Source organism: Anomaloglossus baeobatrachus, chromosome 1 (assembly GCF_048569485.1).
Source record: "Anomaloglossus baeobatrachus isolate aAnoBae1 chromosome 1, aAnoBae1.hap1, whole genome shotgun sequence".
NCBI lineage: Eukaryota > Metazoa > Chordata > Amphibia > Anura > Aromobatidae > Anomaloglossus > Anomaloglossus baeobatrachus.
This window is the reverse complement of record NC_134353.1, coordinates 580,333,753-580,405,841: the sequence shown is the minus strand read 5'-3', so window position 1 is coordinate 580,405,841 and position 72,089 is coordinate 580,333,753. Positions and strand designations below refer to the sequence as shown.

Below are 72,089 nucleotides of genomic sequence, written 5' to 3'. Positions count from 1 at the left end.
CCCCGGTGCAAAGTTCAGATCTGGGCCCCCCTCCACATACACCGACACTTGGGGTACAGGATAATGACACTGACACTTGGCTCTTACCCTCAGCACCCAGATTTCCCATGATCTGAAATCCCTCTATCAGCACCCAGCTTTCTTATGTTCTGATATCCATCTTGTCCTCAGCACCCAGCTTCCCCATGCTTTGCTATACATCTTTCCCTCAGCACTCAGCTTTCCTATATCAGAGCATGGGAAAGCTGGGTGCTGAGGGAAAGAGCCTTTTTCCCCTCAGCACAAAACGTTCCCATCCCCTGATTGTATCTTTGTCCCCCCTCGTATATAGTTCTCCAAACACAATAATGGCCCCCACATAGCCTTCCATATAGTGTAAAGGGTCCCACATAACCCTTCATATATTAGAATGCAGCTCCATAGTCCTCCATGTATTATAATGCATTTCCCATAGTTCTCCATGTATTATAATTCACCCCATAGTACATAATATATAATACTGCCCCACATAGTCCTCCATATATTATACTGCACCCCCATAGTTCTCCATATAGTATAATGCACCCCCATAATCCTCCATGTATAATATGCACCCAGCCCTCCATGTATAATAATGCAGCCAGCCTCCCCAGTCCCTTCAATTATTATAATTAATTTCTCATAGTTCTCCATATATTATACTACACCACATAGTCCTCCATATATAATATGCACCCAGCCCTCCATGTATAATAATGCAGCCAGCCTCCCCAGTCCTCCATGTATAATAATGCAGCCAGCCTCTCCAGGCCTCCATATATAATAATGCAGCCAGCCTCTCCATGCCTCTATGTATAATAATGCAGCCAGCCTCCCCAGGCCTCCATGTATAATAATGCAGCCAGCCTCCCCAGGCCTCCATGTATAATAATGCAGCCAGCCTCCCTAGGCCACCAAGTATAATAATGCAGCCAGCCTCCCCAGGCCTCCAAGTATAATAATGCAGCCAGCCTCCCCAGGCCTCCATGTATAATAATGCAGCCTGCCTCCATGTATAATATAGCAGCAAGCCTCCATGTATAATAATGCAGCCTCTTCAGGCCTCCATGTATAATAATGCAGCCTCTACAGTCCTCCATGTATAATAATGCAGCCTCTCCAGGCCTCCATTTATAATAATGCAGCCTCTCCAGACCTCCATGTATAATAATGCAGCCTCCAAAGGCCTCCATGTATAATAATGCAGCCTCCCCAGGCCTCCATGTATAATAATGCAGCCTCCCCAGGCCTCCATGTATAATAATGCAGCCTCCCCAGGCCTGCATGTATAATAATGCAGCCTCCATGTAAAATAATGCAGCCTCCCCAAGCCTCTGACCTCCGTGTACCCTCTCTCTTCACGTCTCCTCGTTCCCCCGCCGCTGCTCGTCCTCGCCGCTGCTCTATCCTCGCCGCTGTTCGTTCCCCCGCCGCTGCTCGTCCTCCCCGCTGCTCTGTCCTCGCCGCTCTCCTCGTTCCCCCGCCGCTGCTCGTCCTCCCCGCTGCTCTGTCCTCGCTGTCGTCCTCCCCTCCTTCCTTCGCCGCTGCTCGAATTTGCCGCTGCTCTGTCCTCACCGCCGCTCGTCCTCCCCGCTGCTTGTTCTCCCGGTGTTGCGGTCGGCGTCCTCCCGTCCTGCACTCTGTGCATTCAGCACAACAGTCGCACGGGAGTGACGTCACGGCGCAGGCACAGGGGTAGAATGATGATGCATAGCGCGGCAGGGGGTCCCAACGCCGCGGTTGACACCAGGCAGGGGGGCCCGGTGTCGTCGGCGGCACCGGTTCAAATAGCAGCCGCGTAGTCTGCGGCAGAACAGCGCAGCTCCTCTCTCACTGACAGGAGCTGGCTGCTGATCTGCCTGGCGGGCGCCGGGCCCCTAACCTCCCGGGCCCGGTCATAATGACGACCGCGGTAGTTACGCCCCTGCTAGCACCCTCATCAGTAAACGAATATATCACCAGAACCACCAATACATGACTACAGTACCAAATTTACTACAACAATATATTGTAATGTCACATCCCCATATACATTTGTATCACATGAATTAACAACTCCCAGTATGTCCTTAACAATTGTAAGAAAATGCTGGGAGTTATCAGTATTTATGAAGCATTGAGTATCACAAACATACAGTCACATCCAGGTACCTTGTAGGTGACATCTTCTCTGATCGGAGTCATCTTATTCTTTCTTCTCCATCTTGTCCAGACGTCATGATGAGTTTTCACATCCACAGCTCCTCTCTGCAGACTTCCCGGGCCTTCTGCAGCACATCTCAACATTATGCCCTTATAAATAAATAGCAGAATGATTATAATGCTCCTAAATATAAATATATGACCTACGCTGTGCGCCTGAATAAATAATTGCCCCTCACTGTGCTCCCTGCATAAAATGACCCACACAATGTCCCTCTTATGGTACATGGCCTCTTCTTTCAGTTCTGGGCCCCCTCGTCACACCGTCCTGTACATTGTGTCCCCACTATACTTCCAAATGTCTATACTGTGCCCCCTCCTCACACGCCCCCTCCTGAGCTGTACCCTCACAATGTCCCCTTGATATCCCCTCTCTATACTGCCCTCACCCTCAGTATCAAAATCACTATAGTGCAACTCAATCTCACATTCCCCCTCCTCAGCATACTGTGCCCTCACACTGCCCACCATGCTGCCCCTTCTCCATACTGCTTATCCCCCCCCCACTACCCACTCTCTATACTATGCCCCTCACACTTTTCTCCACCAATACTCTCCACTTACAATATTCTCCCACCATACTGCTGCCTCACTTTTTAATGGTGCCCCCCTGATTACTGTGCAGGGGCAAATATGACGCATGCCCCCCAAAGGTACGCTCCTGTACAGTGTACAGGAGAATACATGACTGGTACACAATATACTGTGATACAGACACCAGATGTTATACAATATACACATTATTATATACCATCTGATGTGTGTACACAGTATATCACACTACTCTGTACACTGGATGTGGTATACCATGTGCACAGATATACAATGCCCTGCACTGATCACACATGGACCTACAGGACAGGATATAACATATTCTATATGTAATATGGGCCATATAGTGTAATGTGTGCTGCAGGCTCAGATGTGACCAGTGCAGGATCTGTGTAGTGATGTCTGTGCTGGAGCTCAGTGTGAGTTATTGCAGGGGAGGGATGAGGCTGCAGCCGATGACCCGGCACTGACAGCCCGACCTGATCTGCAGCAGAGCACACTCCTGCAATATCTCACACTGATCCCGGGCAGAGTGGCCGCTGACACTATGGAACCGGTCTGGTGTTATCAGCGGCGTCCTGCTCCCTCCTCACTGCAGTCTCCTGCCTGGCCGGCACCATGATTAATGACCTCATACTTACGGGATCCACTGAGACCTCCGGTCCTCCCACAAGCTCCTCTACGGAAGGAAGAAGCAGCAGCAGGTGCGCGGTGACGTCATCCTGGCAGACGCAGCCCACACAGCGTGCAGTGGGCGTGTCTGCAGCACAGTGATGGCCGGGATTGAAATACCTTAAAGGTACAGTGCGGTCTTGAACCACTGCGGCATTAATAAAATGGCGGACACACAGATGGTGGTGGGGGCCCCCTCAGAGGCTTTTGTGGTGGGGGCCCCTGGGCTGAAGCCCCATCTGCCCCGCCTATAATCCGGCCCTGCATCCAGCACAGTACAAAGGTGTGTAACATAACACTGAGCAGAACTGGTACATAATGCCAGACTATAGTGTGCTGCTAAGAGAAGGGGTGGCACAGCTATTTTCACTTTCGCTAACAAATGAATATTGGCAGTCTGCACCAATCACTGATGCCGCACAGAGAGGTAGGATGGGGAAGGTGTTGATATGCATGACATATTTACATCGACTTGACTAGTCTGTGCGCAACTATAGAACATTTCAAGGATTTATAACAACACAAAGGGGTAATGTACAGGAGTAAAAGTTACATATCCTGAAAGGGCTGCCTACGCTCGATTTCAGAATACCTATAGTATGATATACAAAAATCACCTCACAGATCCCCTTTAACAAAGACTAAGGGGTACTAACTTTACATGCTGCGATCTCATTAGCAAGATCGCTAGCGTGCCTACCCGCCCACATCGTTTGTGCGTCACGGGCAAATCACTGCCCGTGGCGCACAAAATTGCGCGGACCCGTCACACTACTTACCTGCCTAGCGACGTCACTGTGACCGGCGAACCACCTCCTTTCTAAGGGGGCGGTTCGTTCGGCATCACAGCAACGTCAGTAAGCGGCCACCCAATCAAAGCAGAGGGGCGGAGATGAGCGGGACGAACATCCCACCCACCTCCTTCCTTCCTCATTGCGGGCGGCCACAGGTAAGGTGAGGTTCCTCGTTCCTGTGGTGTCACACATAGCGATGTGTGCTGCCGCAGGAACGATGAACAACATCGTACCTGCAGCAGCAACGATAATTGGGAATAGGGGGGCATGTCACCGATTAGCGATTTTGCACGTTTTTGCGACGATTCAAAATCGCTCATAGGTGTCACACGCAACGACATCGCTAACGCGGCCGGATGTGCGTCACAAATTCCATGACAGCCAACAACAACAACAGCTTTAGCGATGTTGTAGCGTGTAAGGTGGCCTTAAGGATTGTACAACAAATAGGTTTGGAAAATGCTGTCCTTACTTTGTGGAAGCTTTTTGCATAATTGGGTGTGGCAAGAGGATCATGGTTCTTAATGAAAGACATCTCAGGAGAATCTCTTTATAGTGATAGGCGATCTCCCAGATGGTCGGGATCGGGGAGACTCGCCCGATCGTTTTGTAAAGATCGAGATCGGGATCGAGATAACACGATCTTGGACTTTACAGTTATGGAATGGGGCGGGGGGCTGTAAAATAAAGAATATAGTTAATAATAAACATTGTCATTATACATACAGGTCCTGCGACGCGTCCTGCAGACTCTGTCTCCCGGCGCTTCTGCTTCTGAGTCGATCATTGCTGTGCCCTCCCGGTAACCAGAATGACTCAAGAACCTTCCGTGACGTCATAGCCATGTTACCCGTCACATGTGAATGTTGTATTATCTCATTGGCTACAGACTGGTCCCATGGCTATGACTTCATGCAAGGTCCTGCAGTGACAGTAGATAGGGATGGGCGCGCATGCTCGCCGGTACTTTGTGCTCGCCCGAGCATCTCAGTAATCGGTACACTCGGCGAGCGTCGAGTACCTGCAAGATGCTAGAGCACATGCTCGACTCCCCCTCTCTGCATGTTGGCACTCATTACAGAGTCGGCCTACATGCAGGGATTGGCTGCCACACACTGTAATGCCACAGCCGGTGAATACTGGCACCAGGAATCAGGTATAGTAATCCACCCGATAGGTTACTATGGCAACGGTGGCAGCAGTGACGTCACCGCTTACCAACCCGCAGCCTCTGCTCGATTAGGCAGCACGGGCAGCAGAAGCATTCTTCCTCCCCCGTGCTTTGTGATATAGCAGAGCTAGATCCGTTGAAGAAGACAGACCAGGATCATGGAGGGGTGAGATGGAGTAATAACGATGGAGTCTCTAAGTGTCAATAGAAGAATACAAGGCACTCCCAAGATTGGCTGCAATGTGTGATTTATTTAATGTGCATAACAACAGAACGTTTTCGGTCCGTAGACCTTCCTCAGTAAGCACATTCGTGAAGAGGAGTTCAGTGTGGGTGATTAGCGCTGTGTCCACCGCCGCATGGAGGCTGAACATCGAGAGACTGAAATTCTTGCCCATTCTTCCTTTGCAAATAGCTCAAGCTGAGTGAGGTTGGATGGAGAGCGTTTGTGAACAGCAGTTTTCAGCTCTTTCCACAGATTCTCAATTGGATTCAGGTCTGGATTTTGACTTGGCCATTCTAACACCTGGATATGTTTATTTGTGAACCATTCCATTGTAGATTTTGCTTTATGTTTTGGATCATTGTCTTGTTGGAAGACAAATCTCCATCCCAGTCTCAGGTCTTTTGCAGACTCCAACAGGTTTTCTTCAAGAATGGTCCTGTATTTAGCTCCATCCATCTTCCCATCAATTTTAACCATTATCCCTGTTCCTGCTAAAGAAAAGCAGGCCCAAACCATGATGCTGGCACCACCATGTTTGACAGTGGGGATGGTGTGTTCAGGGTGTTGAGCTGTGTTGCTTTTACGCCAATCATGTCATTTAGCTTTGTGCCCAAAAAGTTCAATTTTGGTTTTCATCTGACCAAAGCACCTTCTTCCACATGTTTAGTGTGTCTCCCAGGTGGCTTGTGGCAAACTTTAGACAACACTTTTTTATGGATATTTTTGAGAAATGACTTTCTTCTTGCCACTCTTCCATAAAGGACAGATTTGTGCAGTGTACGACTGATTGTTGTCCTATGGACAGACTCTCCCACCTCAGTTGTAGATCTTTGCAGTTGATCCAGAGTGATCATGGGCCTCTAGGCTGCATCTCTGATCAGTCTTCTCCTTGTTTGAGATTAAATTTTTGAGGGACAGCCGGGGCGTGGTAGATTTGCAGTGGTATGATACTCCTTCCATTTCAATATGATCGCTTGCACAGTGCTTCTTGAGATGTTTAAAGTTGTGGAAATCTTCTTGTAACCAAATCCAGCTTTAAACTTCTCCACAACAGTATCACGGACCTGCGTGTTGCGTTCCTTGGTCTTCATGATGCTCTCTGTGCTTTAAACAGAACACTGAGACTATCACAAAGCAGGTGCATTTATACGGAGACTAGATTACATACAGGTGGCTAATATTTATCATCATCAGTCATTTAGGACAACATTGGATTATTCAGAGCTCCTCAATGAACTTCTGGAGTGAGTTTTCTGCACTGAAAGTAAAGGGGACTAATAATATTGCATGCCCCACTTTTCAGTTTATTATTTTTTACAAAAGTTTAAAATAAGCAATAAATTTCGTTTAACTTCACAATTGTGTCCCACTTGTTGATTCTTCACCATAACATTAAAATTTTTATCTTTATGTTTGAAGCCTAAAATGTGGGGAAAGGTTGAAAAATTCAGGGGGCCGAATACTTTCGCAAGCCACTGTACACATTTATATATATATATATATATATATATATATATATATATATATATATACACACACACAATATATAGTTGTATAAAAATAAGTAAATAAAAAAAAAATGATGTAGCACTCTGGAGTATTTTTGATTATCAGGTCCTATAAAGCGGACGGCTACGGGGCTGCCACCCCCATCTGCCTGGCTTTACTTTGGCTGTCAATCAAAATACAGGGAACCACATTAATTTTTTTTATTATTATTTTATTATTTATATTATTGAAAAAAATGTTAATGGGATCCCGCCGTATTTTGATCGCCAATCGGGTAAAAGCCAGGCAGCTGAGGGCTGTGATTCTTGGCAGCCCGCAGCCGCCCCTGGAAATGGCGCATTGTTTCTTGGCACCATTTCCTTGCACTTTACCTGACTCGTCCAGCGGCCCTGATGGCGGTGGCACGCTGGGTAATAAAGAGGTTAATACAGGTTTGCATTCTCAGATAGCACTAAGCCCAAAATTTATGGTGTCACGCCAAATTAGACATGGCCACCATGAATTCCTAGGAAACAGTAAAAAAAACACAAGCTAGAGAATTTTACAAATAAAACAAAAAAAAAAATGTAGAGACTCCATCTTTATTATAAAACAATCCTTAGTCTGACGTAATCCACAAGGGCAGCAATTTCAACTCTGCTTCATCACTATGCACAGACACAGTCTATACATAGTGAGAAGTAGAAAGCCATGTCAGCTCTTCTACATCGCTTTGTACAGAGCGATGAAGCAGGCTGACAGTGAGGGGATGGTTGCACTTACGTGTCGCATTGCATCACCCCCCCACCTGACGCTCTCAGGACAGGAGCGCCTCAGCTGCATATATAGATATAGATGCAGCTGACCCACTCCTTTGGGGAGATTGTGCGCAGTGATGCGATGCGACACTCGCACAGTGACAATCAAAGGTCAGTTACCGTCCAGGACCTTTGATGATGTCATAGACATGTGACCATTCTGTAGCCAATGAGGTAATACAACATTCACACGTGACTGGTCACATGGGTATGACGTCAAGAAAGGTTCTTTAGTCATTCTGGTTACTGGGAGGGCACACTGATGATCGACTCGGAAGCAGAAGCGCCAGGAGACAGAGTCTGCAGGACGCATCGTGGGACCTGTAAGTATGATCATAATGTTTTTTAACAATGTGCTTTTTTTTTAAGGAGATAGTCCAGCTGGGTGCAATAACAGTGTTTTTTTATTCGTTCATAAACAGACAGTGCACAACTAACGCTTACGCATTTCTGGCTTAATGCCCTTAGTCAAGGGTGGTGGTGAGCTGAATTTTCAAGCTTTTTTTTTTACAGTCCCTGGACCCGATCTGGACCCGATCTGTAACATGAGCTTCCCAGGAAAGCTCGTGATCGGGCTCGTGTACACGATCACTATGTGATTGGTACGATCCTAGCTCTTTACAATGGCTGTCTGGAAGAGTAATGCAGAAAAGCTTCTTCACCTGGAATGGTTATGAAATGGAGCTGTTTCTTGGCTCTTTTAGGAGAAAGAACTGTATGGGATATATCTTTTCAAAAAAACAAAAGCTTGAGAGGGAAACACCATTGATGCATAATGTTGTGCTGAGGATAAGTCTCCAGGACAGTATTGCATAACTCTTCTTTTGTGAATAGTAGTGGGGGCAAAGGCTGGAAAGATGTATAATAAATTGCCCTGCAAGTTCAGATTTTCAGATTGTGGTGCTGTAGTATTATGTCCTTTGTGGGGGCTTCTGTTTTTTTTTTTTTTGGGTGGGCGGAGTGATTTTGTAATAGCCTAATGCACCCTATAAATTTCTAGATGTTTCACAAGACTGTGTTCTGAAGATGTGTAACAGACTTTGGGAGCCCCATCATCCTGAGTTTGTCTCTTCTGCCTCGATTTTCAATGTCCTCAAATTTGCTGTTTTAATTTCCTCAGTAGTTCAATTTCTTTCTTGTGAGATTTTAGGAAGTGGTGGCAGTATCTTATGTGGTCCTCTAGGGCCTTGGTTCTTTGCCCCTTGTATACTATTTCTATTATAAATACTTCAACATTATTGTTGTTAGCTGGATTAAACACCATAAATAAGATTGAAAATATTGCATTGTTTTGGTTAAAACAATGATTAATATGTTATTAGTTTATGCTAAACTTGTGTTTTGTCTTACTGTGTATTTCTTTTTTTATTACCTTTTTATTATCTTTTTGTTACCTTAAGTTTATTTATTGTAATTTGTATTCTATAATTATTATGCAATAACTACAAGTTGATATAGTAATCTAACACCATTTTGCTGCATTCACCTCAAGTGAATCACAAAAAGGTTGATTTTCATGAATCTAATATTTTGATTTCTATATATTCACATATCCTCTTCAGAAATGAAAGGGACTGGAACTCTAGGACTGGAACATAGGTTAACTGTTTCAGCAAGGATTCCTTTACAGGAATTAGAAGATAGCAGACATTGATTGAAGGTATGTTTACATGGATGGAAAGAGTGAATTGCAGTACCATAATTGTGTATGAGATCATTATCAATGCAGAGAGCATCTACTGATTTGAGTGGCACTGTCAATTTAACATCTAAAACCTGTCAATTTATATTACAAGTATTTAATGTAGATATCATTCATCACCCTTCACAATGTAAAAAGTGAAATCTGCAGTAGATCCACAGCAATTCTGTTTTGACAAATCACAGCTGTCATTAACCCATTATATTACCATTTGCCAATGCTCCAGGGCAATCCGGATGAGCCTGGAAAGTGCCAGGATTGGCACATCTAATGGATGCGCTAATTCGGTGGCAGATGTGGGCTGCTATTTTTAGGCTGGGGAGGGCCAAAAATCTGAGAATACCAGCCTCCAACTGTCTGCTTTATCTTGGCTAGGTATCAAAATGGGAGATGGAGGACCCGCAGGCTGTTATTAAAAATAATTTATTTAAATAATTATTTAAAAAAAAAAAGCCATGTGGGGGCCCTTGTATTTTGATACACAGCCAGGATAACACACACACACACAGCTGGGGGCTGCAGTCTCCAGCTGTCTGGTTTACCTGCGCTGGGTTTCAAAATTCGGAGGACCATACGCAGTTTTTTCCAATTATTTATTTATTTTTACACTCCATTCCGGGACCCAGACAGCTACTGTGAGAGAGAACAGTCACAGACACTGACACACCAATCACAGACACTGTCACAGAGTGTGGGTGGGGGAAGCAGTGAATAATCATGAAAGTTAATGAGTGGACCCGGAAGCAGTGTGACAACCTCATGCAGACTCGGTAAGTATTATTATACTGCTTTAATCACCATTTTGCATCCTTTTGCAGCCCCCTAGCCCTTACCAACACTATTTTACAGCACTAAAGTTTGAGTCCCTATTGACTTACAGTCTTATGAAAAAGTTTGGGCACCCCTATTAATGTTAACCTTTTTTCTTTATAACAATTTTTGTTTTTGCAAGAGCTATTTCAGTTTCATATATCTAATAACTGATGGACTGTGTAATATTTCTGGATTGAAATGAGGTTTATTGTACTAACAGAAAATGTGCAATCCGCATTTAAGCAAAATTTGACCGGTGCAAAAGTATGGGCACCTCAACATAAAAGTGACATTAATATTTTGTAGATCCTCCTTTTGCAAAAATAACAGCCTCTAGTTGCTTGCTGTAGCTTTTAATGAGTTCCTGGATCCTGGATGAAGGTATATTTGACCATTCCTGTTTACAAAACAATTCCAGTTCAGTTAAGTTTGATGGTCGCCGAGCATGGACAGCACGCTTCAAATCATCCCACAGATGTTCATATCATATCAATGATATTCAGGTCTGGGGACTGGGATGGCCATTCCAGAACATTGTAATTGTTCCTATGCATGAATGCCTGAGTAGATTTGGAGCGGTGTTTTGGATCATTGTCTTGCTGAAATATCCATCCCCTGCGTAACTTCAACTTCATCACTGATTCTTGCACATTATTGTCTAGAATCTGCTGATACTGAGTTGAATCCATGCGACCCGGCATTGGCCACACAGCCCCAAACGGTAATGCCAAATGGCAACAAATTAGACAGATCTCCCCCAGATCTTCTCCATGGGCAAGACTGCACACCGATCCAGGAATAGTCACAGGCTGGAAGAACCAGGGTAAACCGTCGGGTAATGGTATAACAGCCCCTGTCGTGCCCCGTGAATGGACTTCCGCACTGACAAGGGCAGCACCCAAATAAGTTATCTGCCCCTCAACCACACAAATATGATAAAAGGAACGTCCTCCTGACGTGTTTCCCTCTTAGTAGCAAGAGTTCCTCAGGGGAGACAGAAGAAAAAGATCAACCTGCAGTGGCAGGGACCGGCACAGGCTTAAGGGGTAAAAATTATACAGTTAGGTCCAGAAATATTTGGACAGTGACACAATTTTTGCGAGTTGGACTCTGCATGCCACCACATTGGATTTGAAATGAAATCTCTACAACAGAATTCAAGTGCAGATTGTAACGTTTAATTTGAAGGTTTGAACAAAAATATCTGATAGAAATTGTAGGAATTGTACACATTTGTTTACAAACACTCCACATTTTAGGAGGTCAAAAGTAATTGGACAAATAAACCAGACCCAAACATAATATTTTTATTTTCAATATTTTGTTGCGAATCCTTTGGAGGCAATCACTGCCTTAAGTCTGGAACCCATGGACATCACCAAACGCTGGGTTTCTTCCTTCTTAATGCTTTGCCAGGCCTTTACAGCCGCAGCCTTCAGGTCTTGCTTGTTTGTGGGTCTTTCCGTCTTAAGTCTGGATTTGAGCAAGTGAAATGCATGCTCAATTGGGTTAAGATCTGGTGATTGACTTGGCTATTGCAGAATGTTCCACTTTTTTGCACTCATGAACTCCTGGGTAGCTTTGGCTGTATGCTTGGGGTCATTGTCCATCTGTACTATGAAGCGCTGTCCGATCAACTTTGCGGCATTTGGCTGAATCTGGGCTGAAAGTATATCCCGGTACACTTCAGAATTCATCCGGCTACTCTTGTCTGCTGTTATGTCATCAATAAACACAAGTGACCCAGTGCCATTGAAAGCCATGCATGCCCATGCCATCACGTTGCCTCCACCATGTTTTACAGAGGATGTGGTGTGCCTTGGATCATGTGCCGTTCCCTTTATTCTCCAAACTTTTTTCTTCCCATCATTCTGGTACAGGTTGATCTTGGTCTCATCTGTCCATAGAATACTTTTCCAGAACTGAGCTGGCTTCATGAGGTGTTTTTCAGCAAATTTAACTCTGGCCTGTCTATTTTTGGAATTGATGAATGGTTTGCATCTAGATGTGAACCCTTTGTATTTACTTTCATGGAGTCTTCTCTTTACTGTTGACTTAGAGACAGATACACCTACTTCACTGAGAGTGTTCTGGACTTCAGTTGATGTTGTGAACGGGTTCTTCTTCACCAAAGAAAGTATGCGACGATCATCCACCACTGGTGTCATCCGTGGACGCCCAGGCCTTTTTGAGTTCCCAAGCTCACCAGTCAATTCCTTTTTTCTCAGAATGTACCCGACTGTTGATTTTGCTACTCCAAGCATGTCTGCTATCTCTCTGATGGATTTTTTCTTTTTTTTCAGCCTCAGGATGTTCTGCTTCACCTCAATTGAGAGTTCCTTAGACCGCATGTTGTCTGGTCACAGCAACAGCTTCCAAATGCAAAACCACAAACCTGTAATCAACCCCAGACCTTTTAACTACTTCATTGATTACAGGCTAACGAGGGAGATGCCTTCAGAGTTAATTGCAGTCCTTAGAGTCCCTTGTCCAATTACTTTTGGTCCCTTGAAAAAGAGGAGGCTATGCCTTACAGAGCTATGATTCCTAAATCCTTTCTCCGATTTGGATGTGAAAACTCTCATATTGCAGCTGGGAGTGTGCACTTTCAGCCCATATTATATATATAATTGTATTTCTGAACATGTTTTTGTAAACACCTAAAATAACAAAACTTGTGTCACTGTCCAAATATTTCTGGACCTAACTGTATGTGTCCATGTAAACGGTGGTGCATAGACACTGAAAACTCCCACCGCTTTATACACATTTAGTAATTATAATTACCTCCATCTGTGTAACACAGAGCACTGTCCAAAGAGCGCGATAACCTCCATTAGCCTGCACAGTATTGGCGTCTGAGGTCACTTCCGGTTTAGCGAACCGCAGACTTCCGCGTTCCAGGTTGGAGCACATGATACTCAATTGGATTATAGCAAAGTACAGAGTACTGGCGTCTGAGGTCACAACTGGTTTAGCGGACCACAGAGTTCAGCGTTCCTCGATGGAATGCATACTATCCAATTGGATTATGGCGGGGGCGTGCCACAACCAGTACGGTGAGGTAAGGTCAGATAATACTCAGTTTCTTCTTGAAAATGATTGCAATCACAAATTCTTTGGTATTATTATCTTCATTTAATTTGTCTTCAATGAAAAAAAAAAAATGTCATAAAGCCAAATTGGATATAATTCCACACCAAACATAAAAAAGGGGGTGGACAAAAGTATTGGCACTGTTTGAAAAATCATGTGATGCTTCTCTAATTTGTGTAATTAACAGCACCTGTAACTTACCTGTGGCACCTAACAGGTGTTGGCAATAACTAAATCACACTTGCAGCCAGTTGACATGGATTAAAGTTAACTCAACCTCTGTCCTGTGTCCTTGTGTGTACCACATTGAGCATGGAGAAAAGAAAGAAGACCAAAGAACTGTCTGAGGACTTGAGAATCTAAATTGTGAGGAAGCATGAGCAATCTGAAGGCTACAAGTCCATCTCCAAAGACCTGAAAGTTCCTGTGTCTACGGTGCGCAGTGTCATCAAGAAGTTTAAAGCCCATGGCACTGTGGCTAACCTCCCTAGATGTGCAAGGAAAAGAAAAATTGACGAGAGATTTCAACGCAAGATTGTGCGGATGGTGGATAAAGAACCTCGACTAACATCCAAACAAGTTCAAGCTGCCCTGCAGTCCGAGGGTACAACAGTGTCAACCCGTACTATGCGTCGGCGTCTGAATGAAAAGGGACTGTATGGTAAGATACCCAGAAAGACCCCACTTCTTACCCTGAGACATAAAAAAGCCAGGCTGGAGTTTGCCAAAACTTACCTGAGAAAGCCTAAAACATTTTGGAAGAATGTTCTCTGGTCAGATGAGACAAAAGTAGAGCTTTTTGGGAAAAGCCATCAACATAGAGTTTACAGGAAAATAAAAGAGGCATTCAAAGAAAAGAACATGGTCCCTGCAGTCAAACATGGCGGAGGTTCCCTGATGTTTTGGGGTTGCTTTGCTGCCTCTGGCACTGAACTGCTTGACCGTGTGCATGGCATTATGAAGTCTGAAGACTACCAACAAATTTTGCAGCATAATGTAGGCCCAGTGTGAGAAAGCTGGGTCTCCCTCAGAGGTCATGTGTCTTCCAGCAGGACAATGACCCAAAACACACTTCAAAAAGCACTAGAAAATGGTTTGAGAGAAAGCACTGGAGACTACTAAAGTGGCCAGCAATGAGTCCAGACCTGAATCCCATAGAACACCTGTGGAGAGATCTCAAAATGGCAGTTTGGAGAAGGCACCCTTTAAATCTCAGGGACCTGGAGCAGTTTGCCAAAGAAGAATGGTCTAAAATTCCAGGAGAGCATTGTAAGAAACTCATTGATGGTTACCGGAAGCGGTTGTTCGCAGTTATTTTGGCTGAAGGTTGTGCAACCAAGTATTAGGCTAAGGGTGCCAATACTTTTGTATGGCCCATTTTTGGAGTTTTGTGTGAAATGATCAATGATTTGATTTTTGTTTCATTCTCTTTTGTGTTTTTTCAAGCAAAATAAATGAAGTTAATAACACCAGAGAATTTGTGATTGCAATTATTTTCAAGAAGAAACTGAGTATTATCTGACAGAATTGCAGGGGTGCCAATACTTTTGGCCAGCACTGTATAGCCAGCAAGGAAGTGCAGTGAAAAGGGAACATATAATACCCAACCCAGAATGTGAAAGGACAGACCAAAATGGGAAAATGAAAAACATTTAGAGAGAGCAAAGCAAAAAGGGAGAACAAAGATAGTAGGAACCATCAACATTTGGACAGAGAAGAAAAGGCAATAGTCCAGCAGACAGGTTACCAGAGCGAATCCCCAGACCTAGCCATGACTGATGATTGTATAGCTTGCAATATCCAAAGACAAAATAAGAGTATAGAAACATAAGAAATACTGTGACCTTATAGGAGTGAATTGGGACAAACTCCTACACAATCAGGGCTGCAAATATATGCACCGTACATTAATTAATTCTACTTTACTTAATGCTATTTTGTAGACTAAGGTCAAGGAGAGTTATAGGGTTTTCTCTGTGCACTAGACAATTTTTTGCAGTTACTTTTTGTGACAACCAGTTGCTGAATCATTACAATATGCGATGCACACACTGTCATGATTCCCCTTGATATCCAGTGAGTGAATGCCTTTTGCATAGTTGTGGTCAAATGCATATTTTCTATTGAGAATAGAGGATGAGAATCTGGTCAGAAAGTGATTGCAAGCCTGAAAATTGTGGTTAAGTGGCTGCCTACATGTGCTTGGAATACGAGGGAATTGTGAGAGTGTGTGTATTGCACGCTGTCACTATTCATCATTAATCCACAGTCACATAAACTGACTGCAGAAACTTGGTGGGATGGCTTTTATGATTTTTTGATCAAAAACATTAATATTGAGTACCTTATGTTATTTATACTGTATGTATTATTACTATTTACTTACTAAAGGGTATATCATAATTTTGTAAAGCGGGGTTTACACGCTACGATATCGTTAATGAATTATCGTTGGGGTCACGTTGTTTGTGACGCACATCCGGCGTCATTAACAATATCGCAGTGTGTGACACTTATGAGCGACCTTAAACGATCGCAAAAGCGGTCAAAATCGTTTGCCGCGGAGAGGTCATCCTGAAATAAAAAATCGTTTTCTTTTTTTTAGCGATGTCGTTCCTCGTTCCTGCGGCAGCACACATCGCTGTGTGTGACACCGCAGAAGCGACGAACATTTCCTTACCTGCGTCCACCGGCAATGCGAAAGGAAGGTGTCAGGCGGGATGTTTACGTCCCGCTCATCTCCGCCCCTCCGCTTCTATTGGACACTGCCGGAACATGCCGCCCACCTCCTTCCTTCCTCATTGCCAGTGGACGCAGGTAAGGAGATGTTCATCGTTCCTGCGGTGTCAGACATAGCGTTGTGGGCTCCCGCAGGAACGACGAACAACCAGCGGCATGCCCCACCAACAATATTATGCAACGTGTCAACGATCAACGATTTTTGATGCTTTTGCGATCGTTGATCGTCGCTCCTTGGAGTCACACGCTGCGATGTCACTAACGACGCCGGATGTGCGTCACTAACGACGTGACCCCGATGATAGGTCGTTAGCGATGTCGCAGCGCGTAAAGCACCCTATAGTCTATGATGTTCCCTGGGTCACATAAGGCGTCTGTGCAAAATTTCGTGATTGTAAATGCGACGGTGAGGATTCCTTTAGCAGACATACACACGCACATATATAACACATACATACACTGAGCTTTATATATTAGATTTATATCACTTTTTTTATCATATCATGTTTGATTGACTGTTCAGATAGAAAATTAAACTTTGTTGAACTTTTGTCACCTTTTATTTTGTTATGTGTTTAGCATATACTGATAGAGTATGCAGTTAGGTTACACATCTGTCAGAACCACAGTCAGGACAAACCAAAACCAGCCAAAAAAACTGAATTTGGGTAGGTATTCAGAGCAGTTATATAAATAGAGAACAAAACCTGAATCAGTTTGTAATCAATACAATTAATCTGTGAAATATTGTAATAAGTTGCAAGTTTATTTTATACTAGAAGGTGGCCCGATTCTACGCATCGGGTATTCTAGAATTTACGTATTGTGTAGTTAATGTATGATTTTTGTTATATATATATAGATGTTGTTTTCTGTAGTTAGCAAGTGTTTGTGTAGGGGCTGTACATGTTCTGGGTGTTAGAGAGGGGAGCCAGCACGATCTGAAATTGGCATGCATCATATAAAAAGTGAAAATTCACAGATTTATTCCAACTGTACTACAATAAAAAAAATGAGATTTTTAGCAAATAATTGATCAATTTTTTGAGCCACCCCTGCCAACGTCACGGCAAATCTCAATAGGGGGGGTTCTACTCTATATTATGTATTTCATGTGCCATGCGGCCTCCTAGATAAAGTTAAAAGTAGAACCATAATGGAGCACACATACCTGTAACCTGTGTATAACCGCTTCTATGTTGCAAAAAAGGCACTTGTGGATAGAGACCAGCCCAGGTCCCAGCATGTGGAGCAAGCTCTGCACCATACCAGGACTATATCAGAACTGACCCTCCCAGTGGCAGACAGCAACCATTGATAAAGGCGGACCAGATCCAAGATGGTGCTTAATTAGCATTGCCTGTGGAAAGGGGTGAGGTAACTGAATCTGAACAGCTACCAACAGGAGGAATACATAGCAAACCAAAATCAGGCGTGCATGGCATGGTGGTGACCGGCCACCAGAATTTGTAGCATAACTACGACCAAACAGAGAGAGAGGGGAGCCAGCACGATCTGAAATTGGCATGCATCATATAAAAAGTGAAAATTCACAGATTTATTCCAACTGTACTACAATAAAAAAAAAAAAAAAAATGAGATTTTTAGTAAATAATTGATCAATTTTTTGAGCCACCCCTGCCAACGTCACGGCAAATCTCAATAGGGGGGTCCTACTCTACATTCTGTATTTCATGTGCCATGCAGCCTCCTAGATAAAGTTAAAAACAGATATAGATGTTGTTTTCTGTAGTTAGCAAGTGTTTGTGTAGGGGCTGTACATGTTCTGGGTGTTGTCTGGGTGTGGCGGGGGGTGAGAGCGGTGTTGTTTGTGTGTTGCGTTGTTTGTAGAGCGCTGTGTGTCTATATCATTGTGTATGTGTGTTGCGCGGTTTGTGTGGGTGTGTGTGTGTGTGTTTTGGGGGAGGTATGTTTTGTGCAATGTGTGTGTTGCGCGGTATGTGCGTATATTTGTGTGTGCCGCGGTGTTTGTGTGTTGGGTGTTGTGTGTGTGCGGCGTTGTGTCTGTGGGTGTCTGTGTAGGGCAGTGTTTGTGGTTCCCAGTGTGTGTGTGGTGTGTTGTGCAGTGCGTGTGTGGCAGTGTGTGTGTGTGTTTTGGGGGGAGATGTGCACCCCCCATCGTGCTCCATCCCCCATGCTGCGCACCCCCCATCATGCTCTATCCCCCATGCTGCGCACCCCCCATCGTGCTCCATCACCACTCCTCATTGTGCTCCATCCCCCATGCTGCGCATTCCCCATCGTGCTCCATCCCCCATGCTGCGCATTCCCCATCGTACTCCATCCCCCATGCTGCGCATTCCCCATCGTGCTCCATCCCCCATGCTGCGCATTCCCCATTGTGCTCCATCCCCCATACTGCGCACCCCCCATCGTGCTCTATCCCCCATGCTGCGCACTCCCCATCGTGCTCCATCCCCATGCTGCGCACTCCCCATCGTGCTCCATCCCCCATGCTGCGCACCCCCCATCGTGCTCTCTCCCGCATGCTGCGCACTCCCCATTGTGCTCCATCCCCATGCTGCGCACTCCCCATCGTGCTCCATCCCCCATGCTGCGCACCCCCCATCGTGCTCCATCCCCCATGCTGCGCACTCCCCATCGTGCTCCATCCCCCATGCTGCGCACTCCCCATCGTGCTCCATCCCCCATGCTGCGCACTCCCCATCGTGCTCCATCCCCTATGCTGCGCACTCCCCATCGTGCTCCATCCCCCATGCTGCGCACTCCCCATCGTGCTCCATCTCCCATGCTGCGCACTCCCAAACGTGCTCCATCTCCCATGCTGCGCACTCCCCATCGTGCTCCATCCCCCATGCTGTGCACCCCCCATCGTCCTCCATCCCCTATGCTGCGCACTCCCAAATGTGCTCCATCTCCCAGGCTGCGCACTCCTCATCGTGCTCCATCCCCCATGCTGCGCACCCCCCATCGTCGTGCTCCATCCCCTATGCTGCGCACTCCCAAACGTGCTCCATCTCCCATGTTGCGCACTCCCCATCGTGCTCCATCCCCCATGCTGCGCAGCCCCCATCGTGCTCCATCCCCCATGCTGCGCACCCCCCATCGTGCCCCATCCCCCATGCTGCGCACTCCCCATCGTGCTCCACAGTCACACATCAGACATTAAACACGCACACATCTGATCGCATACACTCACACACACACACCCCACTTCTCCCTGTGCCCACCGGTGGCCGGTCCCAGCAGCTGTGCTGCACGCCGTGCTCCTCTGCCGACACTCACAGATCCGATCGCATACACTCACACACACACACACACACTCACACACATCCGATCGCATACACTCACACACACCCGATCGCATACACTCACACACACACACACACACACTCACACACATCCGATCGCATACACTCACACACACCCGATCGCATACACTCACCCGATCGCATACACTCACACACATCCGATCGCATACACTCACACACACCCGATCGCATACACTCACCCGATCGCATACACTCACACACATCCAATCGCATACACTCACACACATCCGATCGCATACACGCGCTGACACAATCACAACATCCGGAGATACCACATGCTTCCAGCCATGTGATCCTCCGGCAGGTCCTGGAAGATCACTGCACAGTATCGCCGCCGAGAAGCAAGCGATATCACAGGATGTTGTATGTGGATGCGGTGTGTGTGTGTGCGTGCGTGCGTGTGTGTTCGTTCCGCCGCTGCAGGACCTTGATTCGCTCACCTTGTGTGGGGGCGGAGCCTGGGCAATCGGCCAATCCGTGCAGGGGGGCGGAGCCTGGGCGAGGAGAGCGGCCAATCCGTGCGAGGGGGAGGAGCCGAGGCAATCGGCCAATCCGTGCGGGGGGGGTGGGGCCATGGCGAATCCGTGAAGCCGAGCGGCCAATCCGTGCGGGGGGGCGGGGCCATGGTGAGCCCAGCGGCCAATCCGCTGTTTGTCACCGTAAGGACATGGCCAATCCGTGCGAGGGGGGGCGGACCCGAGGCGAGCGACCAATCCGTGTGGGGGGAGGAGCCGAGGCGAGGCGAGCGGACAATCTGTGCAGGGGGGCGGGGCCATGGCGAGGCCAGCAGCCAATCCGCTGTTTGTCACCGTAAGGACATGTTCCGGGACACAATTTTGGAGCAAGACAGACAGACAGACAGAATAAGGCAATTATATATATAGATTTTCAAAGGTACAAATCCAGTATAATTGGTAAATGTTCTAATATTTTATGTATATAAGCGGCGGTCATGGAACTCACTTACGAGCAGTGACGTCACGAGATCAGCACAGTTCTTTGTCTCAGGTAAGGACCTGAGCTAACCTGAGGACGTCAGCACTCCTCATGCCCATGGCTGTTTACACACTGCTGTGTGAGCCCCTGTGGTGGCCTGGGCTGACCTCATGAAGTTATTTCAGGACACTGTCCTGCTTCTCACAGCAGGGTGTGAGTGCAGGCATGCTCTCCCAGGCAATGGGGAACATTCTGTTCTTCACTGACTGGGACAGTGAGTATTGGTCCTCCTGGGACCCCTCATTGGATTATTACAGACCTGGATTAGAGATTTGCCTGGGGAATAAATTGCTGCATAAGTGTGTTGATTGTCTTTAATTCGGAAATAATTTTCTCTTTTTATGTCTTTCAGGTTCGCTTTTGGGAATCATCATGGGACCTCACTATAGATTACATTGCACATTTTTTTTAACAAAAATTTGTAATAAATTGGTGAATGAAGGCTGTAGTTGGGGGGTGTTTGTCCAAATAAAATTTTTTTGTTCAACGACTGGATTAGTAATGGGGTATCTGATAGATGCCCACCCATTACTAATACCAGGGCCACTGCACCAGGGCAACCGGAAGAGCTGAGGAGAAGTGCCAGGATTGGCGCATCTAATGGATGTACCACTTATGGGGTGGCTGCAGCCTGGTATTTTTGGGCTGGTGAGGGTCCAATAACCATGGGCCTCCCTAGTCTGAGAATACCAGACCACAGCTGTCCGCTTTACCATGGCTGGTGATCCAGTTTGGGGGATCCCAGATTTTTAAAAAATTATTTATTTAATTTTAAATAAATAATTTAGAGTAACATCATGGGGTGCCCTTTTTTTGGATTACCAGCCAAGTTAGAGCTGCCAGCTGCGGTCTGCAGGCTGCCGCTGTCTCAATCATCTTAGCTAACTAACAAAAATAAAGTGGGTGTCACTTTGGTTTTTTTTTATGAAAATAATCAATTTGGGGCTAAAAACAAGGCTAAACACCCTTTAGTGCCACATGAAAGGCAGTTAAGGGTGCATATTACTATATGCAGGGGAGTGGGACATTATATATGTTTTGCCCATTTATCTATCTATTCTATCTATCCCTCTATATATCCATTTATTTAGCTTTTGACAGTGTGTAAATCTCCCTGTTAAAAAAGCATGTCACACGGACATCACACGGATGTTCGAAATAGCAAATACCCAAGCACTCAAAGGAGGAGGAAAGAAATTAGTTTCATGCAAGTGTTTTATTGACAAACTGCAAAAATGTGAACTCTGACAGTAGCAACACCAACGTTTCGGTTATAACAGCTTTATCAAGGTTGTTGCTTAATGTAAGGAAGCAATGTCGCACGGGTCCCATCGGACAATCGTGAGTGAAGTTAGATGGAGAGTATCACATTTTGCTGTAAACAATGTCGGAGTGATGGTGGTAAGCTGGGATAGAGCAGAGATGTGAGGAAAAGGACGCCTGTAGGAAATGTCCAGGAAGGGCTGTAACAGCGGTGGCTCACATCTCTGCTCTATCTCAGCTTACCACCATCACTCCGACATGTTTACCGCAAAATGTGATGCTCCTCATCTAACTTCACTGATGGTTGTCCGAGGGGACCCATGCGACATAGCTTCCTTACATTAAGCAACAACCTTGATAAAGGTGTAATAACCGAAACGCTGGTGTTGCTACTGTCAGGGTTCACATTTTTACAGTTTATCAATAAAACACTTGCATGAAAACAATTTCTCTCCTCTTCCTTTGAATGCTTGGGTATTTGCTATTTTTATTATTTGTTTACCCTACAGCACCTAGTCTATAGTAGATGAGCCAGACTTTATCTAAATACTATCACATGGATGTCACACAGACTACACACGGACCACACATGGATGACACATGGAGACTAGGAGAGAGGAAAAAATCCACTCGCAACTCACTGCAAGATACTTTAGGAGCAATAATGGAGCTATATTTTATACGCAGATGTGTAGAAAAAGAAATTAGGCTGTACAATATTGTGACTGTCAGTATTGCAATTCTTCATTCACAAATAGCCTAACATCCTGCAACTGTTGATTTGAGAGTTCTAAGTCTGTCATTATCAGATAGTCTGTAGGATTGTCTTCATATGGGCTCTTTTTCCAATTTGAATTATAGGTGAGGGTTCTAAATAGCAAAATCCCCTCTATTAACTCAGATTTTCCCCAATATTATTGAAACATTCATTTTTGAAAACTAATAACCCTTTTGAACAGAACTTTCTAAAATTGCTTTTTCAATAACAAACATCTAAATTTTTTAAGTCATCGATGTATCCATCTTTGCTATGGTAAGCTTTAGTGATAGCACACTATGTGTCAACGTTGGTGTTTGTCTTCATATTTTTCTGTCTTCGGTCTCCAATTTTATTCGATTTGCAAAGTTCAACAAAATATTAAACAAACAAACACAAAATGTATTAACATTTGGAGTGATTAATTTCTCATCTGTATCCTTTTCACAAAGTGCATCCCAAAGTGTAGATGATCCCATCATCACAGCCTGATCAGACAATACGTAAAATCAAAGGTTGGGTAATGAAATCTGAACGGTTGGCTTTCATGCACCGTAAGACTTGGATTAGCACCTTTACATCTCTGGCCTGACATAAATGCTTGGCTGACGTTGAAAGTAAATATCTCTCTGCACTTGTGCTTATGGAGAAGAAAGGTATGGTATATCATAAGGAAGGTTTTTACGAGTGACCTTCTTAAGTCTTAAGAAGTATTGTCTATAAATTCTGTATGTATTCTAAAACATTTCAGAGAAAAGAACATTCTGTTAAGGTGTATATCATTCGACAATTACAATGTTATAAGCTAAACAAAAAGTGGAATGAGCTTGTTCGTCTGCGTGTTTGCCTTGTCTGTGAAGTGTACATATCAGTTAAATTCAACTTAAGTATAGGTTCTTGATTGTAACCATCAGACTGGATGCCTTAAAAGGGGTTTCCTCTTTTTTTACATACTGTAAATATCATGAACAGTATGGCTCTAGTAATTCCAACATTCTCTTTATTGTTGGCTTTGTGCCTTGATTTATTCCATTCTGCCATTTGTTGAGCAGGTTGTTACGTATTGAGCTAGGTTTACTAAGCAGTACATTATCTAGCACATATTGGGTGCTCCCACTTAAGCAAATTTAGCAATGTTATGTACTGTATCTCAAAAATTACTAATTGTGTGTCCTCACGGTTTTTGCATTGACAATACACCTTTAAACAAGTCAGTCAACCTGTTATATTATCAATTGGCGCTCGTTACAGTTTTAATTCTAAAGCACCTTTACTTATTTGTAACAATTTTGTAACAAAACAACAAATTAAAAAAATAAATCCTGAAACTTCTATTTGATTAGGTGATATGAGCTGTAATGATGAATGAACACTGCTATGCTCAGGTGGTCGGTACTCGTAACGAATAGTTGGGCTCTCGGATGGGCACTACTCGTGTAACGAGTATAATGGAAGTCAACGGGGGACTCAAGCATTTTTCCAGAAAAATGCTTAAGTCCCCCATTGACTTACATTATACTCAGATACTCAAGTCGTGCACATCTAAGAGTCCGACTGCTTGTTACGAGTAACGACCATCTGAGCATGGTAGTGTTCATTCATCACTAATGAGAAGATGATTTAAGAGTCTGGGAAAGATGGAAGAACATCCTTGTGGAAGACGCCATATTGCTATGACCTAGCTTTAATTTAATTTTTTTTACAAAGTTGACAACTTGAGTACTAATTAGTTTTGGTTAGAGTTTGGACTCTTCTCATGGTCTTCTGGTCTCTAATATTTCTTATAAAGAAATTAGACCTGCTATATATATTGATATAGAAAAGAGAAATAATGATAAAAAGCCTGCCCTGTGCCACATCCGGACACTTCTTACTCCTGGAGAGAAAATAAACACTGCTAACTGTTTTGTCACTTACAGTAATTAATTGCACCATGTTTTAGACTGTTATTTGGGATCAGTTTACAAGCAGAATGGGATGTGTTTTCCTCCTGCTATTCATTTCTTCAGTTAGATGGGCCTAAATGACATTTGTTGCCCCCTATGGCCCTTCGGAGGAGATGGCATTCCACTCTTGGTCACGCATCTTGGGGAGGCAAACAGTAGCTGCTCGGGGCAGGCGGTCTTAGGGACATCAGGAGATACACTTGTTTCATGTCTCCTCTTACTATAAACACAAAGGTCAGAAAGGACAAATGAATTTCAAAGGCAGTCACTTTTGAAGTCATTGTTTTGGGTGTTGTTCTGCTGCCGTGTCCTCCCAATGTCCTTCTGAACAGTGTTTGTTGTGTAAGCAGAGAAAAAAAGATAAAAAGTATTGCTGTGTACGATTAAGAAATATACCTGCAATTTAGCAATTTCTGAACTTGGAGAGACAAAACACAATGACCCACATCATAAACTTTACACAAGCAGAGAACTGGTCCATATTAAATGCAGAGTGACCATTTACTAAATCGCTCGTAGGCTTCCTATTACATGAACAGCTCATCAGCGTGACCGATAATGCGATCATTGGTCCCTATACAGTTTTATTATTATTATTGGCAGCATATATCTGTTTCCGTTGGACGATGTGCTGCAGATAATTACTTACATTTATTAAGAACTTAGTCGAAGGTTTTCTTTCTCATCATCGCATTGCCAGAGCCATAATATTTTTAATTTTTCGATGAAAAATGACTTGTTTTTTTATAGGATGACTTGTATTTGTCAGGGACACAAACTTACGAATAAATTCAGTATTTGTTTTTTGAATTTTTAAATTTTACTCTATTCTTATGCTTCAAAAAAATTAACTTTCTTCTGTAAGTCGTCACAATTATGGTGATACCACATTTATATAGTTTTATGCCTTTTGTGCATTACTCAACTAATAAAAAAGAAATGATTTGCTTTTGTGCTGCCATATTATGACAGCCATATGTTTTAATACTTTCTATCAAAGAAGCTGTGTGAGGGCTTGTGTTTTATGCGGAGGGTTTTTACTATTCTCTATTCAGCGTAATTGACTTGTTAACCCTTTCACACAGGGCGATTTTCCGTTTGTCGTTTTTGTTTTTTGCTCCCTTTCTTCCGAGAGCCATAATATTTTTATTTTTCTGTCAATCTTGCCATATGAGGGCTTGTTTTTTGCGGGACGAGTTGTATGTTTAAATGAAACAATGATATTTACCGTATAGTGTACTGGAAAATGGCAAAATAATTCTAAGTGCGGAAAAAAATATAAAAAAGTGGGACTGCACAATTGTTTTTGGGGTATTTTATTCACCATGTTCACTATATGGTAAAACTGATGTGTCAGTGTAATGCCTGAGATCGGTATGAGATCGTTGACACAAACATGTATAGGTTTACTTTTAGCTAAGGGGTTAAAAAACATTTTCTGAATTATGCCCCCAAAAATTGGCGCACTTTTTACACCGTATTTTGTGACCTGTAGTGTTCTCATTTTTCGGGATCTGGGGCTCATTGCGGACTTATTTTTTGTGAATCAAGCTGACATTTTTAATAGTACCATTTTTGAGCGCATGCTACGTTTTGATCGCCTGTTATTGCATTTTGCGCAAAATTTGTGACAATCGAATGGGAGGTGATTTGAACTTTTATTATTTTTTATTTTTAAACTTTTTTTAACTTTTTTTTATAGTTTACTAGTTCCCCTAGGGGGCTTTAAGGATCAGCAGTCTGATCGCTTGTTCATTTCTCCTGATCAGAGCTGCACAATGCTGCTCTCTAGGAAGTGAGTCATGATAGCGACAGGAGTCATCTCATGACCCTGTGCTACCATCGCAACAATCGGCCTCCCGTGATCGGGTCACGGTCCCTCCAATGGCGGTGGGGAAAGGCGCGTTCCCCGCTCTGGCCAAGTACATCGCACTGTCACATTTTGACAGCGCAATCTAAGGGGTTAACAAAGAATTGCAGATCCACCTGCGCCTGATTGTCGCACATGTCTGCTATACAAATCAGCAGACATGTGCGTGACTCACCACCAGGTCACCGCAGAAGCCATCGGTGATTATACTGACATGAGCCATGACATACCCACTAAGTTCAATGTCAGTAAGAGGTTAAAGGGGTTTTTCGTGTCACGCTCTATTCGCGCGCTGCCAGTTAACCAGGGAAGCCACTAGCCTGGGCTCCTGGATACCTGCGTCAGCTCTCACCGCACGCCGCGGCACTCACGCCAGCTGCTGGTAAAAGTATTCCCTTGCTCTGCCTGCCATCTGCATCTCTCTAGCAGCCGCCATCCACACAGCAATCACCCACCAGCACAGGCTCATTCATGGTAAAGTTCTGAGGAGTCCTCATAATACACGACTGGAAGTTTCCAGCAGTCCAGCTACAGCGTTCTCACCAGGCAAGTTCCATTTGATTTTAACAATTTATAGATTTCCTCAGTGATTTTTATTGCGGTTCTTGTGGTAACAAGTTACCTTTGTTCTGATCACCAGTGCACCTGTCAAGTGCCATGGAGCTCTGTAGTATATATATTTTTCATCATATTCTGAGATCTATTTTTCCATGACTTATTTATTGTGAACACCATGCGGCGGGATGGTGGCAAGTACAGTATATACCAGGAGGGGGACAGTATATACCAAGAGGGGCCCAGGAGAGGAACATATATAGCAGGAGGGAGACAGTATATACCATGAGGGGGACATTATGTACCAGAAAGGGGACAGTGTATTACAGGAGCGGCCCAGGAGAGGAACATATACCCAGGAGGGGGACAGTATATTCCAGGAGGGGGACAGTATATGCCAGGAGGGGCCCAAGAGAGGAAAATATATAGCAGGAGGGGCACAGTATATACCATTAGGGGGACATTATGTACCAGAAAGTGGACAGTGTATTCCAGAAGGGGCGCAAGAGAGGAACATATACCCAGGAGGGGAACAGTATATTCCAGGAGGGGGACAGTATATACCAGGAGGGGCTCAATATATACCAGGACTGGGACAGTATATAACAGGATGGGGGACCTATATACCAGGATGGGGGACATATTTACTAGGATGGGGGACATATATAACAGGATGGGGGACATGTATACTAGGATGGGGAACATATATATCAGGATGGGGAACATATATACCAGTATGGGGGAACATATACTGTATACCAAGATGGGGACATTTTTACCGGGAAGGAGCCCAGGATGGGTACATTAGAACATGATAGGGGACATTACTAGATAATGGGGGAGAAGGCAACTCGTTTGTCTTTATAGCATTTAGAACACTAAATGTATGCATACATATATGCATCTGACTAAGGCCCCTTTCACACATCAGTTTTTTGCCATCAGTCACAATCCGTTCGCTCGACAGACAAATTCATTGCAGATTGTGGAAAAACTGATGCGACAGATCCGTGGAAAAACTGATGCGACAGGTCCGTCGAAAAATAAAGCTATGAAGGATTTTCAAAATACCGTAACAAGAGAACTGAAAAAACATTTTACAAGGTGAAAATCATGTCCCGGGAAATCTCCCCAAGACACAGACTACGGCACTCAGGAATAGTCCTCACATCGTCATTGGGCTGCGGATAAAGCCGGTTCCTTGGTGATAATGGATAAAACGCTATATCTGAGGGAAATAAAACCTATCGCAAATTGTCAGCGGATCCGACGCAGAATATAACAATGGAATACTGTTGGTGCTGGAGGTATATGAAGTAAAAAACAAAAACACATTTTTCTTATTGGCCCTCCAACAACTGCTATTTCCCATGTCCTTCCATTTGTTGGTTTGTTACTGATGGCAAAAAACTGATGTGTGAAAGGGGCCTAACATGCTGGGATGGGGGGACTCAGGTGCAAATTTTGCACTGAAGCATATTAAACTCTAGTTACCCCATTGCTTGCAGCATTCACTATGTGGTATAAATAAGGCCATTATTTTATAGTTTGGGTCGATAAGATTGCAGAGATACCAAATTTTTATCAATCATTTACATTAGCTATTTTTGAAAAATCACTTTTTAACAAAAATACAGTTTTTTTTGCTTCTTGTTCATGACTTTTTAACTTTTCTTGTTTACACAGGAAGGGTTTGTATTGTTTGTTTTTTTTTGCATTATAAGCTGTTGCTTTTATTAGTAGCATTTCGGATGCGTGCAAGATTTTTTTATAATACTTTTTTGAGAACCAGGATAATCAAAAACAGCACTTCTGGCTTAGTTTTTTTACTCTTTTTTTTTTTTCATTCTTGCAGCGCTGGGGTCCTGGGTTCAAATCCCACCAAGGACACCATCTGCAAGGAGTTTGTATGTTCTCCCTGTGTTTGCGTGGGTTTCCTCCGGGTTCTCCGGTTTCCTCCCACACTCCAAAGACATACTGATAGGGACTTTAGATTGTGAGCCCCAATGGGGACAGTGTTGCCAATGTATGTAAAGCGCTGTGGAATTAATAGCGCTATATAAATGAATAAAATTATTATTATTATAGTGCTATAGCATGCATTATTATGGACACAGTGCTCCCAAATATGTTTCTTTTTTAAAGGTTTTTACTTTTTGTAGATTAAACAATATTATTATTGGAAAGCTCGAATTTTGAGGAGGATGTTTGTTTTTTAAACACAAAAACTTTTTTTTTTTCAAATATCTTTTTAGTCCCCCTAGGGGACTTGCACATGTGATGTTGTGGTGAGCATATAGATAACATATTGCACACTGTGTAGTGCAGTGCAGTACCTAGCTTGTCAGTGTCGGAATGACAGGTAGCCTATTAGGTCCCTCCTCCATCAGGAGTGTATGGTAAACACCCAGGTCATTACCAGGCTTCTGGTTGCCAAAGCAACCTGATATGGTAGGAAATGATTGTGCAACTCATCAGTGCCCTGAGATAGGTGACAACCCTGAATCTAGCAGTTACAGGAGGGGCCCAGCTGTATATATTAATGGGGCTCCCCCAACTTATTGCTCTGGTACAATGTGCCAGAATGTTGTCTTGACTTTTGTAGCATATTTTATTTGCCCTACTATCACAATCTGAGTATCCACATGGACCTCATAAACAATATCTATTTGTCAGACGATTGTTCGGCCATCAGCTATCTCTCCTGACTCCTCCATACAAAGGTATTCCCTACAACAGAGCCGGTACCAAACACCTCAATCTATCCATGGCGAAGGGATCGGCATGCCAGATTCTTATATTTCCCAACATCATCAGTTGGGGGAGGGTTAAGTTGGAAGACCCCATCGGAAGCCTGCTCTTATTGACGGGTTGAATAAAAGAACCCCAATTGATTTGTAACAAGAACCTCATTCGATTTTTCGGTGGCTTAGATGAGTCTAAAAATAACCAAAGAAACAAAGTACTGAATTTGCATCTGTGCAATTTAATATTCTCTACTTAAGACTTTTAACCCTTTCACTACAGGATCTTTTTTTAAGCTAAACCCTCTGGTTGAATCACTTGTTCAATAATGTGATATTTCAGCTGTAAATCAGAAGGGAATGATATGAGATGGGTAAATCTCCAAATGTTTAATTTACAATGTATTTATTTCTATGGAATAATTGTTAGTCACCAGTAGGTGAACTGGATCAAAATATACTGAATGTAACATTATCGGATCCGGCTATGGATAACTTTACATTAGTTGTACCAGACTAAAACAACTGAGAGGCACGATTGGTGAGATCTAAGGCTGAATGCTGATATATACAGTAACACTGTGCTTGGAGGGTCTGGGCTTACGGGGTTAGGACAATTTCCCCTGCGTGTAGATATTGCTGATACATTCTTCTTGTGGCTCCCTCCACTGTTTCTTTTTGTTCCCCTCTCATAAAGTCTCCCCAGTAAGTCCACTGCACATGGTCGCACATGCTCAGTAGCTTAGTCTCATCACCTGGATACTTCTGGACATGGGCAGTAAAGTTCTACCTGCTATCTATTTTGTATTCAAAAAGGAGAAAAAGCAGGAGTTTTAAGTGCAATTAATAGGATATTTTATTTCATATAACATCATATAGGGACAGACAATTGCATGAGATATGAGACTAAGCACACTGAGAATCACCAGATAATAATAAAGTATCACTATGCATATATATAATATATATATATATATATATATATATATATATATATATATATAAAACGGTCAAATAGAATAAGATGACCAATATCAAAAATATGCAGTGAAAGAAGGGATGAGAGCACCTAAAAAAAGCAATACTGATGATTCAGGGGTACAGGGGGAACTGGTAGCATGATCTCCTTTTTGATGCTGGTCATCTTATTATATTTGACTGTTATATATACAGTGGAACCTTGGATTACCAGTAACCCGGTTTGCGAGCATTTCGCTATACGAGCAAAACTTGTTGACCCACTCTGGCTGCTTCTTGTGGCACGCACTCGCAGGCACGTGGATACGGTAACAATCGCAGCCAGTGCAGGGGCTGCTGCTGTCTGTGCTTCATGTCTTCCGGTGCTGAGCTCTCTCTGCACCCCTCCCAAAGGCAGCACGCTGACCAATCAGAGGAAAGTCGCTCATGCGTATGATGTCTGCTGCTGAAGCACTGACTGTGGAAGCTCCTGTATCGGCTGCGATTGTTACCAGGTCCACATGCCTGCGGACTGCAAGAACCAGGGAAGTGGCTGCTGAGGGAATGGAGGATAGGTGAGAATAGTGTGTGTGTGTGTAATGGCACAATAGAGAAGTTGTGGAACAAATTGTCTGAGTTTCAATTATTTCCTATGGGAAAATTTGCTTACTATACAAGTAACTTGGATTACGAGCACACTCACAGAACGAATTATGCTCGTAATCCAAGGTTCCACTGTATATATATATGCATAGTGCTACTTCATTATTATTTTTCCATCTTAGCATCTGATATATTGTTGCTAGCATTCTTGTTATTATCATTATACCCATCTGGCGATACTGGGGATCAGGGTTGTGGTCACGTTACCAGGCCCCCCTGTAGCCCTGAATTACCAATTTTGGAGGGGTAATTGCTTTCTTGAAGTGCCTTTACGCTGTTTGCATATTCCTGACACTGGTCACTTTGTAAAAGTAGACTATTAGATATATGCACATTGGCACTTTATTTTTACCCTAGTATTTGATGGTTTTCGCTGGCACTTTCAGTGTTGTTAGTATACCTACCTGATGATTCTTGGGATCAGGGTGTTTAGTCTCATATCTCATGCAATTGTCTGTCCCTGTTTGATGTTTATATCTTTTTATAGGAAATTAAATATCCTTTTATTTGCTCTTAAAACTCTTGCTTTTTCTCCTTTTTCTATACACTTGCTCTTGAGAAGTGTGCTGTCTTGTGGCCATCCTTTGTGGCCTTTTTCGTGCCCTTCATTAAGCATGACCACTTCTAGACACTATCTATAGACCATGAGTCTTCTTTTTGGATACTACTATTTATTTTGCAGGGAATATATACTCACAAATAACCTTTGTCTAAATCAGGTTTTAGTTTTAAATGTATTTTTTTATATCTGGCAATTATTTTTAATTTTTTTTTTCCAGTCTGTTCTACAAAAATAAAAATTCTTCTAAAACCAGAAATCTTGTAACTTTCACACTGGCCACTAGGGCATTTTTTTTTACACACTAACTTCCTGTTGTTTCATGAAATAAAATTATATTAACCACAGTGGTCAGACATCTCTTTTGTATTAATGCATCTAATGATTGTGTGTGAAAGTCATTGTGAATGGTAGATCCTGTGTGCAGCTGTCTGCAGAGGTATTATCTATCTATGTAATCCTGACTTTGCTGACAAGATGAGCCTGCTGAAAACTTCCTGAAAGGACAAAAAGTATGAGTCTAAAATAGCCTCAGTAGCCAATGTGAAAATTGCAAAAATACCATTTTTGTTTTTTAATGAAAAATATAAATAAAACTGAGCCCCCCCCCAAAAAAAAATCGACATTTCCTGATGATGCACTCCTTTAACCCCCTAGGACACATAACGTACTATAGTGTTTTTGACACCTTTTCAGTGCATTTTTGCTGCATTTTCATGTGTTTTTGGTGCTGATTTTTCCCATTCATTAGTATGAGTGAAATCTGCAGCAATAGGGCTGAAAGAATTAACATACTACAGATTTATGGCTGCACCAAATCTGCAAGGAAAAAAATAGACAACGTGTACATTAGACTTCAGGATTCCCCTTCACTTTATTGACATCAGGAAATTTTGACAAATCTGGGCAAAAAAACAGGCGACAAAGCTGCAATATGTGCACACACCCTAAAAGTATATATATATATTTATTTATTTATTTTTTTAAAAGATAAGAAAAAAAACACACACAAAAGTCCAATTCACCCTCTTTTGCCACATTGAAATAAAACAAAAATACCACACATATTTGGTATCACTGCATTCAGTAAAAAAAAATCAAAAAGCCAGAACTGCAATTATTCAGCGGCTGCAAGAACACCATAAAATGTAATAACAGGCGACCAAAACATTGCATATACCCCAAAGTAATAGCAATAAAAAAAAACCATTAGCTCAGGGCACAAAAAAACAAGTACTCACAATGTTATATCGATGGAAAAAATAAAAAAAACTCATGGCTTTTAGAATAATGGGAGGAAAAAACTAAAGTGCAAAAGGGAAAAATTGCCTGGTCCTTAAGGGGTTAAGGAAACACTCCCATTTTTTTTCCCCATTAAAGATGTGCATATGTGTAGTTACTGTAGAGTGTTTGTGCTGATATTCTCACCTATCATCATCTTCTCTGGGATCCAACACTATTCTGCTCCTCTTCTCAGTGACGTCACTGCTGCACCCTGTGTGTGAGCAGGAAGTCTCTTTTACAATGTAAATCTATGCAGCCTTGTTCTGATGCTCCATAGACTTACATTGTAAGGGACACTTCTGAAACATGCAGAGCGCTGTGTGATGCGGAGAGTCTGAGAAGCAGTGACGTCACTGAGAAGAGGAGCAGAGCAGCGCAGGAGAAGGCGGCATTATGTTAACAGATACTACACTACGTGCACATATACACAGATTTAGGGGAAAAAAAATCTTTATGAGAGGGCTTGTTTAGCTATCTGTGCACTGGAAGCTGCTTATTCTGATGTATTTGGTATTTTCTATGATTGTCAGGCACAAGGATCTTCAATAGCAACCGCCACAGATCGTAATAACACAAATCAGTCGATGTCCTATTCTATGTTTCCTATCTTAGGTGCACATCTGAGCACACTGAGGACACTTCCATAGATAGGAATTAACCCTTCTATGTTCTCTATTCCCAGACTACAAGACTGTAACTACTGGCACTGCCATACAACATTCAGACTACAGGTCCACTAAACTCAATGGGGCACATTGATCAATACTTTCCAATTCCTAGACAGTGCACACTTAGAATAGACAGCTCTAGATTGCACCAGATTTATCATCACGATTCATGCAGCCATGTATTAACACTGTCCAATCTAAGTATATATCACTTATTAGTTGTCCCAGAAACTCCCTGTATAGTTTTGGTGCGTCTTGTTGCACATTAGACAGTGCTATATTTTCAGCAGGTTGATTGATTGCTCTCAGTGAGAGAAACAAAATTAAAATTTTGTAGTTCTGATACCTTTTAATGGCTAACTAAAATAAAAATAAAATATGTTATAAAGTGAGCTTTCGAGACATCTCAGGTCTCTTCCTCAGGCATGGTATGACAACCATGACTTGTCCAGCAGGATCACACCCTTTGTTGGACAAGGTACAGAAAGTGCCTAAAAACACATAATAAATATGGTGCAAGTAATGGAGACACTTTTTGGGCACAAAATTAAGCAGTGACTCTGCCACATTTAGTGTTATTAATATGCCCCATTTGCTGACATTTGTTAAACTGTGTGAAGTGCACAACCTATCCTAAACATATCTCCATGAGTAAGAGGACATCTAAGGTCATCTTCATCCCCTGCGAGATCAGTTCAATAATTAAATGAATTGGTTACAAATCTGTCTATAAATAGGTGTGACCAAAATGATAGCGCAGTTCTGCAATTGGCTTTCTTTGGAAATCTCATAGCCATGGGTGCAGCATGGACACCTCTGCTTTGGGGTTCTGGGGATAGCGGGGATCTAAACCCCCAGTGATCAGTAAGTTATGCCCTATTTGGATATAGGGTAACTGGAGATTTGGGGAAAACTCCTTTAAATTGAGATGTAGGGACATTGTAATTCATCGAGTCAAAGCTGGCCAGGGCATGTGTTTTGCCTGGTAATGATTTAAGAAATGCCTTATTGATATGCCAACATCTTAGTTGCAGTCATCCACAAAAATGAATAACAATACTTTGTTAAGCAGCCTAATAGGATCATTTTCTACATTTTGTTCACAGCCCAAAAACTTAACTGTAAAACATCTACTGCAAACCAAAGGACCCCACCTATCAGACATGCCTGTGGAATAGGATGATGATGGCTTCAGAGCATTTACTTTATCAGTTTATTGTGCCTTAGTGGAATGGTGGGAAAGATAGAGGATACATGAGATCAACATAGCATGCCATTGCTCCCTGGACACTATCATTTATCATACTTTCTAAATCACTCATATGATGGGACCTACCATGATAGCAGGCACTGCAGACTGAGCTATCAGCCTGTCCCCTGCTTGCTTACTGATCACCGCAGCTTCTTTACATATGAGCTGACCTTTTTGTGCTTGCCCCATTAAATTGCTCTCTTTCAATCTGATTATTTTTCAGACGCTGACAACAAAGACAATTTATTGTTCACCTTTTCATTCCACATAACATGTTTAACCATTATCCATTCATTTGTATATGTTATTAAAAAAAAGTAAAAAAAAACAAACATTAAAAATGAAATGCAATCTAAAAATCTGCAGAATATAACAAGGCATTTTTCATTGGTCCAGTTAAAAATAAGTGGCTCTATATATTTGTGGAGGAATGTAAGAGAACAGAGCTGAGAATGGCTGGGTGACAGGTATGACAGAAGTAATGATGTACAGAATACAGACATCACACATAATGCAAAAGAAGGCAGGAGCATCTGACCAGATTGGCATCCAGTAATCTGATCCAGTTATCGTGGCACCCAATGTGTGGCATTATGGGCACTGTGCCACCCTCTTGGGGCATCCTCATCTATTCTCATGTAGTTTGCAGACATATAAAATAAAATATGTTGCTGGTCTCTTCTACCTCCATCAATATCATCACCCTAAATATATGATATAATGATTGGGAGCCAGGATTTACTGTTGTGTTCAATCAGAATGATATCGTTATGATAATACTAAGAATTCTAATACTCATCATATAATAGTTTCCATAAAGAACATAATTTATTATTGTTCATCTTATGTTCCTAATAGAAGTATACAAATAATTAGATTCTCAGAGGAATGTGACTAATTCTTCCTGGCTGAACATTAGTGGGTCTGTGGCATGGGCACAGTGGGTATGTACACTGGCACACTGATGAGGCGTCTTGTAGTCAGGCACAAATCTCAGGACACGTTTATTTAGCACTCACCTTGAGGTTATGTTCTCCCCTTCCCCTTTATACACATACTGATCATACTTATCTGGTCACTATACACAAAAACACAGTGTATTTACACCAGCAGCAATATAAACTGCCATACACCCACAGACACAGCAGTGCCACTGGGAGACGGCTGTGTTGTAGGGCAGTGAGCAGGGAATACTGGGACTTGTGGTTCCACAGTCACTACATTGCGGCAGGCTGCATAGACATAAAATATACACAATGGGTTACAGCCCACATTATCAGCCTAGGAATAAAATCTACAAACTGTATATGATAGTGCCATGAGGTTTCCTGAGTGCTTTCTGCTTGTACCTGTTGGCACTGCCAGGCCTTGTTGTGGGACCCAGGAGAGCTGTGACCAGCTGGCTCTGCTCAGGACAGAACAGCGAGCAGTTAATGGAGGTTTACTGTACACAAAGCAGGATCGTGGGCTGAGTGTTTGCCTCGCTCAGATAACGATTATCTAAAGTTATTCCAGTTTAGGGAAAGCAGAGCTTATTTATGTGTTGTGACTGTATATACAGCGATGGAGCTGCCTTTACATGTCACCTCACCAGTCTGATGGGCTGGGAAACCAGTACAGCAGAGGACAGGTGTGAGGACAGGGCCCATACAGTGTGTGGGGACACTGCACCTACCACATAACCTATATGTATACATATATAAAACCTAACATGGGGCTGGGAAACCAGTACAGCAGAGGACTGGTGTGAGGACAGGGCCCATACAGTGTGTGGGGACACTGCACCTACCACATAACCTATATGTATACATATATAAAACCTAACATGGGGCTGGGAAACCAGTACAGCAGAGGACTGGTGTGAGGACAGGGCCCATACAGTGTGTGGGGACACTGCACCTACCACATAACCTATATGTATACATATATAAAACCTAACATGGGGCTGGGAAACCAGTACAGCAGAGGACTGGTGTGAGGACAGGGCCCATACAGTGTGTGGGGACACTGCACCTACCACATAACCTATATGTATACATATATAAAACCTAACATGGGGCTGGGAAACCAGTACAGCAGAGGACTGGTGTGAGGACAGGGCCCATACAGTGTGTGGGGACACTACACCTACCACATAACCTATATGTATACATATATAAAACCTAACATGGGGCTGGGAAACCAGTACAGCAGAGGACTGGTGTGAGGACAGGGCCCATACAGTGTGTGGGGACACTACACCTACCACATAACCTATATGTATACATACATATATACATATATAAAACCTAGCATGGGGCTAGAAAACCAGTACAGCAGAGGACTGGTGTGAGGACAGGGCCCATACAGTGTGTGGGGACACTGCACCTACCACATAACCTATATGTATACATACATATATACATATATAAAACCTAGCATGGGGCTAGAAAACCAGTACAGCAGAGGACTGGTGTGAGGACAGGGCCCATACAGTGTGTGGGGACACTGCACCTACCACATAACCTATATGTATACATATATAAAACCTAACATGGGGCTGGGAAACCAGTACAGCAGAGGACTGGTGTGACGACAGGGCCCATACAGTGTGTGGGGACACTGCACCTACCACATAACCTATATGTATACATACATATATACATATATAAAACCTAGCATGGGGCTAGAAAACCAGTACAGCAGAGGACTGGTGTGAGGACAGGGCCCATACAGTGTGTGGGGACACTACACCTGTCATATAACCTATATGTATACATACATAAAACCTAACATGGGGCTGGGAAACCAGTACAGCAGAGGACTGGTGTGAGGACAGGGCCCATACAGTGTGTGGGGACACTGCACCTACCACATAACCTATATGTATACATATATAAAACCTAACATGGGGCTGGGAAACCAGTACAGCAGAGGACTGGTGTGAGGACAGGGCCCATACAGTGTGTGCGGACACTACACCTACCACATAACCTATATGTATACATATATAAAACCTAACATGGGGCTGGGAAACCAGTACAGCAAGAGGACTGGTGTGAGGACAGGGCCCATACAGTGTGTGGGGACACTGCACCTACCACATAACCTATATGTATACATATATAAAACCTAACATGGGGCTGGGAAACTAGTACAGCAGAGGACTGGTGTGAGGACAGGGCCCATACAGTGTGTGCGGACACTACACCTACCACATAACCTATATGTATACATATATAAAACCTAACATGGGGCTGGGAAACCAGTACAGCAAGAGGACAGGTGTGAGGACAGGGCCCATACAGTGTGTGGGGACACTACACCTACCACATAACGTATATGTATAATCTACATACATATATAAAACCTAACATGGGGCTGGGAAACCAGTACAGCAGAGGACTGGTGTGAGGACAGGGCCCATACAGTGTGTGGGGACACTACACCTACCACATAACGTATATGTATAATCTACATACATATATAAAACCTAACATGGGGCTGGGAAACCAGTACAGCAGAGGACTGGTGTGAGGACAGGGCCCATACAGTGTGTGGGGACACTACACCTACCACATAACCTATATGTATACATACATATATAAAACCTAATATGGGGCTGGGAAACCAGTACAGCAGAGGACTGGTGTGAGGACAGGGCCCATACAGTGTGTGGGGACACTACACCTGTCATATAACCTATATGTATACATACATATATAAAACCTAACATGGGGCTGGGGAACCAGTACAGCAGAGGACTGGTGTGAGGACAGGGCCCATACAGTGTGTGTGGACACTGCACCTACCACATAACCTATATGTATACATATATAAAACCTAACATGGGGCTGGGAAACCAGTACAGCAGAGGACAGGTGTGAGGACAGGGCCCATACAGTGTGTGGGGACACTACACCTACCACATAACGTATATGTATAATCTACATACATATATAAAACCTAACATGGGGCTGGGAAACCAGTACAGCAGAGGACTGGTGTGAGGACAGGGCCCATACAGTGTGTGGACACTACACCTGTCACATAACGTATATATATAATATACATACATTTATAAAACCTAACATGGGGTTGGAAAACTAGTACAGCAGAGGACAGGTGTGAGGACAGGGCCCATACAGTGTGTGCGGACACTACACCTACCACATAACCTATATGTATATATACATATATAAAACCTAACATGGGGCTGGGAAACCAGTACAGCAGAGGACTGGTGTGAGGACAGGTCCCATACAGTGTGTGGGGACACTACACCTACCACATAACCTATATGTATACATATATAAAACCTAACATGGGGCTGGGAAACCAGTACAGCAGAGGACAGGTGTGAGGACAGGGCCCATACAGTGTGTGGGGACACTACACCTACCACATAACCTATATGTATAATCTACATACATATATAAAACCTAACATGGGGCTAGAAAACCAGTACAGCAGAGGACTGGTGTGAGGACAGGGCCCATACAGTGTGTGGGGACACTACACCTACCTCATAACCTATATGTATACATATATAAAACCTAACATGGGGCTGGGAAACCAGTACAGCAGAGGACAGGTGTGAGGACAGGGCCCATACAGTGTGTGGGGACACTACACCTACCACATAACCTATATGTATAATCTACATACATATATAAAACCTAACATGGGGCTAGAAAACCAGTACAGCAGAGGACTGGTGTGAGGACAGGGCCCATACAGTGTGTGGGGACACTACACCTACCACATAACGTATATGTATACATATATAAAACCTAACATGGGGCTGGGAAACCAGTACAGCAGAGCATTGGTGTGAGGACAGGGCCCATACAGTGTGTGGGGACACTACACCCGTCATATAACGTATATGTATACATATATAAAACCTAACATGGGGCTGGGAAACCAGTACAGCAGAGGACACTTCCCATACAGTGTGTGGGGACACTACACCTGTCATATAACGTATATGTATACATACATACATATATAAAACCCAACATGGGGCTAGAAAACCAGTACAGCAGAGGACTGGTGTCAGCAGGACAGGTCCCATACAGTGTGTGGGTACTTACAACATATATCATATAACAGACAAATATATATATATACATTGTATATATATATATATATATATATATATATATATATATATATATATATATATATATATATATATAAAAAACCTATCTGTCTTTGTATACATAATGTGTGTGCAATTCTCTCATTCTATCTCTCTATTAAGGTAATAGTATATATATATATATATATATATATATATATATAGATAGATATGTGTATATATATATATATATATATATATATATACATATATGTATATATATAACTACTCTATTAAAGAGATTGCTAGATAGATATGAGATAATAGATAGATATTAAATTGTACATAGATAATAGATATAAAAAACACCAAAAAACTGAGCTGTAACAAATGTTCGATAAACATGCAACATTACAAGCATGTGAATTGCAGCCTCAAGACTAGAAAAAAAAAATAACAAGGAGAAAAATTGTAGGAAAAATACCCTGACTATAAATAAATAAATTGCAAGTGCTTAATAACAGGATACTTAGTGTATACATTTTTGCAAAAAGGTAAGAAGCCGTCCCACCTCGTCACGGTGTACCCATCTGAGACAGTCCCTAACCTACTAAAGTTAAAAGCATATTCTGTACCAAATTATTTATAGTCACTAGTCAGGGCATTTTTCCTACAATTTTTCTCCTTGTTTTTTTTTTTTTTTTTTTTTTTTTTTAGATAATAGATATATAGATAATAGTTAGATAACAGATAGATATTAGATAGATAGATAATAGATTGATAGATATTAGATAATATATATTAAATTATAGATAGTAGTTAGATAACAGATAGATAAATAGATATTAGATAATAGATAGAGAGATGGAGAGATAATGGATAGATAAGAAAGTGAATATAAATAGATAGTATATATATAGGTAGATAGATAATGGATAGATAATGGATAGATAGAGGGATTATAGCTGATCGGTAGAATCAGTAAATGCAGACATCCATGCCTGCAGTGTCAGTGTGCAGTTTCCCCTCTATTTGCGCGTTTATATGTAGTGACATTTGTCCCGACAATCTCTTTATAGTTGGGGTAATAATAGTGAATGGAAAGGAATGGGAAGAAGTAGCTGAATGTAATGGCACAGCCCGTGTCCCCGCGCAATGTTTCCTGCGTGGATCACGTGTAATGTCAGGGATGCACGGTGATTACTTGGTGTTTTCTAAAAGCCTGTGATAATAATAGATAACAAGTATGAGCACAGTTTCCTGCAGCGCCCATAATGTCTGCAGTATCTGGGGCAGGCGTTATCTGGTCACTGTTTACCATACAGCCGTGCTCCAGTGACGAGGCCCGGGATAACAGCCGGGTGCCCGAGAGGTGCCCACATCAGACGGGCCATGGAGCGCTAGCGGGGCGTGCAGGGGGCGGACCCAGCCGGCTCAGCGACCAATCATAGCGCTCCCAGGCAGAGGGCGCAGCCAATAAGGGCTCCGGCTGCCGGGCCTGTCAGTCGGGTCCGTACAGTGCTGAGTGCGGCGAGCGAGATATTATAAAGCGGCGGCTCTGCGCTCAGACATCACCACCCGCCATGAGCCGCTCCTGACCTGGATGGAGCCGGAGGATTAGTGCTCCCAGCTGTCCACTGCCCCGGTCACTGCACTGGTGAGTGTCACTGGCGCATGTTCACCGGGTGTACAGGTGGACGGCGCTATTGCTCTCTGTTAGCAGCTTTCTCACAATAGAGTATGGCTAACTACAGGTACTGTACCGGGTCACCGCCTGCACATCGGTCCTGGGGCTCCAGCAGCGGGGACAGGGCTCACATCTGTCACTGATACCTATGTGCAGTGACCTCTACAGGGGCAGCTCCAAACTCTGCTATTATGATAATTATCTATCTATTGTCTATCTATCATCTATCTATCTGACTATCTGTTTATTATCTATCCCTCCATCTATCTATCTATCTATCTATCTATCTATCTATCTATCTATTTATCTAATATCTATCTATTATCTATGTATCTATCTATCTATCTATCTATCCATCTATCTATATATCTATCTATCCATCTATCTATATATCTATCTATCCATCTATCTATCTATCTATCTATTTATCTAATATCTATCTATCTATTATCTATCTATCTATCCATCTATCTATATATCTATCTATCTATCCCTCTATCTATCTATCTATCTATCTATTATCTATCTATTGTCTATCTATCATCTATCTATCTGACTATCTGTTTATTATCTATCTATCCCTCCATCTATCTATCTATCTATTTATCTAATATCTATCTATCTATTATCTATGTATCTATCCATCTATCTATATATCTATCTATCCCTCTATCTATCTATCTATTATCTATCTATTGTCTATCTATCATCTATCTATCTGACTATCTGTTTATTATCTATCTATCCCTCCATCTATCTATCTATCTATTTATCTAATATCTATCTATTTATTATCTATGTATCTATCCCTCTATCCATCTATCTATATATCTATCTATCCCTCTATCTATCTATCTATTATCTATCTATTGTCTATCTATCATCTATCTATCTGACTATGTTTATTATCTATCTATCCCTCCATCTATCTATCTATCTATTTATCTAATATCTATCTATCTATCTATTATCTATGTATCTATCTATCTATCCATCTGTCTATGTATCTATCTATCCCTCTATCTATCTATCTATCTATATATCTATCTATCTATCCCTCTATCTATTATCTATGTATCTATCTATCTATCTATCTATCTATCTATCTATCCCTCTATCTATCTATCTTATATCTATTTAGCTATCTAATATGTTTCTATCTATAAATCTATTTATCTATCTATCTATTATCTAGCTCTCTGTTATCTATCTACTATCTATGTATATATCTAGTTATCTAGCTATCTATTATTTATCTATTTATCGATCTATTATCTATCTCTAAATCTCTCTGTTAGTGATCTAGATCTCTTATCTACCTATCTATGTATCTATATATCTATTATATATCTTTCTCTGTGCCTATGCTGCAATCCTTTCTATAACTTATCCCTTCAGTGACACTGCTTTCTGATACATTTGTCAGTGCCGGTATTGACTCATCTCTCTGCTGTATTTGATGTACCCTATATACACTGCACATTTCCCTTCCCTGTAATTCCTGTGTCCCATCTCGGTAGCCATGTGATGGATGTTCCGGGTGTGCAGCCTCCGCCGCCGGGTACTGCCTCTTTCCATCTATGATAAAGCTGATCCGACCTGTACAGTATAGTGGGGAATCCATAGCCCACCATTCACTCACCATCCGCTGCTTGTGCGATTATCAAATCTCATCCCTCCACTTCTAGGTAGAAGCACAACCAACAGTATTTAAAAAAAAAATATTTTGTTTATTCTTGTATTATCCTGATAATCAAGTATCTGGTAAACGAAATTAGTAATAGTAAGTGTTGTGGCCAGTGTTCTGTACATGTACACAGCGGATAATTCACAACATACTAATAGCATCCATGTATCTCCACGTAGTGCACATATAGGGAAACCACAGAAAGATTATTAACCTGTAGATTAATATCCAATATGTATACACTGGTGGACACAGAAAGGAAAGAGCCCCTGTGCAAAAACAGTATTTGAGCCCTTTTCAGTTCAACAATTCATCTACCTGTTTCGGGGGTAGAAATGGGCCCTGCACAGGCTGGACCAATGAGATGTCCACACCTGAATTAATACATATATATATATGTATGTATCTATGCTCCATTATGTACTTTAAGTGCATATATATATATATATATATACACACACACACTGTATATCTCCATTCTATTCTGCTCCCTATGTAGTACTTTCCCTTTTGTACTCTATGATGGCCATGGCTGTACCTTACCTGTGTAAAAAATATATATATATATATATATATATATATATATATATATTACACAGGTAAGGTATTACACACATTCTATTATGTGCCCTATGTAGTACTTTATCCTATGTACTCTCTGATGCCCATGGTTGTACCTTATATGTGTATTCATACATATCCAGTCTGTACTGTTACCTATGTAGTACTTTCTATGTCGTACTTTCCCCTATGTGCTCTCTGATGCCCATGGTTGTACCTTATATGTGTATTCATACCTATCCAGTCTGTTCTGTTACCTATGTAGTACCTTCTATGTAGTACTTTCCCCTTTGTACTCTCTGATGCCCATGGTTGTACCTTATGTGTGTATTCATACATATCCAGGCTGTTCTGTTACCTATGTAGTACTTTCTATGTAGTACTTTATCCTATGTACTCTCTGATGCTCATGGTTGTACTTTATGTGTGTATTCATACATATCCAGTCTGTTCTGTTACCTATGTAGTAGTTTCTATGTCGCACTTTCCCCTATGTACTCTCTGATGCCCATGGTTGTACCTTATGTGTGTATTCATACATATCCAGTCTGTTCTGTTACCTATGTAGTACTTTCTATGTAGTACTTTCCCCTATGTACTCTCTGATGCCCATGGTTGTACCTTATGTGTGTATTCATATATATCCAGTCTATTGTTACCTATGTAGTACTTTCTATGTCGCACTTTCCCCTATGTACTCTCTGATGCCCATGGTTGTACCTTATGTGTGTATTCATACATATCCAGTCTGTACTGTTACCTATGTAGTACTTTCTATGTAGTACTTTCCCCTATGTGCTCTCTGATGCCCATGGTTGTACCTTATGTGTGTATTCATACATATCCAGTCTGTTCTGTTACCTATGTAGTACTTTCTATGTCGTACTTTCCCCTATGTACTCTCTGATGCCCATGGTTGTACCTTATGTGTGTATTCATACATATCCAGTCTGTACTGTTACCTATGTAGTACTTTCTATGTAGTACTTTCTCCTATGTACTCTCTGATGCCATGGTTGTACCTTATGTGTGTATTCATACATATCCAGTCTGTTCTGTTACCTATGTAGTACTTTCTATGTCGTACTTTCCCCTATGTACTCTCTGATGCCCATGGTTGCACCTTATGTGTGTATTCATACATATCCAGTCTGTTCTGTTACCTATGTAGTACTTTCTATGTCGTACTTTCCCCTATGTGCTCTCTGATGCCCATGGTTGTACTTGTGTTCCCACAGTTTTGCGGACACGCCACATAGGGTCCAGCCATGTACGAGATGCAGCCGTTGTCAGCCCCCTCGTCTCCCCCGTCCACCTCGTCCTCCTCCCCGCACTCCTCGTACTCTTCATCCTTGGCCGGGGACTCGGAGATTGATGTGGAGAGTGTGGAGCTGGAGGGGGAGAGCCGGCAGCCGGAGCCCCGCAGAACAGAGGAGGAAGAGGAGGAAGAAGAGGAGCAGGGCGGCGATGGAGCAGCGCACACTCACCCGCAGCTCCAGCACAAGACTCCTGACAAGGGCGGAGAGCAGAGGAAGCTGAGCAGGACCCCCAAGTGTGCCCGCTGCAGGAACCACGGGGTCGTCTCCTGCCTGAAGGGGCACAAGCGCTTTTGTCGGTGGAGGGACTGTCAGTGTGCCAACTGCCTGCTGGTGGTGGAGAGGCAGAGGGTGATGGCAGCACAGGTGGCACTCAGGAGACAGCAGGCTACAGAGGTGAGCCCACTTGTATACTGTCCACATACTACCTCCCTGTACAGGTTACACAGTCTGATCTGGGCTCAGATTTATATATTATCAGTATATCAGTATTCTGATCCGTAATATCTGGAGATTTTGGGGACCTGCGACTGGCTGAGATCTAGGTATTATTAGTGCTCTGATCGGCAACAGCTGGTGTTAGTGAGGACTTGTGCCTGGCTCAGATCAAGAGACTATCAGTACTCTGATCGGTCATAACTGGTGATAGTGAGAACCTGAGACTGGCTCAGATCTAGATACTGTCAATGCTCTGATCGGTCATAACTGGTGATAGTGAGAACCTGAGACTGGCTCAGATCTAGATACTGTCAATGCTCTGATCAGTATTAGCTGGTGATAGTCAGGACCTGATCCTGGCTCAGATCTAGAGACTATCAATGCTCTGATCGCTATTAGCTGGTGATAGTCAGGACCTGATCCTGGCTCAGATCTAGAGACTATCAATGCTCTGATCGCTATTAGCTGGTGATAGTCAGGACCTGATCCTGGCTCAGATCTAGAGACTATCAATGCTCTGATCGCTATTAGCTGGTGATAGTCAGGACCTGATCCTGGCTCAGATCTAGAGACTATCAATGCTCTGATCGCTATTAGCTGGTGATAGTCAGGACCTGATCCTTGCTCAGATCTAGAGACTATCAATGCTCTGATCACTATTAGCTAGTGATAGTCAGGACCTGAGCCTGGCTCAGATCTAGAGACTATCAATGCTCTGATCGCTATTAGCTAGTGATAGTCAGGACCTGAGCCTGGCTCAGATCTAGAGACTATCAATGCTCTGATCGCTATTAGCTGGTGATAGTCAGGACCTGATCCTGGTTCAGATCTTGAGACTATCAATGCTCTGATCGCTATTAGCTGGTGATAGTCAGGACCTGAGCCTGGCTCAGATCTAGAGACTATCAATGCTCTGATCGCTATTAGCTGGTGATAGTCAGGACCTGATCCTGGCTCAGATCTAGAGACTATCAATGCTCTGATCGCTATTAGCTGGTGATAGTCAGGACCTGAGCCTGGCTCAGATCTAGAGACTATCAATGCTCTGATCGCTATTAGCTGGTGATAGTCAGGACCTAAGCCTGGCTCAGATCTAGAGACTATCAATGCTCTGATCGCTATTAGCTGGTGATAGTCAAGACCTGATCCTGGCTCAGATCTAGAGACTATCAATGCTCTGATCACTATTAGCTAGTGATAGTCAGGACCTAAGCCTGGCTCAGATCTAGAAGACTATCAATGCTCTGATCGCTATTAGCTAGGGATAGTAGCAAGGACCTGAGTCTGGTACTGATCTAGAGACTACTTATGCTCTGATCGGTAGTAGCTGGTGATAGTGAGGACTGAGGATCTGATTCTGGATTTATTTAATCACGGACTCGGAGGGTGAGCTGGACATTGTCACTGCACTCTCCAAATATGTTGCCATGGAATGGGAAAGTGGGCGCTGGAATACAGTGGATTCTATAGGGTGACCTAATATCCAGTGCAGTGTCCTGCCACCATCAGGGTATCGTATTCATGTGATTAATGGCGGCACAAAATCCATTTTTTATGAAATAAAGGCAATATGTTGCTATGAAAAGGCTTCACTGCAGAAAGGGCAATTGGTACTTATGTGATCAGATAGTGTAGGAAGAGGGCGACATATATAGCGAATATCTGATGAAGAATCGTGACTATGGCTATAATCTGTGGTGACAGGCAGAGGTGACAGGCAGAAGTGGCAGGCAGAGGTGACAGGCAGAGGTGGCAGGTGTTAAAGACACAGACACCTGATAAGTACCTGAGATGATGAGACCAAGATAATGCTGTAATATAAGTGGGTGCTGTCGGTTAAGGTGGGTGATCTCCTGCACGGGGTCCTGATATTGTGCAGAGCATGGCACAGCTCAAGGGACTGTCAGAGGAAGCATGGCAGCATATTAGTAGTGTAGACAGGTGTCAGGCATATACCTGCTATACGGTGACTGCAGATAGTGGTGGCAATGGGCAGCTATGTGGAGGGAATGGCAGCAGTTTTATACATTATTATATTACATATATAGTATATGCAACCGCACAGGACAGGGGAGTGCTCTATGCTATATGATGATGACTAGTGGGCAGAGGAGCCTTCTAGCTGAGGGTACAGAACATTACATGTGAAGACTAGTGGGCACAGGAGACATAGCTGAGGGCACAGAACCTTACATGTGATGACTAGTGGGCACAGGAGACATAGCTGAGGGCACAGAACCTTACATGTGATGACTAGTGGGCACAGGAGACATAGCTGAGGGCACAGAACATTACATGTGATGACTAGTGGGCATAGGAGACTTATAGTTGAGGGCACAGAACATTACATGTGATGACTAGTGGGCACAGGAGACATAGCTGAGGGTACATTACATTACATGTGATGACTAGTGGGCAGAGGAGACATAGCTGAGGCACAGAACATTACATGTGATGACTAGTGGGCATAGGAGATATATTACTGGGGGCACAGAACATTACATGTGATGACTAGTGGGCACAGGAGACATAGCTGAGGGTACATTACATTACATGTGATGACTAGTGGGCAGAGGAGACATAGCTGAGGCACAGAACATTACATGTGATGACTAGTGGGCATAGGAGACTTATAGCTGAGGGCACAGAACATTACATGTGATGACTAGTGGGCACAGGAGACATAGCTGAGGGTACATTACATTACATGTGATGACTAGTGGGTACAGGAGACATAGCTGAGGGCACAGAACATTACATGTGATGACTAGTGGGCACAGGAGATATATTACTGGGGGCACAGAACCTTACATGTGATGACTAGTGGGCACAGGAGACATAGCTGAGGCACAGAACCTTACATGTGATGACTAGTGGGCACAGGAGATATATTACTGGGGGCACATAACCTTACATGTGATGACTAGTGGGCACAGGAGACATAGCTGAGGGTACATTACATTACATGTGATGACTAGTGGGTACAGGAGACATAGCTGAGGGCACAGAACATTACATGTGATGACTAGTGGGCACAGGAGATATATTACTGGGGGCACAGAACCTTACATGTGATGACTAGTGGGCACAGGAGACATAGCTGAGGCACAGAACCTTACATGTGATGACTAGTGGGCACAGGAGATATATTACTGGGGGCACAGAACCTTACATGTGATGACTAGTGGGCACAGGAGACATAGCTGAGGCACAGAACCTTACATGTGATGACTAGTGGGCACAGGAGATATATTACTGGGGGCACATAACCTTACATGTGATGACTAGTGGGCACAGGAGATATATTACTGGGGGCACATAACCTTACATGTGATGACTAGTGGGCACAGGAGATATATTACTGGGGGCACATAACCTTACATGTGATGACTAGTGGGCAGAGGAGACATATTACTGGGGGCACAGAACACACATGTGATGAATAGATGGCAGAGGGCACAGGAGCCTGGTATTTCTTGTTATTTGTGGAGTAGGCAGAGCATTGTTTTTCCTCTAAACACTCCCACGGAGGGGACTATTTAGTGTAGAAACTCATAAATGGGCACTTGCACCTTTTATTGTGTTTGCAGGAGGTTGCACTCAGTTCGTGTTTCCTGTACACTGGTGACTGCAGGTTTACACCACAACACACTCCATCTGCCGCAGTGACACGATCAGTATTATTGCCACAACTGCCATTACTGTGCTGTGTATTGTATGTCTGCGGGTTGTGTAATGTGCTGAGCTATGACATATGTGCAGTTAGTATGCACAGCAGCTTGGATTCCATTGCTCGCTGCCCGTGATTTAGAAGTCATTTATGTTCCTCTTTTAGGATAAGAAAGGCTTGTCAGGAAAGCCGACTGTAACCGAAAGGAAAACGGTGTATCAGCGGCATATTAGGACCCCCAGCCTGCTGGCCAAAAGCATACTGGAAGGTAAGAGTCTTTCTGTGCCCCTCTATGGTTATTCATCATAGTAATAGTGAGGATTTCGGGTTTGCAAAAGAATTGATGCTATATTTATGTGTCTTCAAGAACAATCCAAGATAATAAATTAATTGCCAAAAAGACCCAAAGAAGATTGCAGTTAAATGTATACAAACAAGTAGGAAACTACAATTGTATACTATGATGTCTGTAAAATATCATTATGATAGAAAGATAGGAGGTAAAGACATTTTTTTATTTAATGAAATCTAAAACTCACAAGATGTGTAGTAATAACAATATATATATATAAATGTAATCTTTTCATATCCATTTCTTATTCTTGCTTACAATAATTACTGCTTGTTTATATTCTATTAATTCTATTGTTTATCTACTTTTTATTTAAAAAATACTTTTAAATGTATCTATTTATTATATATATCTATATCTTTTATCTATCTATTTATTATTTATTATTATCTTTTATGTACTTATTATATATCTGTTACATATCTATCTATCTATCTATCTATGTATCTATCTATCTATCTATCATATATCTTTTATGCATTTATTATCTAGCTGTTACCTATCTATCTATCTATCTATCTATCATATTTATCTATCTATCTATCTATCTATCTATCTATCTATCTATCTATCTATCTATCTATCGCTACCTTTTTATCACCTATTATCTACCTATCTTTTATCTATCTATATCCACCATATATATATATATATATATATATATATATATATATATATACATATATATATATATATATATATATAATCTAGCTATCTATATTTTATCTATTATCTATCTATCCATCTATTTATCTATCTATCTATCCATCTATTTTTATCTATTTATTATATATCTGTTATCTATCTATTTATTTATCTTGTATCTATCTATTATATATATATATATATATATATATATATATATATATATATATATATTTTTTATCTATTATCTATCTATTTTTTTATCTATCTATCTCTATCTATCTATGTATCTATTATCTATCTATCTATTATCTATCTATATATCTATCTATTATTTATATCTATCTATCTATCTATCTATCTATCTATCTATCTATTATCTATCTATCTATCTATTATCTATGTTTTTAGCTATCTATTATCTAGCTATCTATCAAATTCAAAGAAGCTTTATTGGCAGAACTAAATATACATTAGCTTTGCCAAAGCAAGTGTACAATAGGGAATAGGGAATAGGGACTGTAGGAAGGATGGATTGGGCATATCTATCTATCTATCTATCTTTTTACAATCTATCTATTTTTATCTATTTATTAATTTATCTATCTATCTATCTATCTACATCTTTATATACAGTCTATCATCTATATCTTTATCTATCTATATTCTATCTATCTGTATTTTATCTATCTATCTATCTATCTATCTATCTATCTATCTATCTTTTATTTATCTGTCTACCTATCATCTATATATTTATCTATATATTATCTATGTATCATGTATCTATTATCTATCTATTATCTATTTATCTATCTATATTTTATTTATCTGTCTATTTATCATCTATATATTTATCTATATATTATGTATCTATAATGTATCTATTATCTATCTATCTATCCATTTATTATATATGAATCAGTTTTGCAGTTAGCTTTTTCCTATTATTTTATAGATAGCTGCATTGATACAGTGTAGATGACCCTATTACTTGCATTTTTAAAACAATGTAAAAACCTTTTCTAGACCTAATACAGGGCAATTTTGCATTAGATTTTACATGCAAATCTATCTGTCAAATGTGCTGCAGTGTCAGACACTGTGCAGGATTTACAAACAAATACAAAGCTCTTTTGCATAACAATGCTCAGCAGTAGATTCCCTTTATACTGAGAAACAACATGAAATTCGGTTGACCCCCTCCCAGCTGAATGTGGATTGAGTTACATTTTCTGGGTGTGAGAAATATATTGTTATTGATTAGTATAAATTGCCATATGAAATTATCTCTTTATTTATTAGCACATTTATTCAATACCTGACTTTTGCAGAAGGGATGTGCTATTCCTGCCATCCCTTTTATACCAGTTATAACATGCAAACAGTATATTTACACCATGCTAGACACTCTATACAGACTGAATGTCAGTGCCCATTCTCAAGATGTATGAAATGCCCCATAAATGTTCACCATAAACCAGTGTTGTATAAGAAATGCTTTGATACATGATGCCTAAAGTGTTTTCTCTGTTTCCATACTTCATCCCTTTGTGCTGCTTTTTCTCTTCTTGCTCTTAACTGTCTGTCTTTTTTCCCTTCTCTCCTAGTTCAAGTCTCCTTTCTCATCTGTAACACTTTGTACATTGTGGTCTCCCTCTAAGAAATACATGCCATCCAATCTAGGTATCGCCCTATTTCCTGGCATTGTAATGTGACAGGTGCACACATAAACACCCCCTGGGTGGTCTTGCTCAAGATTCTGCAGTATTTTTTGTCATCTATGTAAAATTGGATGCTTAACTGTTATCTACAATTTATGAGACCTCACCGAAATATATAAAATCTAAGCATGTTCTGAATTTTTTCCATTATACAGTATGATAGTTCTAGCTAAGTGTCTCATGAATTTAGTTTTAAATTGTCCCAAAGTGACCATTTTTATCCAGGCATGATTCTGTAGGAAGAATGCACAGGCACTATGTTTAATTTGCCTCTTGGTTCAGTTATCATTCCCAGTACTATCTAATATGTAGGAACAGACAGACTATTTGGGCATTAGGAGAGTGTTCGATTTCCCATAGCCTGTACTGTCTAATATGTAGGAACAGACAGACTATTTGGGCATTAGGAGAGTGTTCGATTTCCCATAGCCTGTACTGTCTAATATGCAGGAACAGACAGACCATTTGGGCATAAAGACAGTGGTCAATTGCCTATGGCCAGTACTGTCTAATATGCAGGAACAAACAGACCATTTGGGCATCAGGATAGTGGTCGATTGCCCATGACCAACTGGGCTCACAGCTGCTTAGTGCTAAAAAGGTAAATCAATCAAGTGATAAGTGCTCAAATGCCTGTCACATACTAACCATGACTGAGTGCATCATGGCTACACTGGTTGGTGAGATATATATATATATATATATATATATATATATATATATATATATATATATATATATATATTTATTTATATTTATGTTACATATATACTGTATATATAAAGGGTGCTCCAAAAGTAGGTGGACAGAAAATAACAATTTGCTCTAACGGTTTCAGCATTTTGAGATTTCCAATACTCTTTTTAAATCCACTTTCTTTGATCTGTATTTAAATTATTTGCCATTGGGGGTTATCTGAATTATCTGAAAAGAAAATAGATTTGGGGGAGGCTTATCTGTGAAAACTGGATCTGTGAAACTTACTCAGTTGCCCTTAGCAACCAATCAGATTCCACCTTTCATTATCCAAAGCGTCTGTGAAGAATGAAAAGTGGAAGCCGATTGGTTGCTCAGGGTAGCTGAGTCAGTTTCACTTTACGCTGTCCACCTACTTTTGGACCACTCTGTATATATATATATATATATATATATATATATATATATATATATATATATATATATATATATATATATATAAAATCAGTTACTCACAGGCAAGAAAACACATCTAATTAACACCATACGCACTTAGGTTCTTTGTATCCCATTGTTTAAGTATCACATACATAACAATTTATCCTCACGTGAAACGATAAGCCTATGGGCAGATTAGTTGTAGTACGGAATACAGTATGGCCATAGTTTTGCACAGTATGGGTTAGTAAATAGCTTTTTTTCCCGTTGGGAAATCATATTGAGTACTGTTCTGTTACAGGATATAAATATATCTTCTTTTTTTGTTGTAGATGTTATGAAATCTGCTTTTCATTGGCATTCACACAGCTAAACTAAAAAATAACTTGTGATTTCAGGTTACCGACCGTTGCCAGCAGATTCCTTTATGGGGCCCAACTCTCCATTACCAGCTCCTGTGAGTGACAGGATGAGGAAGAGACGAGCTTTTGCAGATAAAGAACTGGAGAACATTATGTTAGAGAGGGAATACAAAGAAAGAGAGATGATGGAGGCTTCTCAGGCTTCCAACCTTTTCCTACCCAGCCGCATGGTACACGCCGCAGAGTACAACTCCTACAAAGCTGCTTACGGGAACTCACAGGCTGATAATCCAAACAAAGAATTCTGCAATTTCTTGCCCACTTGTCTTGATCTCACCATGCAGTATTCAGGGTCAGGGAACGTGGAACTCATTTCTTCTAATGTCAGTGTGGCCACCACATACAGACAATACCCTGTTCCCTCCAGGTTCTTGGTTTGGCCCAAGAGTGGTCCAATAACTGATGCTCTTCTATATCAACAGTGCCTATTAAATGCAACAGCCATGCAGGCACTAAAGCCTGGGTCAACTTGGGACTCAAAATCCAGCCCATTAGTAGAATGCCAGCCTACAGAACAGGACTTGGTACCTCCAAAGATGGAAACACCAATGATTCCCCCTCAGCACATTTCACAGGAGAGTGGAGAACGGTCTGCTTTTTCACCTCCAAAAAGGAACTTTTCACAGCTCTCTAACAAGGACCATTTGTCTCCACCAGAGAGCTTACTAAACAAGATCAGCAAGGAAGCCGTCAAACAGCCTGTGTCTTTAAAATATAGCCCTTTCCACTCATTATTTCAACAAGCACATCTTGAGAAGTCATTGTCCGACCTAAAAAATCCTTGTATGAAAGACCCCTATGAAGAACCTGCAAAGAAATTCAGAGAATGTTCATCCAAGGAAAACCAGAAATACAAAGTAACTATTGACAGGTACAGCAAGGACTTCTTGCTAGGGAAAGACACAGGGACAAAACTTTCTGTCAATGAGCCGCTTCCATTTTCGGTTGAATCAATCCTCAAGATGCCGTCAAGCACGGCACAACGTTCCAGTCAATAGATAGTGACTACTGGATTATCTTCTGCTGTGAGCCTCCAGAATTCCTTCATAATGAAGCCTTTTCAATAGTCCATGACATGTGCATGGTTCCTTGGGACAGTGTACAGAATTTACACCTGCATGACGCCACCCTTTTGTACAAATGACAATATTTAAATGTAAAAATGTGATCTGCATATGTGAATTGTAAAATATTTGAATATAAAACAAAAATTTATAGAAATAATAAAATACAACAGTTAAATATTTATTTTTTATTAGTATCTGATATTTACTTATTTATCCAAAAATATATATATTTTTTTAAATCTGCATATTAATGGAAATACATAACTGTGGTTTGGTTCTCATTGTTTATTTATTTTACTCGCTTTTATACCTCAGTTATTTTCCACTGTGCTTTACTGACATAATCACTGTCCCCATTGGGGCTCACAATCTAATTCCCTATCTGTATGTCTTTGGAGTGTGGGAGGAAACCAGAGAACCTGGAGGAAATCTACACAAACACAGGGAGAACATACAAACTCCTTGTAGATGTTGCCCTTGGTGGGATTTAAATGCAAGATGCCACCGCTGAAAGGCTGCCATGCCGATCCAACATGAGACCCTTTGCTTCTACAGCACCATAATATTCTGCACCATGTGCATCACAATAGGGATAACATTCTATGTTCAAGATATGAAGGTAGGGAAATTATTGAGAAGTCAAAATATAAGTTTGTTTGAAATAAACTATAACATTTGTTTTTAGGTGATTTGACACATTTTATAAAAAAAAAATATGAAAGATATATATATATATATATATATATTATATATTTATATATATATATATATATATATATATATATATATATATATATATATATATACAGTCATATGGAAAAGTTTGGGCACCCCTATTAATGTTAACCTTTTTTCTTTATAACAATTTGGGTTTTTGCAACAGCTATTTCAGTTTCATATATCTAATAACTGATGGACTGAGTAATATTTCTGGTATATTTCTGGTATATAAAGTATGGGCACCCTTATCAATTTCTTGATTTGAACACTCCAAACTACTTTTTACTGACTTACTAAAGCACTAAATTGGTTTTGTAACCTCATTGAGCTTTGAACTTCATAGGCAGGTGTATCCAATCATGAGAAAAGGTATTTAAGGTGGCCACTTGCAAGTTGTTCTCCTATTTGAATCTCATATGAAGAGTGGCATCATGGGCTCCTTAAAACAACTCTCAAATGATCTGAAAACAAAGATTATTCAACATAGTTGTTCAGGGGAAGGATACAAAAAGTTGTCTCAGAGATTTAAACTGTCAGTTTCCACTGTGAGGAACATAGTAAGGAAATGGAAGAACACAGGTACAGTTCTTGTTAAGCCCAGAAGTGGCAGGCCAAGAAAAATATCAGAAAGGCAGAGAAGAAGAATGGTGAGAACAGTCAAGGACAATCCACAGACCACCTCCAAAGACCTGCAGCTTCATCTTGCTGCAGATGGTGTCAATGTGCATCGGTCAACAATACAGTGCACATTGTACAAGGAGCAGCTGTATGGGAGAGTGATGCGAAAGAAGCCGTTTCTGCAAGCACACCACAAACAGAGTCGCCTGAGGTTTGCAAAAGCACATTTGGACAAGCCAGTTACATTTTGGAAGAAGGTCCTGTGGACTGATGAAACAAAGATTGAGTTGTTTGGTCATACAAAAAGGCGTTATGCATGGAGGCAAAAAAACACGGCATTCCAAGTAAAGCACTTGCTACCCACAGTAAAATTTGGTGGAGGTTCCATCATGCTTTGGGGCTGTGTGGCCAATGCTGGCACTGGGAATCTTGTTAAAGTTGAGGGTCGCATGGATTCAACTCAATATCAGCAGATTCTTGACAATAATGTGCAAGAATCAGTGACGAAGTTGAAGTTACGCAGGGGATGGATATTTCAGCAAGACAATGATCCAAAACACCGCTCAAAATCTACTCAGGCATCCATGCAGAGGAACAATTACAATGTTCTGGAATGGCCATCCCAGTCCCCAGACCTGAATATCATTGAACATCTGTGGGATGATTTGAAGCGTGCTGTCCATGCTCGGCGACCATCAAACTTAACTGAACTAGAATTGTTTTGTAAACAGGAATGGTCAAATATACCTTCATCCAGGATCCAGGAACTCATTAAAAGCTACAGGAAGCGACTAGAGGCTGTTATTTGTGCAAAAGGAGGATCTACAAAATATTAATGTCACTTTTATGTTGAGGTGCCCATACTTTTGCACCTGTCAAATTTTGTTTAAATGTGGATTGCACATTTTCTGTTAGTAAAATAAACCTCATTTCAATCCAGAAATATTACTCAGTCCATCAGTTATTAGATATATGAAACTGAAATAGCTGTTGCAAAAACCCAAATTGTTATAAAGATAAAAGGTTAACATTAATAGGGGTGCCCAAACTTTTTCATATGACTGTATATATATATATTTCAATTACTTGAGTTTGATAAAAAATACATTAATACATTAAATTATATTATGTCAGTCAAAATCCATTATAACCAGTATTGGTCTGCTCACACTGGAGTTCTTCTTCTTCCAACTTTTGTATTAGCTTTCTTTTGTAGTAATAAGTAATGTTTCTGTTCTCAGACTATGTTATCAACTGATTAATTGGGTCTGTCAACACAAACATCACTTCTTCATAAAACAAAAACAACCCCCCCTAAAAAAAAATCCCAAAACAAAATCAAAACAGCCAAACCATGAGAATAAAAAGAAAAACAGCACAATATCGTCACTATAATCACTGACTGTTCCTGCCCTCGCGTCAATGCACACAAATCATTTTTGGGGTTGTCCGGTCTTGTGAATGTCTGTTGTCACTCTGTGAGACTGCAGACTTCTGAATCCTCACAGCGTGTATATCCCATGCTATCAGGATTTTCTGGTATTGGTGGTGAGAGTTTGCGGTCTGCATACTACCAGCTAGACGTGCTCATCCTTGCTTAATACAAGTGAACTGAGCAAGGGCACAGACATCTTGTAGGAAAGTGGCTGGAAGTATACAAATTGCATACTTGTGGTTTAAGCCCTGTTCCACACAGCTTTAGGCCCCCTTTACACGCACGTGTCTTACGTTCCATTTTTTGGGTCCGTGTTCCGTATTTTATTTCCGTTTCTCCAGTACGTGTGACATCCGTGTGATTGCGTATGCTAGCTGTATGTGCTTGTGGAATGTCCGTGTGTGCGTGAGATACGTAAGTGACATGTTCGTGTGTTGCCTGTGTGAAATGTTCCGTGTGTGATGCACAATGACGTTGCTACATACCGGCTGACAGCAGACAGCGACGCGCGATGAAACTGAACTCGGGTGAACTTCACCCGACTTCATTGTCATACTGCGGCTCTGTCTTTGTGTCGCGTACTGATTAGCGGTCACCTGTGAAGAACTCACCAGTGACCGCTAATCCTCTGAGTGACTGAAGAGAGCAGTGCGATTACTGCTGTCGTTACTCAGGCTACCCGCAGCTAGCTGGAGTCCTCCACCCGAGACCGCAACTCACCTGTGACTTCATCGCTGATCGCGCAGCTTACTTCAGTCACTCGGGCGACTTGCTGTCACAGTTGGAGGATCCAGCGGTGGCCGCGAGTGACCTGAGTGACATTATCGCTGATCGCGCTACTCACTTCAGTTGCTGTCTGGAGCTGACAGGAGCGGCGGTGTTCTACTGCAGCTCTTGTCAGCTTCATGTAGCAGAGCTGAGAGCATCGCGGAACCTCCGTGGATTACGCCGGACCTGGAGGGGTTTGTGGGGCTTAATAAAGTGGTGAATGAGGGTGTTTTTTTGTTTATTATTTCTATTAAAGGATTTTTGGGTGTTTGTCTTTATTTTCTTTAACTTACAGGTTAATCATGGAAGGTATCTCGGGGAGATGCCTGCCATCATTAATCTTGGACTTAGTGGCAGCTATGGGTTGCTGCCATTAACTCCTTATTACCCCGAATGCAACCGCACTCAGCAATTTGGGATGAGCCGGGTACAGTCCCGGGACTGTCACATCTAATGGATGCGGCAATTCCGGGCGGCTTCTGACTGATATTGTTAGGCTGGGGGGCTCCCCATAACGTGGAGCTCCCCATCCTGAGAATACCAGCCTTCAGCTGTTTGGCTTTACCCTGGCTGGTATCAAAATTGGGGGGGGACCGCACGTTGTTTTTTTTTAATTATTTATTTATTTTTTTTACTGCTCGATATTGACACGCCCACCGGCGGCTGTGATTAGTTACAGTGAGACAGCTGTCCCTCAGTGTAGGGGCGTGTCTCACTGCAACCAATCATATGTGCCGGTGGGGGGGGAAAGCAGGGAATACGAGATTGAATAATGAGCGGCCGGCATTTTCAAAATAGTAAAAGCCGCCTGAGCTTTTTTAACAGCTGTGCAGCGCCGCAACGGTGATTGGGGATCGGTGAGTATGAGAGAGGGGGAGAGACTGACCGACGGACTGAGAGAGGGACAGACAGAGAGAGAGAGACCGACCGACAGACAGAGAGAGAGACTGACCAACGGACTGGGGGAGAATGACTGACATACGCAGAAAAAAAAGATTGACCGACATCGCTTCAAAAAAGCACAAAACGTACACGGACCATACCGAGATGCATCCATGTCACGTACGTGTGCTCACGGACCCATAGACTTTCATTGGGTGTGTGTGCGTGTTCCGTGCAGAAAACGGACATGCATTCATGTAATACGGATACACATACGTATCACGCACACGGACACACGGACCGTACGGAAAAACGTACGTGTAACTCCAAACATTGAATAACATTGGAGTACGTGTGTCCGCGTCTCCGGTACATACGGAAACGGACCAAACACGTACCGGAGACACGTGCGTGTGAAGGGGGCCTTAATAAGACCACAGTTTTGTTTCTGTGTTATGGAAGAAATACCATATCATTCCTGGCCGAACATAATCAGCAGAGGGATTCAGTGCAAATACAGAATATGGATGGTCTCAAAAATTCCATATTGACCCCCAATTATATCACTAACAGTACCCTAGTAATTGTGAACTATGAAATCTATTAGTCTAGTAATTTCCCTGTGATTTAATTCTTAGGGTGGCTTTGCACGTTGCAACATCGCACGTGTGATGTCGGTGGGGTCAAATCGAAAGTGACGCACATCCGGCGTCACTTTCGACATCGTAGTGTGTAAATCCTAGATGATACAATTAATGAGCGCAAAAGCGTCGTGATCGTATCATCGGTGTAGGCTCCGACTTTTTCAAAATTACGCTGCCGCGACAGGTATGATGTTGTTCCTCGTTCCTGCGGCAGCACACATCGCTGTGTGTGAAGCCACAGGAGTGAGGAACATCACCTTACCTGCCGCCGGCGGCTATACTGAAGGAAGAAGGTGGGCGGGATGTTTATATCCTGCTCATCTCCGCCTCTCCGCTTTGATTAGCCGCCTGCCGTGTGACGTCGCTGTGACGTTGTACGACCCGCCCGCTTAGGAAGGAGGCGGGACGCCGGCCACAGCGACTTCGCAGGACAGGTGAGTGCATGTGAAGCTGGCGTAGTGATAATGTTCAGGAATCACAAGATGTCGCTGCTGCGACTGGGGCGGGGACTATCGCATGCGACATCGCAACATCGGCTTGCGATGTCGCAACGTGCAAAGCCCGCCTTAGACACTTGGAAGTTACTTTTGAGGGGCCATTGGGTCCCCTTATCTACTAGGCCCGTACCCCTGCACAGATCTCATATGTGACATTTATGACCCCGGATCTGATAGCACCACTTCAATAACTGAAATTCAGAAAAAGTCCCTGCTGTGGGTGCTGATCACAACTGTGAAGATAGATTTCCAGGCCACAGTCATCTTTTACTAATGTACAGTATAAGATCACACAAAGGGTTAACCTTTAACTGTCTTACACTAATATAAAGGTGTTTGAAATAAAAAAGAAATAGAAATAATTGTAAAACAATGGTAACATTTTACTACTTGTAGTTTCTGTCTACAGCCACAAAGTTTTCAGCCTGATCTAACTCTAAATGAAGACAATTTTTATTTGGGCGGCACACTTGAATGTAATCCCAAAGTACTATACATATTGATCACTTGTGTATGTCTTGTGATATACATCCAGCACATTATTTTTAGATAGCATAAGGTTGTTCAGAGGTTATCGACTTCATCTTCTTGTTATAGGACATGAAAATTATTAATGCCTCGCATTTTGATTGATAACAAAATTACAGTTTTGGAGACTGAGACTGATGAAACAGGCAACCCTGGCACACAAGGCAGACTAAAGAACTGAGACGGGCTTCCAGAATTGCTGAGCGCAGATGGAAGAGGTCTCATTCCACTGAGCACTTCATTGCATATAAAGAGTCCCTCACCACTTTCAAGTCCACACTCACTGCTGCAAAACAAACCTACTTCTCATCCCTCATATCTTCTTTCTCTCACAACCCTAAACAGCTATTCAACACTTTCAATTCTCTCCTCCGTCCTCCGGCACCACCTCCCTCTCCTCTCATCTCAGCTGAAGACTTTGCCTCTTTCTTCAAGCGGAAGATTGACAACATCAGAGCAAGCTTTGGCCTACAATCACCACAGCCCCTCATCATAGCTACTCATCCCTCTTCCTCCAAATCCAGCTTCTCCACCATGACAGAAAACAATCTCTCCACTCTACTCTCAAGATCACATCTAACCACCTGTGCACTGGACCCGCTCCCATCGCACCTCATCCCCAACATCACCGCAGTCCTCATCCCAGCCCTAACCCATCTCTTCAACCTATCACTAGCAAGTGGTGTATTCCCTTCATGCTTTAAACATGCCTCTATTACACCCATCCTCAAAAAGCCCTCCCTTGACCCATCCTCTGTGTCAAACTATCGCCCCATATCCCTTCTCCCCTACGCCTCAAAACTACTGGAACAGCATGTCCATCTTGAATTGTCCTCATACCTCTCCTCCTGCTCCCTCTTTGACCGGCTTCAATCTGGCTTCCGACCACATCATTCTACCGAAACTGCCCTAACCAAAGTCACCAATGATCTACTAACCGCCAAAGCCAAGCGACACTACTCTATCCTCCTCCTCCTGGACCTGTCTTCTGCCTTCGACACAGTAGACCATTCCCTCCTACTACAGATTCTCTCATCTCTGGGCATCACAGACTTGGCCCTATCTTGGATCTCCTCATACTTAACCGACCGAACTTTCAGCGTCTCCCATTCTCACACCACTTCCTCATCTCGCCCCCTATCTGTCGGTGTCCCTCAAGGCTCAGTTCTTGGACCCCTGCTGTTCTCCATCTACACCTTCGGCTTGGGACAGCTCATAGAGTCCCACGGCTTCCAGTATCATCTCTATGCCGATGACACACAGATCTACCTCTCTGGACCTGACATTACCTCTCTACTAACCAAAATACCACAATGTTTGTCTGCTATTTCATCCTTCTTCTCTGCACGATTCCTAAAACTTAACATGGACAAAACAGAGTTCATTGTCTTTCCTCCTCCTCACTCATCTCCTCCAACAAGCCTTTCCGTCAAACTTGATGGTTGCTCACTCACCCCAGTCTCACAAGCTCGTTGCCTTGGAGTGACCATCGACTCTGCTCTATCCTTCAAGCCACAACGCCAAGCCCTCTTCACCTCATGCCGATTACAACTCAAAAATATCTCCCGGATCCATGCTTTTCTTAACCAAGAATCTGCAAAAACATTAGTGCATGCCCTCATCATCTCCCGCCTCGACTACTGCAACCTCCTGCTCTCTGGCCTCCCTTCCAACACTCTTGCACCCCTCCAATCTATCCTAAACTCTGCAGCCCGCTTAATCCACCTCTCCCCTTGCTACTCCCCAGCCTCGCCACTCTGCCAATCCCTTCACTGGCTTCCCATCGCCCAACGACTCCAGTTCAAAACATTAACCATGACATACAAAGCCATGCACAACCTGTCTCCTCCCTACATCTGTGACCTAGTCTCCCAGTACCTACCTGCACGCAACCTTAGATCCTCACAAGATCTCCTTCTCTGCTCCTCTCTTATCTCCTCTTCCCACAATCGTGTACAAGATTTCTCCCGTGCATCCCCCATACTCTGGAACGCTCTACCTCAGCACATCAGACTCTCCCCTACCGTGGAAAGCTTCAAGAGGAACCTCAAGACCCACCTCTTCCAACAAGCCTACAACCTACAATAGCCCTCAGCCCAGTAGACCACTGCGCAACCAGCTCTGTCCTCACCTATTGTACCATCACCCATTCCCTGTAGACTGTGAGCCCTCGCGGGCAGGGTCCTCTCTCCTCCTATACCAGTCTGTCTTGTACTGTTAATGATTGTTGTACGTATACCCTCTTTCACTTGTAAAGCGCCATGGAATAAATGGCGCTATAATAATAAATAATAATAATAAAATAATAATAATGAAAGTCACAGAAAATGTAAGACCTCCAAATGGGAAAACTAGGACTCATATTGTTTGGCCAGTTAATGGTTTGACTCACAGTTATAATCAATCCATCCATCCGCTCACCTCACATACTCATCCATCGATCCACCCATCCACCCATCAATCCATCCAATTATCCATCCATCCATCCATCCATCCATCCATCCATCCATCCATCCATCCATCCATCCATCCACCCAAATGCATCCATCCACCCAAATGCATCCATCCATCCATCCTTCATTCCTTCCCTCCACCCATCCTTCCCTCCACGCAGCCACCCACTAATCCATCCAATAATCTATCCATCCACCCACCCAACCAACCAACCATCCATCCACCCAAATCCATCCACTCAAATTCATCCAGCTACACACCCACCCATCCATGCATCCTTCCCTCCACCCATCCAGCCATCCATCCGTCCATCCATCCGTCCACCCATCCATTCACCCACCCATCGACCATCAATCCACCCACCCATCCACCTACCCATTCACCCATCAATCCACCCACCCATCCACCCATCAATCCATCCACCCATGAATCCACCCACCCATCCACCCATCAATCCATCCACCCATCCATCCATCCATCCATCCATCCATCCATCCATCCTTCCCTCCACCCATCCATCCCTCCACCCATCCATCCCTCCACCCATCCATCCCTCCACCCATCCATCCCTCCATCCATCCATCCCTCCATCTATCCATCCATCCATCCATCCATCCATCTACACTGAATAGACAATGAAGCAGCACCAGATTGTGATTCAGTGCCAGACCTCCAAGACATGTCCCCAAAGTTGTCTTCTAATATAATAAAAAAAACAAAAGGGATGCAGCACTCCAGAAAAATCATCATGCAACAAGTAGACTCATTATGGTTAAAATGTAGCAATGTATCAATTTGTTAACAGAACCTTTTTCAGGGTTCCCATGGGCCAATAAAGAGTCCACTTTTTTTTTTGGAGTGGTGCATCAGTCGAATGATATGAGATAGAGGCCTTCAGGTTTCATACCAGTAGCTTCCTCATATACTGTACATTCCAGAAAAAAGGCAGCACTCCAAAAAAATCTTGTGCAAAAAAACAGGCTTAATTTGCCCATTTACACAGCAAAATTTCAGCCCCAAAAAGGGCTTGAAAAAGGCACAACTGATGTGATTGGAAAAGTTGCTTGGAGATCTACATCTATCCACATGCTGGGACCTGGGCTGGCCTCTATCCATAATTGCCTCTTTTGCAACATGGAAGCGGCTATATACAGGTTACAGGTATGTGTGCTCCATTATGGTTCTGCTTTTAACTTTAGGAGCCCCCGCATGGCACATGAAATACATAATATAGAGTAGGACTCCCCTATTGAGGTTTGCCGTGACGTTGGCAGGGGTGGCTCAAATAATTGATCAAATATTTGCTAAAAATCTCATTTGTTTTTTTATTATAGTACAGTGTGAATAAATCTGTGAATTTTCACTTTTTATATGATTTATGCCATTTTCAGATCGTGCTGGCTCCTTTTTCCCTTATCTATCTATCTATCTATCTTTGTGACAACAGGAAGACACATTCACAATACTATAGTTGCTGGTACTTGAAGAACAAAAGTAAATATTTGCACCACGCTGAGTTACCAGAATATATCACCAAATCACACCCTGTGTTACTGTAAGGAATGACGTATTGCTAAACGCTTCATACAAATTAACAATACTTTGTGGTACTTAATTTACTTTTATACAAACAAACACTATGGAAAAGTGTTTTCCATGAGAACATATTCCTTACATGTACTCATACCCTATCTGCAATATTAAACATGATAAATCATAGTAAAACTCTCGAGCTATTCTCTTGGTCTGGAATACTCCTTCAGAAACACAATTCATATGGGGACAACCCGCATATGAAATGCAAAGTTCATCCCAGTAAGCCTCATATTTCCCCTGGACGGAGTGTGACAGCTTTTTGTTATTTTGGACACCAATCAGCTCAGATTAGATTACAAACTGGGTAATATTTACAGTGCTTTGAAGGCTTAAGTCGAGGGAGCTGAGTGCTGTATTATGCTGTATAAGTCTATGTAAAAAAATTTACAACACATTCCTTGCAGTTTGTCATTCTCATCGTCGACAAATTGTTTTTTTTTTAATGCTTTAAACTTTAACATATTACAGTCTTCCCTTTTGGCAGCGCTAAGAATCCAAATTACAGCACATACTATGGCAAGGCAGAGAAAGCAGAGGATAGTTTGTATTCCTGATCATCACCTTATTCTGTAGAGATTCTATCCATATTACCAGTCCCTATACCCCAAAGGGAAACAATAGTCATTACTTTAGGAAGCCAAGGAGAATAATGGGAAATCTGAAGAATCACAGGACAATATACTAACCAATTATGAAGAAATTCTGAAGAAAGTAGCCATACTGTATGAGGCCCCCTTCACACGTCCGTGAAAAACACGCACGTGTGTTACGGGCCGTTTTTCGGGTCCGTGTCCCGTTTTTGTGTCCGTTTTTATGGTCCGTGTGGCATCTGTGTGAATTGCGTATGCTAGCCGTGTTTGTGTGTAGAACGTCCGTGTGTGCGTGTGCAATGAATGTGTATGTGTACGTGCAATGTCCGTGTGGAATATCCGTGTGTATGATGCACAATGTCGTTTATAAATGTCGGCTGACAGCCGACAGAGTTGCGCGATGAGAATGAACTCGGGTGAACTTCACCCGACTTCATCCTCATACCGCGGCTCTGTCTGTGTCGAGTACTGATTAGCGGTCACCTGTAAAGGATTCACCGGTGACTGCTAATCCCCCGAGTGACTGAAGTTTCCCCCCCTCTCTCATACTCACCGATCCCCGGCGCGGCGCTGCACGGCATTCACACTGCTGCGGCGGCTTTTACTATTTTGAAAAAGCCGGCTGCTCATTAAACATTCTCGTATTCCCTGCTTTCCCCGCCCACCGGCGCCTATGATTGGTTGCAGTGAGACAGGCCCCCACGCTGAGTGACAGATGTCTCACTGCACCCAATCACAGCAGCCGGTGGGCGTGTCTATACTGTGCAGTAAAATAAATAAATAAATAATAAAAAAAACCGGCGTGCGGTCCCCTCAATTTTAATGCCAGCCAGATAAAGCCATACGGCTGGAGGCTGGTATTTTCAGGATGGGGAGCTCCACGTTATGAGGAGCCCCCCACCCTAACAATATCAGTCAGCAGCCACCCAGAATTGCCGCATACATTAGATGTGACAGTTCTGGGACTGTACCCGGCTCTTCCCGATTTGCCCTGGTGCTTTGGCAAATCGGGGTAATAAGGAGCTAAGGAGCTAAGGAGCGGCGGTGTCTTCTGCTGCTTCTGTCACCTCCATGCAGCAGAGTTGGAAGCGACGCTGGAGCATCCTGGATGACGCCAGACATGGAGGGCTTTTTTGGGCTGATTAAATTGTTGAACCAGGGTATATGTTTGTGTTTTTTATTTCTAATAAAGGATTTTTTCGGGTGTGTGTGTTTATTTACTGTAACTTAAGGTTTACTTTGAAATGTATGGGAAATGTGAGTCACACCGCTGAGAAGTTGTGGACGGTTAGCTCTGGAGACCGAGTTTCATCAATGGTTGTCTCCACTCAACCAGCAGCCAGGGAAGGCTGGGTGCGACAATGATGCAAACATGGGTGCGGCCCTTCGCTGTGACAATGTGACACACGTGCCTTGTGTGGCTCACGTGTTGAACCTGGTTGTCCAGCAATTTTTAAAGCACTATCCTGGCCCACATGGCCTTCTGCAGAGAGCACGGTGTAACGCCTTCCTTGATCCACACACTCAGATGGGCTGTAAATGATAGGCTAGAGGGAAGCCACTCACCAAGCAGGACCCCTAGAACCCTGAAACCCTTTAACCCCTATACAGGGATTAGGAATTACACAGGGCCCAAGGTGATCAATTCCTGTGGAAGGCTGCAGTTCCAGAGAATAGTAGTCAGGCAGGGTCAAAACATTAATTGAGGAACAGGAACAGAATGGGACGGCCAGGACTTAATCAGAAAACAAGAAGAGGTGAAATGCGGATCGGCCAACAAGGTACATAAACAGCAAGCAGGAAAAGTAGTCAGGTAACAAGCACACAAAATCATAAAACTGAACTGGGGGTAAAAGTAACCAGAGGTTCATAGCTATGTCTGGCAGTGGTCTGCAGACAGGATGGGCATAAAAAAGGGTGTGGTGCCTTCCCATTGGTTGTAGCTGAATGATGGTACTTCATCTGTGAGATACCCACCAGCTACATTCAGCCAGAGATTCTGCATCTGTCAAGGTAATGCAGCCCAGTGGGTGAGCATAACCTGCGTCCACCTGCGCCGCTGGCATCGACTCCTCTCCCATCATCAGCACTATGCATGAAAGGAACACGTTGTCACCTGGCGACTGGAGTACAAATTGACGGAGCGGACTCCGTTGGTGACTTAACAGCCGTGTGCGGCAATGATGCAAACCTGGCTGCGGGCCATCGTCAGGGCAATGTGACACACGTGCCTTGTATGGCTCACGTGTTGAACCTAATTCTCCAGCAATTTTTAAAACACCATCCCGGTCTACATGGCCTTGTGCAGCGGGCACGCTCGCTATGTGCTCACTTCCATCGTGCGCACACAGCAACTCAACAACTTTCGTCGCTACAGAAGTCTTTAGGTCTGGTGGTTAAACACCTGAAATGCGATGTGCCGACACGCAGGAATTTGAATCTGCACATGTTGCAGCGTTTGTGGCAGCACCGCCGAACCCTGCTGCAATACGTTATGACATATAGCCTTGGATAACTTGATCCAGAGGTGGTGCAGATCACGCTGCTGGAGTGGTGTCAGATCAAGGACCTATGCACCCTTCTACACAGTTTACAAATGTCGACGAAGATGTTTAGCACTGGCAATGCCATTCTCAGCATGACAATTCTGGTCATCTACATGATGGAGCACACTGTAATTATTATTCGGAGTCAGGTGTTGGGACAAGAGGAAGGGGAGGAAGTACAGGAGGAGTCATATGCGGAAGGGATAACAAGATCTACGAGGTCCAGATGGTCAGTGGCACCTAGGCGGCAGTCATGGTGAGGGAGAGGGATTAACAAGGGCGCATAGTATCAGCAAAAAGTGTTGAGGAAGGTGCAGGAGCCCATGAAGAAATGGAGGACGAACTGGCGATGGGCATGGAAGACTCAGCAGATGAGTGAGAGCTTGCTCACATTTCGGTTGTGCGAGGTTGTGGGGAGAGGGCAGAGGAAGGAGGCACGATTCTCACCTCTCTGCCACCAACACACCAAGGACTTGGTCCTCCTGGATGCACAAGACACATGAGCGCCTTCTTGCTGCACTACCTACAACATGACCCTCGGATTGTACGAATTCAAAGTAATCCTGACTACTGGGTTGCCACACTGTTAGATCCCCGGTACAAGACAAAATTTGGCGAAATAATTCCTGCCATAGAAATGGACGCACGTATACAGGAGTATCTGCAGAAGGTGGTACGCAATCTTAGATCTGCTTTTCCACTAAACACCAGTGCTGCACAGAGTGAATCTCAACGCTTTGTCATGGATAGGAGGAAATGGTCTTTTACTTGTCCACATCTGAGGGACCGAGGGCTGGCTGCTGTGCTGAGATGGCGTTGAGTACGGTGTCCCTGCAGAGTTGCACTTTTGGTCATATACCAAAATGAGTTGAAAAAGGACAGATGCTGGTGGAAAGGGGAACAGGTGTGTTGGAAAGGGTAAAAAAGTTTTGGTCCGTGGATTTGGTGGTTAAGCAACAGTAACATTTGCTGAAGAAACACCATCTGTTACAGTGGGACTGGCAGATTTGGATAAGGTGGTATATACTATGTTACCGCTATATAACGAAAATTAATAAGAAAAGAAAGAGAAAGGTATATATCCCCATCAGCAGTCAGTGTCCACTGTGCTCCCAGATGGAAAAGGAGAGGTTGGCAACTGGAAGGTTTGGTGGAGGATACAGAGCTGTGTGGCTATGAAACTAATAGTAGCCTGAACCGAGTTAGACGCCATTCGGATCTGGAGACTGGGAGCCCTGTTAGCGTCACAGGGTCCACATGCCCACCCAGCCCAGGAACTCCCTGTTAACAACACAGGGGCCATTGTGTATGCTGACCGTGTGCGTAGGGGCCACACCTGTGGACAGCAGGCGCATCAGCAGCAGCAGGCCTGTTAATGCCACTGGGCTGCACAAGCAGGACTGGTAGGACAGGAGCTGGTCTTAACCGTTCTGCGTTACCAACTGTGGTGGTGGCCTGCATCAACACCCTATCCCTGCCTACCTCTGGCCTAAAGCCGCAATGGGTTCAACACATGGAGGTGTGCTCTTTCGGAGCATAATAGAAGACTGCGCACCTCCTTGTTGGCTCCAGCCCCTTTTATAACCTGGGTCCGCCCCAAACCAGGGTGAACCACAATGCACCTCCTGGAGACAAAAGCAGAGTGACACGTCATGAGTGGCATAACTAGCGTCCTATTTGGAACCGCAACTTCAATGATGACCTCATGGCTGCCATGACCCAAACACCTCACCAGTCATCGTCTCACCATCAATAATGTGGTGACAAGTCATAGGGGCGGGCCTCTGCAAGCCATTTGGGAGTGGCCTGGCCACATCGTCAGGACACCTGATGCCCTGTGGTCTATATGGGACCCCCACATCAGGGGCAGGGCCAAAGAGTTCATTAGCGGACCTAGTCTCTGATGCAGTAAGTGCCTGAGCATGCTCAGTAGCATGAAATACAGTCTCTGAAAAAAGACTATCAGCTTTAGCATGGTGTCTAGGCACAAAACAGGACTTCGACCCGGCACGGAATGCAAGTACCTGTGCAAAGAGGCTTTTCGCACTAAGTGTGGGAGCATGCGCTGTATCCCGAAATGAAGACTTAGCCTCAGCAATGGCACAGTCAGGCAGAGCATACTCACTAGGCGAAACACTGTAGTTAGGCTGCGGCTGGGGTAAATCGGCACACGCATGGGCACTAGCTGCCTCTCCACACTTAGACGTGGAGGAGAAAGTAGCCAGCTGGACAACCCAAGGCACAGCCCTAAATGGCAGGTGACGCCTGGGCGCATATGAAAACGCAGCAGGCTTCAGGTTACAGGTTTTGTAACAACAAATACCATCCAAAAGAACAGGTGTACTTCTTCCCATGGATAATCTGATATGATCCTTTTTTTCACAGACACAACCATCGCTAACAAATGTAGATGAGGCCAAAACAGCAGCTGCTTCAATGGATCTCAAGTGCTCCATAAAGTGGCCTCTCCTCCATCCCAATTTCAAGATCCCAAATACTCCATTCCTCTGTGGTGTCAATCCAATCGCACTTGCTTCCTAACAGCTCTCAAGTTTCCACCAGCCCTGCTGAGTATGGGGTAACAGAGATGGTTGAGTTTGCATAGCTGTTCAGTCGCACTATAGCCTGGGAATCAGAGGTCCGCTCCAAAGCTGCAATGAGTACAGACAAGGAAGTTATTATTATTTTTATTATTATTGCTTTAAAGAGCACCATTGATTCCATGGTGCTGTACATGAGAAGGGGGTTACATACAGAATACATATACAAGTAACTATAGACAGACTGGTACAGAGGGAAGAGGGCCCTGCCCTTGCGGGATTACATTCTAAAGGATTTTTGGGAGGAGACAGTAGGAGTGGTTTAGGTTGAGCATCAAGTACGTATGGTGGTGGTGTCATTGAAGGTTATAGTCATTTCTGAACAGATGAGTTTTCAGATTCAGTTTGAAGCTTGCGGGTGTAGCAGATAATCTGACGTGTTGAGGTAGCGAATTCCATGAGACAGGGGAAATGATCTGCGCAGATGGCCAGAAGCTTTGTGAGTGGGATCCAGGCCCCGATGAAGAAGGTGCTGAGCCTAATCTACACCCTCATTTCCAAAAAGTAAATCCTCCTGGTGGAGACAATGGGGAACATGATGAGGAGCACAGATACCTGATTGGAATGACAACTTTACTATTCGGTCAGGGTAGGAAAAGGTTGTCTCGGAGGACTCAGGACGAGGGGAATGAAAACACACAGGGTTATTGATGAGGTTGGAGACCACACTTACTGTCAAACCAAAGTCAGCCAGTCGATGAGGTCAGCAGAGGAGTTGGAGGAGGATGCTACTGACGACGAGGTTACGTTGCGTCTTCCTGGCCAGAGACAAAGTACTGGAAGCACGTCAACAACTGAATCCTGGACCACAACTTTGACTCTGAGCAGAAGTCGTGTTGGCTATGCAGGTCGCATGGGCTGTAAGCCTTGCCTAGCCTGTGAATTTTTGGACATCGCAAAGGATCACCCAAGTCATGGAATCTGTAAGATTTGTCAACAATCTGTAAGTAGAAGGCAAAAACTCACACCTTTGAGTAGTTCCTCCATGAAGTGTCACATGGATATGAATTGATAACGTAAAGGTGTATTGCTCAGCTTTAGCCACTGTCAATGCAACATGCTAATTTGCCATTGCATGCATTGTTGCAGACTACACACAAGGGGCTGCTGTTATTTTGGATCTGCCTTTGTTTGATCACTATAGCAATATCAAATTGCTCTTCGAGTGTGGACTTGGAGATGCTGTCTATGAACAGAAGGAAAAGCTAAAGGTGTGTGTTACAGCAAGGAGCCACCGCGGAAACACTTCGTTCAATTGTGAGGGGAGTCATGTTGTACTTTGATGATGAGCCCCGTAATGCCAGTGAGCAGCATCCTGTGCCACAGA

At 42.9% G+C, this 72,089-nt stretch overlaps 1 protein-coding gene across 2 annotated transcripts; it reads left to right on the top strand.

The window, feature by feature from the left end:
- The first annotated feature begins 41,727 nt into the window (after window positions 1-41,727).
- On the top strand, window positions 41,728-55,061 carry DMRT2 (doublesex and mab-3 related transcription factor 2). 2 transcript variants are annotated; one of them, XM_075339887.1, is made up of 4 exons: window positions 41,728-41,838; window positions 45,355-45,828; window positions 49,706-49,808; window positions 53,794-55,061. In XM_075339887.1, exons 2-4 carry the CDS (start codon window positions 45,385-45,387, stop codon window positions 54,813-54,815), a joined length of 1,569 nt encoding a protein of 522 aa, XP_075196002.1. In that variant the 5' UTR covers window positions 41,728-41,838; window positions 45,355-45,384; the 3' UTR covers window positions 54,816-55,061. The 2 variants fall into 2 exon arrangements, with proteins under 2 accessions (XP_075196002.1, XP_075196013.1); XM_075339898.1 differs by lacking the exons at window positions 41,728-41,838; window positions 45,355-45,828 and adding an exon at window positions 52,148-52,223 and having other exon boundaries at window positions 49,800-49,808.
- The last annotated feature ends 17,028 nt before the right edge of the window (window positions 55,062-72,089 follow it).

What these genes read in the sequence shown, in the direction of transcription:
- DMRT2 (XM_075339887.1), top strand. Translation starts at nt 45,385, where the DNA reads ATGTACGAGATGCAGCCGTTGTCAGCCCCCTCGTCTCCCCCGTCCACC. An exon ending in GGAGACAGCAGGCTACAGAG is followed by an intron (nt 45,829 to 49,705) that starts GTGAGCCCACTT and finishes TTCCTCTTTTAG; the next exon opens with GATAAGAAAGGCTTGTCAGG. An exon ending in GGCCAAAAGCATACTGGAAG is followed by an intron (nt 49,809 to 53,793) that starts GTAAGAGTCTTT and finishes TTGTGATTTCAG; the next exon opens with GTTACCGACCGTTGCCAGCA.